We start from the raw sequence: 72089 nt of genomic DNA, 5'->3' as shown, positions 1-72089 counted from the left end.
CCTTGGAGTGCTAAGCTGCGGGCGCTAGTCGTAACTGGTTCGCAGGGTCGTCTTTCAGGGGCTATTTCTTGAGTTCTAGGAAGCTTATAATGGCGTGTGACCTATCAAGGAAAGCTTTTCACGTCTAGTTTCCAACGCAATTTGAATCGCTTCAATCCAATTTGTAGAACTTAAGTTATGGTCAAAGCGTGGACAAAGGTCAGTTTTGCCACTTTGTAAAATATCGTTTTTCTTCATTTCTAACTCAAATTCAATTCCAAAAAGTGCATAACGACCCTTGTGGCTGCTATATTCATTAATCATTCATATAAATCTCAACCTAAGCTTCCACAAACACATATCCTTCATTGAGCAACCTCGATTCATCGACTTTTCATCCTTTCATTTTTTAATTCTTCCAGAACCACTCCAAAAGCATCCAAATAGTTATAGAAACTACCTGAAACATTAAGAAAACACAAACGAAGCGTAATAGAGCAAAAAATGGACAATTTATGCAATTGCGACCTAAAAAGCGACAAAAGACTCAAAAGCAACTATAAAACTAGCATAAATGTGCCTATAAACTTTATATAAATATGACTCATCAAATTCCCCAAGGTAAACCATTGCTTGGCCCCAAGCAACACTAGACTCAAGACGGAAAAACAAGACAAATAAGACTTCCAGGGAACCAGAATAAGACCGACCTGACTCTCGAGCAAACAATCAAACCAAAGTTATTAAGACCAAAATCTAGCTCGAATACAAATGAAACCACTCAACATCATGATCCACAATTGAAACCAAACTTGGCCACAAACGATTTCCCAATCAAGCTAGTCTTCACCGCACACCTTATAGAATTTAAATATTTGATGCAACAAAGGGTAATTTGACGATAGCAAGTGATAACGTTCACTCAATCACAAAACAGACACGCCGATCAAAAGAACTTTATAAGCTTGTAATGGGACTAAGGTAAAGAGGTAGGATAATATTTAGGAAAATTTGAGCGAAAAAGCCAACTTGGGGAGCAATAACATAAACACAACCAAATAATGATCTAAACTTCATTCTCCGATTAACACCACCGAGTTTCTCCAAAACATTATGGCTTCGTTTGGTAACTAGCTTATTTGACCAACATTAGCTTATTGACTATTAAATAAGCTAATTCAAAGTGTTTGGTGGGAGGCTTATTTAAAGAGCTTATTCCACTAAATAAGTTCTTTTTCAGAAAGCTTCATTTAGGAGCTTTTTCAGTTATCTTATTCAATTCTTATGGTGAAATGACACTTATACCCCCATTTAATTAAAAATCTTATATGAACTACCTTACCCCACAATTAGTTTATTGGTCATTTCACATAATCAATCAGCTTTAAACAATCAGCTATTTACCAAACACTTTTTTGCAATAAACTAATAAAATAAGTTAGTCAAATCAGTTAACACAATCAGCTAGTTAAAATCAGTAAACACAATCAGCTTCAACTTTCAGCTTTTCCCCAAACACGGCCTATATCGAACCAAGATTGAAATTAATTATACATTGTCATGAATAATCTTTTTCTTTATTTTTCCTTTCACATATTCAAGTAACACTTCTCAACTATAAATACAACTTTTTTTTTCAATCTTTAATTCCACCATGTTTTGCATAAATTGAAGCTTGACACACAAACAACGACACCACGTCAATATGCTCCCCAAGCTAGCTAGACTTGGGAAAGTAACTAATGGGGCTAAAGAGGCTTGTAATGTAGCTATATATCAATGAATGGGCAAGGCAACAACATGGGTGAGCAAAAAGGAAACAAATGTATCTAAATACATCTGAAGGTTACCTAAAGAACATGGTCTTTATCATGCATGGCATGCGTGAATCATAATCAAATTACTAATAAATCTCAAGCCAAAGTCATTGAAATAACTAATTTCATCAATCACACAAACACAAAGTAAGGTGACCTAATAAGAGAATTTGTTAGCTATACTTGATATGGGACAACCAATCTTTTCACAAACCATTCAATTAATTCACATAATGTCAAGCAGTTAGCAATGTATAGCACACACCGACTGAATTTTAGAATTATAACTAAGATCAAAAGAAGCTCAATAGAGTCAAATCAAATCCGCACACGGTTCAAAGTTAAAAAAAATATTAAAAATAGACACAAGTATGCAACACCGAAAACAACTAAAAAAACTAAGAAAGCTGTAAGGAGGGGGTTCCCATCGTAAGGGGTCCTCTCCTTAAATGCCCATGGCCCTTTAAAATCCTAGCACTTTACACTTGTTAGGGTGCAGTAGGATTTGAAATCCTGACTATTTGGGGGATCTTGAATTAGAATTGATTCTATCATTACGCATTTTTGTAAGAAACAAGTAGGGAGTCGCCAATGAGTTTTAGGAAAAACTCATAAACCTCGTCCATGCCTTTCTTCCATGTGGAGTTCATGGAATAATTAGCACGAATCATAAGTTTACCCATGCCCAAATTGGTCTATAAACCAGAAATGAGTTCGGGAGCGAGGGTACTAAAATAATGTTCCCTTTAGAGGGGAATCGTTATCTTAGCCCTAGTGCGGCCTCTACTAGCTCTTCCATTTTTACAATTTCATCACCAAACAATATATGCAACGCGATACCTAAAACTATGTTAGTTGATTTTATTTACACGTAGCAATTCACGTAGGAATTACATCGTAATGTCGTTATTCTTTATTTAATCAAATTCGTGAAAAGGACAAGAAAATAAACAATATTTGTCTTGGCTTAAGTGATCAACCAACAATTATTTAATTCAATTCTAATCTTTATTTCACGCAAGATACTATGTGGAATTGATTAATTAATTATTTTAAAGGTGATCAAACAACACTAATTAATTAATTAAGGTTCTTTTAAACAAGAAAATAAATGTGATTTAACTAAGTGCTCGGGAATGTACCACTTCTCTTTGCTAGATTTTCGTTTAGAATACTTATGGACTCCTTCTTGTTGGGGAACCTCCACCGTAGTAACAAAATATCAAAAGGGGTGAGTGTTTAGGACAAGAGGGGCTAGGTTGCACAAGTTCACAAGTATTTCGCTAGAGTTTTTTAGGTTATTTTCTGTCTCTTTAAGCCTCGGTTTAAGCTCTTATTTATAGGGAATGGTTAGGTTTAGGGTTACAAGCATTCTGCCGCAGCAGGTGTCGCGCGCAACAGGATGAGTTGCGCGCGGCATCCCAGCGCAAGTGATTAGGTTGCGCTGCTATGGGCAGCACAACTAATTGTCTTGCGCGCGGCTTTATGGTAAGATTCAATTTTATATTTTCCGTATAATTCTGAATCTTCCGCAATGCAACTCTGGAGGTTGCGCTGGGTGTCGCGCGCAACTTAATTAGCTGCGCGCGGCAGCCAAGCGCGACTGTTTGAGATGCGCGCGGGTTTTTCTGCGGCAGCACTAAAATTTAACCTAGGCACTCCTAAATCCGTCATTATTGGGTTCTAAGCATGACAATTGGCTATCAAACTCTCCGCGTCTCCTTCTTCTCTCCTCAAGACACTCCTCACTCTTTTTCATCATCTCTAATTGACTTCTCATAGAGTTAAGAATCGACTCCTTACTAGGCCCAAGCTCATTACTAAGCTCAATATGCCTAATTTGAATTTCAAAAATAGCAACAAGATATTCAAAAGGTGTAGAAGATTGAGGTTCGACAAAAGAAGAAGAAGTACAACCAAGATTGGAAGAATCAACATTAAGATCATGAGCATAATCATCACATTGGGGAGTGGGGGCACAATCAAGCATATGAGATTCGCTATTGAGGGAACGAAGCACATCACAAGAAGACATGGCAAATAATGGAGAAAATAGAAACACACCATTAGCATCAACTTGAGTATGTACCTCATCATCATGAACAAAAGGGGAAATAGAGTTTAAATCATTTGTTCTAGGTTCACCTATGGGATCATGTGACAAATCATGGGAATTCATGCTAATATTAGAATAATCAACACATTGCACGTCAACATTAGAATCATGATTACCCCTATTGTAGACATCCCTAGCAAACCAAACATAAAAATCCCAAGCATCATCAAATGACAATGCTTTAAATTCACCATTATGCATGCATTCAACTTCATCCCTAGTTTGCTCATTCAAACCAAAATAACAAATCTCGCAAGCCTCCCAAAGACTACAACAATTATAGTTCAAAAACCGTATAAGTCTATGGAAATATTCACAAATAGTCTCATTATCATGTTGAGGAAATGAGAGACATGTCATTTTTTTTTTTACAAAACAAACAAAAATCAAGTAAAAGAAAAGTATGTACAAAGACCTAGACTCAAGCAATCAAAAACACTCAAACATAGACACCGTTCCCCGGCAACGGCACCATTTTGACGAATGGAAAGACTTGGTCGTTGACTAATCCTCCCTCGATCAAACTAAATTTATAAACACTTAACAAACCTAAATACGAGTATAGAGGCAAGTCAAGGGTCGAACCCAAAGGAACGGTTATGTTCAAGTGCTCTCAATTATGCGCCTAAGCTAGGTCGAAGTCTAAGGATAAAAGGTAAACACTAACAAACTACCAAAACGAAGAACTAACCAAACAAATAAAACACTAGGGAATAGGGATCAACAAGTAATCATGATAATTGTAGCAACTCGAGAACAACATGCAAATCAATGGTTGCGAAGACTAATGGTAGAGCAATCAAAAGAGCTCGACAAGCTATCTCCTAGAGGTCTAACTAGCGCCAACTACGAGAGACACTAACTAGGAACATCACTAATCAAACTCAATCGACAATTGCAATTCCTAAATCAATGGTCCGTATCATTAGCAATTATAATGCAGTCTAGCATAATTCTCAAGGCCTATCGAATTACACACATGCACAATTTCCATTAATCACTTTAATCTCAACAATCAATCAACACAATTCCCAAATTAAGCACAATCAATCAATCATACAAGTTTTACCCAATCCCTAATCAAACAACTACTCTAACAACATCATCTAATCAACAAACAACTAAGGAAATCAAGAATCAACAAAATATCAAGAACAACTACACTAATCAAGCATCAAACATCAAAATCAATCCAAACAAACATGAATATTAAACAAAGCAATAAAATGAGATAGAGTTAGAAATTCTCATTGAAAATAGAGAAGATCTTCAACACAATTGTCGCCATTAAATCTTCAATCTCTCAATCACCATTGAAATTCCTCACTTTCTCTCTCTAAATCTACTCCTAAACTAACCCTAAAACTAGAGAGAGAAGCTCTCAACTAAGCTAAGAATATGTATTCTAATTCTAATTCTTCTTCTACTTCTTCTTCCAAAAACCAGGTTACAAGTAGATATTTATAGGAGGCGCGAAACGAAACCGAGCAAAAACAGGGACTTGGAGCGGCGCGCCCGCGCCCGCGCTCCTCTAGGTTTATTCGGTTCTTCTCGAGGCTTCGTGCGTTCGCTAAGGGACTTCGAGTGAGCGCGCAATATGATGATGATGAACACTAAAAGAGGCAGTTTCAAAAGCACTTGACAGTGGGTTCGACACCACATCCTCATGAGAGCATGGCTTGAGAGCGCAAGAGCTAGAACTTGGAGAATCCAGTTCCTTGCACCTTGAGCTTTCCCAGTGCTATGAGCTTGCTCCAAATGCACCTTCTACCTTAGTAATCAATCCATATCAAGACCCAAACCTTGTACAATACCTACAACCACGAAAAGAGAACAAATAAAGGAGAAAAGACTAGGAAAACCATAGAAATGCACAAAACCACAAAATAAGAGAGAAAAGGTAGAACAAAGAGCAAAAGGATGAAACTAAGCATTTATTAAGAAAGAAAGCTATGAAAAGAAGGTAAAAACAACCTAAATACTCATCAAATGGGTGCCATTTATGACACCCATCAAATAATCAAAATATCAATAATATCAATCAAGATTCATTATATAAACATGGATTCCCAAACCCTAGAAATAAACTACTCTAGCATGAAATATATAATAAAAACTAGATCTAAGGAATAAAAACATAATTAAAAGCAAGAAATGCAAATAAAAATACCTCAACGAATTAAAATAGTGATGCGGGTGAAACCTAGGTTGTTGATTACTATGATTCCCCAATTAAAACAAAATTTATAAAACCAAACCCAACCCTAAGTATAGGGGTAAGTCCGGGACGAACCCAAGGGAATGCGGTATTTGCTAAGGTCTCTAGCTAAGCTATTCCGAAGTCTTAAACAATGTGTTGGTCTAAACTATGCAATCGAATCAACTCAATCAAAGCTAACAAATAGAATTCAAATATCAAAGCACTAGGGAATTTAGGATCCACATGCACTCATGATAGGCTTGCTAATTTATCGGGAATTTGATCAATCAAGCAATGCAAAGGAAAACGATATTTGCAATCAAAATCACTCAAAGAGCTATTTCCTAGGGTCAAGCTATATGTCTCTACAAATGACTTCAAAGGAAAATCGCAAAATAAGATCAATCGATAATAATATCTTCCAAATCAATTTTTCGTGTCTTCGAAAACTATTATGCAATCTATCTTGATAATCAAGGTTAGCTACTCCTCTTCAAATCAAACACATGCACAAATTTCATCAACCAATTTAATCACATCATCAAATCTATCAAAAACCCCAAATTAGCTATTGATTATCACTCACACATGCTTCACCACTTCCCTAGCAAAGAAACTACTCACTACACAATGTAAATTTGAAAAGCATAACAAAACTAATCATCAATTCCATCATCAACATTGTAATCCAAATATCATCAATCAAATCAAACAAAACTAATGAAATTCAACAATATATCAAAAATCAAAACATAAAATTGCATTGAATAGGAAAGAATTCTTACAAAACTTTGATCAATATCAAAGAGGAATGAAGATCAAAATGTAGCAATCATCAATTACCAAGTTTCTCTCTCTAAAATCTAAGAACAAAGTCTTCAAAATCTTGAGCTTCTCTCTCTAAAGTTCTAATCCAAAACTAATTCTTTAATTCTTCTCTAATGATTCTCTGTCTAGAAATGAAGGAATTCTATATATAGTAAAACTAACTAAGGAGAAGTTAGTTAGACATCTAAAAAGAACCCCAAATGGCGCGGCCTCTCATCCCATTGCGTGGCCGCAACAAAATGGGTACGGAACAGGGGGAAGGATCTGCGCGGCCGCTCCTACAACCTGCGCTGCGCGGCTGCTCCTCCCTCATGTGCGCACGCGCCTGGGAGCAGGGGAGATCTCTTTCGTGCGCTCGTTGATGCTCCCGTGCCCTCCACTTCATACATGTTGGGAGAGGCAGTCACTAGAGGCCTTCACTGTGGGTTCAACACCGACTTTGATGTCCACGCAGCATGAGAGCACGACCTCGAAGACTTGGCTTATGCACTCCTTCACTTTTGAGCTTCCAAAGGAAGAACTGGGTTGCATCCTAAGCTTTGTATGCCCCCACAAGTAGAAAAATGCAAAAATCCACCGGTTCAAAACCGGTGGGTTTTGAACCGGTGGCTTTTTGGGGGGTGGCAATACCTCCTTTAAAAGCCATCTGTTCAAAACCGGTGGCAATACTCACTTCCCGCTTTTTTTTATATTAAATTAAACGCCACCGGTTAATCGGTGACAATAGTCCATGTAAATTTTATTTTTTTTTGTTTTGTTTTATTCACTTGAAATATAAAACGGTGGAAATTGATTCCATTAATGAGTGCTCGTTTTTCCTCAAAAAAAAAGCAAAAAAAAAAAAATAATCAAACAATTAGAAACGCAACATCATAATTTTATTACTGATCAGTTTTCGATCACAATTACGGACATCAAAATTACAATATAATCTAACAATTACAACATATAAATAAAAAAAATTACAATATAAATCAAAATAAAATTACAACATTAAAATAAAAAAAAAAACCCATACAACATCTAAATCAATATTCCTGCATCTTGATTCTTCGATTTAAGATCTAAATCAATATACCTGCATCAATTAAAACAAAAAAAATAAATTAATTAAAATAAATAAGCTGCGAAAACAATAAAAATAAAAATAAAATAAAATAAAAACCCATAAACCCAGAAGAAATTAAACAAAAACCCATAAAGAACCCACAAAAAAAAACCCAGAAAAAGAAAACCCAGAAATTGTTATCGATCAAACCCTGAAATTATTAAAACTAAAAAAAAAATTCGAAAAAAAACCCACAAATTATTAAAACTAAAAAAAAAAAATGCGATAAAAAAAACCAGAAAACATGCATGTACCCATAAACTTTCGATAATCAATCACCCAGCAAAAAATTAAACCCAGAAATTTCATACAATATCGGACCCATCAATTTCGAAATTAAACCCAGAAATTTCGAAACTCAATTATACGCTAAAAACTAAACAAAATCAATTAACCACAGAAAATTCCAAAATCAATTAAACCCATCAATTTTGAACAATATTACAACAATCAAACCCAAAAAAATCAAGGCATATAACATAAATAATTAAACCCAAAAACCCTAACCCCGAATAATTAAACCCAGAAACATGCACTTAGCGAGGGTGTTGTTGTTGATGTTGGACTTGGTGGCGGCGGTGGTTAGTGGTGGTGGTAGTGGTGAGACGAGACGAGGGAGAGGAGAGAGAAGGAGAGACGAGGGAGAAGAGAGGAGAGATAAGAGGACGGCGGCGGTGGTGAGACGAGATCGAGAGATGGAGAGGAGAGAGGAGAGAGCAGGAGATCGAGAGATAGAGAGGAGAGAGAAGAGAGTAGGAGAGAGAAGGAGAGAGCAGGAGGCTGCGTGAATGAAGCTGGGTATATAGGTGTAGGGAATATTTCAAGCATTATGATAACCCCAAACTTGAACCCCACTGTGATCATACACTAAAGTACGGTGGCGTTCCAAAGGGAAAGAAAAAGAGCAAAAAGAGTCACCAACAAGTTTTAGGAACTTGTAAACCCAAAAGACAATCCAAAAGGACCATCAACTACTCCATAAGGTCTTGAACCAAACAGGATTTGGGGATGAGGGTACGAATCCAATCTACAAAAGAAAGGACCCGCCCTATAAAATAGGCCTCTACTTTGTTCTGCTCGTATTCATGTGCGCTTTTCGAATAACATACAAACATTATATTAAACCTACCCTGTTTATCTATGTTGGTTGAATATTAATGCACAAATAAAACTATTATTGGCGATCACTTGAATTAAAATCACATTAGCCTAAACCAAATTATTAATTATCTTATTAAGCGTGATTTCAAGTACAAATTCCCTTTAGCAAGCATAAAAGGTGTGGTCAAGCAATAACAATAATATATAAAGCAACATAATAATAAACAATAAATAAATCATAATAACAATAACAATCATCATGTTAATAATAAAGCTTAAATATAATAGCAAGATCCTAGGCATGATACTAACAAGATCAATAACCAATCCTAGCATGTCACTAAGCAATAAAGATCAAAGCTTTAAACCTAACATGGTACTAACATGCTAACATGATATTAGAATTAAGTAAAGGCACCCTAAACATGATACTAGAAAGCATAAAACAACATCCTAACATGATACTAGGAATTATAAAACAATAATAAGCATGCTTTCTACATTGAAAGAGAGAAATAAGATTACATACTTTGAAGCCTCGTACCTCTTTCTAATAACAAAATACACAAGTTAGTAAACTTCAATGAAAATAATAAAGAATAATTAAAGAATCAAATTGAAATCAAATTAAACAAAGTTTAGACTAGTTTTGGACCAAACCCTCAGAAATTATCAACCTTTCACGTCTAGGGCGAAGGCAACTTCGAACTTGGCTAAGAGACTCTAAGTCTTGTGAATGCGGAATATTGTGTTTGAAAAGCTAGTTTAGAAAGAGAAGGAGAAAGAAAAGAATTGAGAAAATAAAAGAATAATTGAATGTGAATTGTTGTTTTTGTAGATGATCTTGAAAACAGGAATTCGGACCCTATTTATAATGAAAATAATCCGGAAAAATCATAGAATTTGATAAGGAATAAAACTACACGCTGTCGCCAGGAATTAACTCTGTCGCGAGGCGACAGGGTCTGTCGCGCGGCGACAGATTTGTCGTTTGGCGACAGCCTGTATTAGCGCGTTTTTCTTCACACGGAATCCGATCTTTAATCAACCTGATCTACGGAATCCGTACAGAAGATAAAATATATATTTTTAAGATAATAAAACAATATTTTATTCCAAATAAAAATCTATTAAAAAGAATTAATTATTAAATCTAATAATATTAGAATTAAAAAGAACCTTCTAGAAACTTCTAGAAAACTATAATTAATCCTAATAATTTTAGGAATAATAATAAACATTGGGCCCTCCTCTAGATCATTGGGCCGTATTTAAAATAATTAACCAGGCCCAGTTTAGTATTTTGGCCATAACTTCCTCAATATTCATCGGAATTGATCTTATAATATATCGTTGGAAAGATCTCTTCGAGCCCCATCCATCTACACTATTATTGGACCTTAATTATGGACCAAACTAAACTGGTTCGGCTATTTTCAAATAAATAAAGTCATTTTCAAAAACAGAGAAAAAAGAATTTAATTAAAACTAAACCGCAACACTCGACTTCCAAACCACTTTCACCTAATTCGATAGTAACACAACGTGAAAGGCATTCATCACCGGGTTTGGTTTTGGGGAGACACAAATGGGTGTCTACAATAGGGTTAGGGGGTTTATATATGGGGGTTTTTTTTTTAATAAAAGGCCACCGTTTTGAACCAAACCGGTGGGAATAATGGTTTTTCCCACCGGTTTGGTTTGAACCGGTGGAAAAAATCACCCCTCAAAATCCCGCCTATTTTTCTCCCTATTTTCCCCACCGGTTCTTAAAAACCGGTGGCCTTAGGGTGGTGTCAATCTTATTTTTTCACCTAGTGCCCGAGAGAACGCCAATGAGCTTCTCGAACATCACCAATCTCCTAAAATCAAAGAGATTCAAACAAGTAAAGGAGAAAAGGCAAAATAAACTAAGAAAAGCAAGAAAATAAGAAAACAACTAAGGAAAACACAAACTAGAGAAAATACAAGTAAAACTAAAGAAAAAGAGATATAAGAGATGTAAAAGCAAAGAAAAATCATTCTAAAAGAGGCTAAATGAGTGCCATAAATGACACTCATCAAACTTCTCCAAGCTAGACTTTTACTCGTCCTCGAGCAAAACAAAAGCAAGAAGAAATAGGATGAAAGACTTATTCAAACAAGAAAAGGGAAAGAAAGAGATAAGAATGTACACAGATTCACTTTCGTAGGAATCACGGTTGTTTTTAGCTACAACATGCCCTTTAAACCCCAAAGTCGCCAATGAGGACGAGTGAGGTCTCATAAGGGTATCCAAAGAGTTTGACCCGTAACTCTTTAAAATAAAATTAGGCAAATCAATTAAAGAGAGTAAAATCAAAAATTCAAACAAGTATCTTTTGAAATGGACTTTTACAAATGATCAAATGCAAGTGAATAAACAACTTTCTATACAATAAAGGTATACACATTCCAAGATATCTAAGGTTGATTGAAACATAGGATATGCTAAGCATAGAGAACTAATGAAACACAATTCACCTTCATCTCAAACATTCTTACCACGTTCTCCCAATTAGCTTCAAATCCACCTCTAGTGAACATCTCAATGGTTCCTCGAAGGAACAGGAAAAAGAAAGAGATTTAAGGCTACTCGACACCTTGACTAATGCACACCGCTCTATAGGCTTGACTCACATCTCCCTCCACCGACTTGTGACTCAACCACAAAGGTTAAAAGGTCTTGAGAAAGGTTGTAATGTAAGGGCGAAAAGGGTGAAGGTAGGATAAAATTTGAAATTTGGTGGTATACCTAAATTGTGAAGCAAAGGGTGATCAATCCTCAACACCATAATCAAGCAATCACCAAACAAAAACACTAACACCCCTAAGCTTATTCAAAGCCAAAATCACAAACATATATACAAAAAGCGTAAGAACGCTTCCCCCCAAGCAAAAATGAAGCATTGTCCTCAATGCTTAAAATAGGGAGAAAACATTTACATCAAAATATCTTTGAACTTTTTCATTTTTCACATTTTTTTCAATTTTGCCAAAGTTTTTTTAATTTGCTTTGGTTTTTCCTCATTTTTCATTTTCTCAAATTTTCACATTATTTCATTGTCCTCGCCTCTTTTAACTATGGAGGGCTTTTTCAACCTGGCATTTGCCTTTTATTCACAAGATATTTACAATACAAACTTGCAAACATTATAAGAACCAATATTCAACTAATCCACTAAAATCTCCAACACTGATGAATTGCTTCACAAAAACAAAGAATAGAAACAAGAATGAAACAAAAGGCTCAAAATCTAAATACATGGCTTGAAATTTATGGCTCAAATGGTTAGCAATTAGGCAAATTAAAACCCAAAATAAAGAAATAGAAAACTATCCTAGAAAAAGAAAAATCACCTCCCCAAAAAGATGCCTTTGTTCTTCCTAAATGGCTCGGTCGCGACCTCGGGAGACAAGAGTCAAGTTCTAGATAAAGCATACAATAGTCAAGGATCCATGTGCCGCTCATGCAAAATATGTAGAAGCCTTGAAAAGGATGAAACCTCACATGGTTGTAGCAATAACTCACTCTTGGTTTCAAATTCACCAAAGGGAGCAACTCCAACTTTCCACAAACAATTAGAATCCGGCTTCAAGGTCCCAAAATCTCTAAAGACACTGCCTTAGCATACTCTATCCTAGAGTCAACCAAAGATACTCTCAAACCGTGCATACCGATACCACATAGGAAACTATTCATTCAAAAGCAAAAGTTCGAATGATATTATGTCCATAACATAAGCATAACATGAAAAGAAAACGAAAAGAAAGCCTCAAAATCGTATTTTTGGTATTTTAGCATATTTGAAAAGAATGAAAGAAAAAGGAAGGTAGAAAAGATAAGAAAAGGAGAAAAAAAGGAAAAGATAAAGAAACGTGCAAAGATGCATGCATGTCATATAAATCTCAATCGTCAAACAAGTGGTCATTCGACAACATCGCCAATGATCCCAAACACCCTAGGTGTTACAAAGTAAACATCCTCGAACCATTCAACTCTTCCTAAACTAATCCTACTCTATGCAAACAATGAAAGAAAAGAAAGAAAAGAGTGAAATAAGAGAGATCTCACCGGGAATCCAAGCTAAGTTAAGAAAAGCGGGGTAATGAAAATACCACCTCCATGAAGCTCCAATCAAGCATAGCAAGAATTGTAAAAATCGAGTGAGAATGAAAAAGAGAAAATGAAACTATATACAAAGAAAACGGTTAGTAACTTCAAAACAAAATAATAAGAAAGCAAAATCAAAAATGAAAAGACAAAGAAACAAAATCAAACTAATCTACAAAATCAAAGCAAAACAAACCAATCAAAATATCAAAATCAACTATACACTCAAAATAGGAAAAGCAACTATACACCTAAACTACAATCATTTGGATCAAAGGGATTTGGATTCAAGGGTTTTGGATTTAGGGATTAGGATTCAAGGGAGCAAAATCACCAACTCATCATGAAAGAGAAAACATCATCAAAATCAACATCAAAAGATTTTCAACAAGAAAAACATGATATAATCATGGAAAAACAACAACACTCAACAACATCAAGTACAGATCAAGACAAGCAATCATAAACCATCAAGGCATGAAAAATCAAGGACATCCAACAACAACAAAATTGGCCACCGAGACCCTTACATAAGACTAGTGTCCCCCTAAGCTAAACAAAAATACATCTCAACATCCCATCAATAAAAAACAAAGATCACATAATAAAAGGGATGGAGGTAAAAGCACAAAGAGAGGGAACTAATTACCACTAGGCCCGGCACCCTCATCATCATCCTCCCTATCATATGAGAAGCCGGATGGGGGACCATAAGGATCCCATCCCCCGGTGTAACCGGGTGGCCAACCATAGTGACCCCTAAAGTTATCTTGTTGCCAAGGGGCCAAGGGAGTAAATTGATCGGGCAACTTAAGTGACAACGGATGGGTAGGATCGACATAGGGGTAGTTAGGATCACCCCTATAATCGTTCCCACCGGACACACGGTAATCATAGTTACTGTGCTCATCCGGAAATGAGCGAGTTTCGGTGTTGGACCCTTAAGGTCCTTGCCAATATGGGTAGGTAGGCTTCCCATCACCTCCTCTAGACGGTACGGGACCGAGTTGAGGAGGGAAGTACGGGTGGTTAACTGGAGAAGTGATCTCCCCAAGGTTAACACTCGCATCATAGAGTTGTTGTTGTTGGAGAAACATAACTTGTTGCAATTCAGAGATGCCTCTCATTTGGTTGTAGATCGTCTCAAAGTCTTGATCATACATCCCCTCCAATCGAACTTGCATGCCCGCCATTTGGGCACTCAAAGCCTCCATGTCGGGATTGGAGAATCGATGTTGTTGATGTTGAGGTTGAGGCACTTCGTGCTCTACTTGTTGTTATTGTTGTTGTTAACGTTGATTTTAATTTTGATTTTTTTGGAATTGTTGCTCTTCGTTGAGGACATCTTGCATGTCTTCATCTTCACCGGGGGGGCGGTTGCTAATGGGAACAAACCATACATTCGGGGCATGCCGGTGGAGGGAGGTCAAGCAGGGGTTCGGAAGATAACATCAATGAGAATTCCTCACTAGCCAATCAAATACCTCATCATCAATGCCCTTTGCTATGAATTGCACATGCCTGAGTTGAGCAATGTTGAGGTAGAGGGTGTCAGCGTCCCCCATGGGAGTACAAGAAAGGAGATATCTACCATAACCAAGGTTGGTAGCCAATCTAGTCACCATGCTACCACAAGGAATGTCTCCCGACTTCTTGGCCCACATATCCATAAAATTCCTCAAAAATATGTTCCCAAAGTTCAACCTTCCACGCAACTCTTCTCTAGTTGCCATCCAAAAAACACGCAACTCGGCTTGCAACATCTTTCCCAAGTCTTGCTTTGGGAATACCGAGTAACCCAACAACCGATGAAGCACTCGAAGGAATTTGTTGATTTTGTGAGTTGTTTGGATGATTTGAGGGATGATTTTTGTTGTTTGAGGGTTAGGGTTTCGGTTTGGGAAAGAGAGGAGTGCGGACGAGGGTGAGGTTAAGAGTGAAATGAGGAAAAGAAAGGAAAAAGAAGAAGTAGGTGCGGCTGGGCACCTGCGCGGCCGCGCAACAGGGGTGCGCACCCGCGCACGAGGCCCGCGCGCCCGCACCCTTGCTGCTCCTCTTCCTTGCTTTCTTCTTCTTCTTGGTGCGTTCATCTATGGGCTTAATGATCTTTATCATCCTGGGATTATTGAACCCACTAAACACATCAGTTTCTAGACCCCTTGACAGTGGGTTCAACATCCCAAATTAATGAGAGCACCATAATGAACCCACCAAGCACAAATTTGCTTCTCATTGAAACACAACTTTTCCAATCTTACCTCTTTAATTACCTTACTCATTCAACTCGAAATTCATTAATATCGAGCATACTCTCACTAATTACCACGAAACACCTTCCAATTTTGCTCATGCTCGTTTGAGGGGGTCCAATGCCCATGAATTCAACCTATTAATCCAAACACAAAACAAGTGAAAGAAAGAAAAACAATTGAAATATAACTAAAAAAGATAGAATCAAAAGAAAAAGTTAGAAAATCGGGTTGCCTCCCAGGAAGCGCTTGCTTAAGGTCCTTAGCTCGACCCTTCCTCCAAATCGTTGAGGTTCAAAGAACACCACCTTATTCAAAGTGGTAGAGGAAACATACTTTTTCTCATTCCTTGGTAACTTCTCATCATTGTTTGATGTACTCTCATTCGTTGAAAATTCCGAATCAAGTTCACTTTGCTTCAACTTCATTTTCTTCTTCATAAAAGCTCTTTTTTTCTTCTTTGTCTTCTTGCTCCTTTTAGTGGAAGGCTTCTCAACATCAACACTCTTGGAGTCAATCTCATCCTCTTGAGGGTAGAGCTCAAACCATGGAGGAATATCAATCACCTCCTCATCCACAAGCCTTGAAGGCTCCTTGTTGTCTTCACTAACCTTCTTGCTTTCAACACTCGAAGGCACATAATCACAAGCTTCGAGAACATTGTTAGTTGAAGAAACAATCATGCATACATTATCATTGGAATGAGGTGAATTGATGCACATAATTCCATTCACAAGAGACAAAGATTCATGCATCGATTTAAGCTCAAAACTAGCCTTATTGTTACCAACCCTCGAAGTAATAAGGCCACCCTTCACATCTATCAAAGCTCCCGAAGTAGCTAAGAAAAGTCTCCCTAATGTGATAGGTATGTTGTCATCTTCCTCTATCTCAAGCACAATAAAATCAACCGGAATTGTGAACTCTCCTATCTTGAGGGGTACATCCTCAACTCTTCCCTTTGGAAACTTAATAGATCGATCAGCCAATTGAAAGGTCATGTTGGTTGGAAGAAGCTCACCTAGCTTAAGCTTCCTAAAGACAGAATAAGGCATGATGCTCACAGTAGCACCAAGATCACAAAGAGCATTTTGAAACAATTTTCCATTGGTTTTGCAAGGGATAGAGAAATTACCCGGATCTTTCATTTTCTTGGGTAAATCATTGTGAATCAAAGCGCTATAACATTCCTCAACCTTTACCGAGTCAATCTCACTGCACTCTCTCTTGCCACTCAAGACTTCCTTACAGAACTTAGAATATCTTGGCATTTGGGTCATGGCTTCGGTGAAAGGGATTGAAAGATGAATTTCCCTAAGCATGTCAAGAAATCTCCCAAATTGTTTATCAATTTTGTTTCTCAAAAACTTTTGGGGATATGGAAGTTTAGGTTTGATCACCTCCTCTCGCACTTTTTCATCACTCTTCTCTTCCTCTTGGGCTTCTTTGCTCACCTTCTTTGACACATCAATCCGTTTTTCCTCACTTAAATCACTCACCTTCTCACCTTCCTCACTCTTCCTAGAAACTCTCTCTTCAAGCACTTTCCCACTCCTTGTGGTGATAGAATACACGGGTTTCTTAGGTTCAACTTCTTGTGAGGGTAAAGAAGAAGGGCTAGCATTCACACTCTCTTTCTAGGTATTTTCTAGTTAAGTGATTTGTGTTTCAAGCATCTTATTGTGTGTCATCATCTCATTGAACTTTTTGTCACTTATTGACATGTATGTTTCAAAATTTTAGTTTGGTTCTCGATGATTTCTTCTACGGTAGTTCTAAAAGATGAAGGTTGAGCATAGGAATTCTCACCATTACCTTTAGTTCTTGGAGCAAATCCGGGTAAGGGTCCCCTTTGATTGTTGTTTTGAAAATTTCCCCGACTTTGGTTACTCCAATTACCCCAGTTTCAATTTTGGCCATTGTTTTGGTAGTGGTTACTATAGCCATGACCTTGGCTTTGGTTTCTATACCCTTGACCTTGGCTTTGATTATTATAGCCTTGATTATTATAGTTACCTCAGAAATTTTGATTTCCTTGGTTTCTATAACCACTATTGTTATAATTATCAAAGTTCCCTTGTTAGTGAGCATTTCTATTCCCAAATTTCCTTAGTCCATCGAATCTTTTTCCATTGTTGTTATTTGAAACAAAATTCACTTGCTCACAATCAATATTATCAACATCATCACAATTTTCAAATGCATGTAGACAATTAGAAGCATCATGGTCATATGACCCACATACATCACAAAACACACATCCATTTGGCATATTATACAAAGTTGAAGGAGGAGTAGAGTTAGAAGATGTACCTATCCCCTTATTGTGGGAGGGAAGAATTAGTACTTATGAAGAAGCACTCTCAAGATTTGCCTTAATTGAGGTCATCTCTTTTCCCAAGTTTGAGATTTGTGAGGACAAATTGTTGATGGCATTGAGATGGTCGATTGAATAAACCGTTGAACCGCTTTTTCTTGTCGACTCTCTCTCGCCTTCTTTCCAATCCATGTGATACCTTACCACATCTTCAAATAAGTCCACAACTTCATCCTCCATTTTGTTCACGATAGGGCCTCTGGCACCGACATCTAAGCAAGACTTTCCTTGGGGGGCTTAGACCTCCATAGAAGATTTGGATGATTTGATAGGTGGGAATCCCATGGTGTGGGCACTCTCTTTGGTATTCCTTATACCTTTCCCATGCCTCATAAAGACTTTCATTTGGCTTTTACTTAATGCTTTGAATGAGAGCTCTTGCTTCGGCCGTCTTCTTTTGTGGATAAAACCGAGATAGAAACTCCTTAGTCACTTCATGCCATGTTCTCAACGAGTTTGGCTTCACCACTTTGTCCAACCACTCTAGAGCACGTCCAATAAGAGAGAAAGGCAAAAGTTTAAGTCGAATAAACTCTTGAGAAACCCCATTCACCTTGATGGTATTACAATACTTCTCGAACTCCTTTAGATAGTTGAGGGGACTCTCAAGCTTGGCTCAACTATTTTGACGTCTCTCTATCAAAGTAATCATCGCCGGCCTTATCTCAAAATCATTTGTCGATGTCGTAAGAGGAGCAATTTCGCTTTCAATCCTATAAGCTCCCGGAGTTCCCAACTCCTTCAATGATACTCTCAGATTAGCGCCCATGCTTTCTCGTTCTTCTTATTCTTGATGGATTTCCTCTCTTGGGGACTTGAGCTTGAGGAACGATTAGCAACCCTTATCCTTGTTATGGTCCTCTCAATTTCCGGATTAAATGGCACTAAATTTCGATCTTGTGCCCTGCGCATACAAATCTCAAAGCAAAATATCAATAGCACGGCTACAAATATAGCCTAAAAGAAAGAAATCTTTTTGTATTTTTCAAATAAATGGAATAGACTCAATCAACAATAGAGAATCACCATGCCATTCCCAGCAACGGCGCCATTTTTTACGCGGGTGAAACCTAGGTCATTGATTACTAAGATTACCTGATCAAAAATAAATTTATAAAACTAAACCCAACCCTAAGTATATGGGTAAGTCCGGGTCGAACCCAAGGGAATGCGGTATTTGCTAAGGTCTCTAACTAAGCTATTCCGAAGTCTTAAACAATGGGTTGGTCTAAAATATGCAATCGAATCAACTCAATCAAAGCTAACAAATAGAATTCAAATATCAAAGCACTAGGGAATTTAGGATCCACATGCACTCATGATAAAATTGCTAATTTGTCGGGAATTTGATCAATCAAGCAATGCGAAGGAAAACGATATTTGCAATCAAATCACTCAAAGAGCTATTTCCTAGGGTCAAGCTAGATGTCTCTACAAATGACTTCAAAGGAAAATCACAAAATAAGATCAATCGATAATAATAGCTTCCAGATCAATTTTTCATGTCATTGAAAACTACTATGCAATCTAGCTTGATAATCAAGGTTAGCTACTCCTCTTCAAATCAAACACATGCACAAATTTCATCAACCAATTTAATCACATCATCAAATCAATCAAAAACCCCAAATTAGCTATAGATTATAACTCATACATGCTTCACCACTTCCCTAGCAAAGAAACTACTCACTACACATTGTAAATTTGAAAAGCGTAACAAACTAATCATAAATTCCGTCATCAACATTGTAATCCAAATATCAACAATCAAATCAAACAAAACTAATGGAATTCAACAATATATCAAAAATCAAACATAAAATTGCATTGAAAAGGAAAGAATTCTTACAAAACTTTGATCAATATCAAAGAGGAATGAAGATCAAAATGTAGCAATCATCAATTACCAAGTTTCTCTCTCAAAATTTAAGAACAAAGTCTTTAAAATCTTGAGCTTCTCTCTCTAAAATTCTAATCAAAATCTAATGTAAAACAAATTTTCTAATTCTTCTCTAATGATTCTCTCTCCAGAAATGAAGGAATTCTATATATAGTAAAACTAACTAAGGAGAAGTTAGTTAGACGTCCAAAAAGAACCCCAAACGGCACGACCTCTCATCTCATTGCGCGGCCACAACAAAATGGGTACGGAACTGGGGGAAGGATCTGCGCGACTGCGCCACTACCTTGCGCGGCCGCTCCTCCCTCGTGCTCGCCCGTGCCTGGGAGCAGGGAAGATCTCTTTCGTGCGCTCGTTGATGCTCCCGTGCGCTCCAGTTGATACATGTTGAGGGAGACAGTCACTAGAGTCCTTCACAGTGGGTTCAACACTAACTTTGATGTCCACGCAGCGTGAGAGCGCGACCTTAAAGACTTGGCTTATGCACTCCTTTACTTTTGAGCTTCAAGAAGAAGAACCGGGTTGCATCCTAAGCTTTGTATGCCCCGAGAGAACGCCAATGAGCTTCTCGAACATCACTAATCTCCTAAAATCAAAGAGAAAGAAACAAGTAAAGGAGAAAAGGTAAAATAAACTAAGAAAAGCAAGAAAATAAGAAAATAACTAAGGAAAACATAACCTAGAGAAAATACAAGTAAAACTAAAGAACAAGAGATAAAAGAGATGAAAAAGCAAAGAAAAATCATCCTAAAAGAGGCTAAATGAGTGCTATAAATGATACTCATCAAATAGTAAACCCAAGAATCATCCATGGAAGAATCCATGGAGATGACATGAGAAACTAGGGTTCAAGAGAATACTAAAAAGAACGTAAAATAATAAAAAGCATAAAAGGCATGAGGGAAAAATAATATCCCTTGAATATTTATGTTATCCTAAAACTAATCTAAAGATGAATAAATAAAATAAAATCAGAAAAATAGCAATTACATAAGTCGTGATATGATTGGTCATCGATTTAAAGGAGTCATAATCGAAGAAGGTTGTTGCGACGATGGGAACACAAGCCTAAAAGACGAGGCCTGCTGCTGCTGGGTGTGGAAACCAGCGGCCGCTGGTTATCCGTCGGGCCAGGCAGAAGCTACTCGTGGCTTTGGAGTGCTGAGCTGCGGGCGCTGGTCGTAACTGGTTCACAAGGTCGTCTTTCAAGGGCTATATCTTGAGTTCTAGGAAGCATATAAGAGCGTGTGACCTGCCATTGGAAATCTCTTCAAGTCTAGTTTCCAACGCAATTTTAATCACGTCAATTCGATTTGTAGAACTCAAGTTATGATCAAATGAGTGGACAAAGGTCAGTTTTGCCACTTTGTAAAATATCGTTTTTCTTCGTTTCTAACTCAAATTCAATTCTGAAAAGTACACAACGACCCTTGTGGATGCTATATTCATTACTCATTCATATAAATCTCAACCTAAGCTTCCACAAACACATATCCTTTATTGAGCAACCTCATATCATCGACTTTTCATCCTTTTATTGTCCGATTCTTCTAAAACCACTCCGAAAGCGTCCAAATAGTTATAGAAACTACCTAAAACATTAAGAAAACACAAACAAAGCATAATAGAGCACAAAATGGACAAATTATGCAATTGCCACCTAAAATGCAACAAAAGACTCAAAAACAACTATAAAACTAGCATAAACATGCCTATAAACTCTATATAAATATGACTCATCAACCAATCCCAACGTGACCTATTGTGATTATCCTACAAGGAGTGACAATGAGAGTTATATCCTAACTGGTTTAGAAACTTTCTTATAATTTCATTTTAAAATTGTTTTTTTTTATTTTTATTTACTTTGGGAAACATTGCTCCGTTTAAATTATATTTTACTTGCTTTTTTGTATTATAAGCAGTAATAATTTCAACGGGCAAAAAGTTAAATTCACAAGATGTAAGTATTCTATTTCAATATTCGTTGAAGTGCAAATTGTATAATGATAACTTTAAAGTTACTTGAATTTGATTATTTGCCTACAGATTCAAGCTAGTGGTTTTGAAGGACCAATACTATTTAGTATAGCAACAAACTATGGAGTGGCTAAAGGTTTCTTATGGTGAATCAATTATGGTGTATCAATTGTTCAGTCAAATTCCAAAGTTTAATTGGGAACATATCATAGCATTTCACTTGTTTGTATGACTCTTGTGAGAGACATGTTTGTAATTTACAAGAACTAGTTGTGTGTGTATGCGCAGCGCGCACACCACCCCCCCCCCCCCCCCCAATTGTGCAAATTTCATTTAGTAAAATGTTTTTGTTGTATATTTATTACGTATTAATTAATTAGTTTATGATTATTATAAGTTATATATGCTAAACAATTACTACAAGATTAATTTTTAACTAACATAAAATCATAAATAGGTTGTTCTTGGATTATTTTACGAAAGAGCTTTAGGCTCTTTTTGGTTGGGAGGAAAAGTAAAGAAAGGAAAAATATAGATTCTTATGTTTGGTTTTTAAAAATCAAATTGGATTTGATAGGAAATGATGGAAAATAAAGGAAAACTCCCTTTACAAAATCTTCCCTTTTCTTTCTTCCCAAAATTAAAGGAATTTGGAAGGAACGAAAGATTTTAAATCTATTAAACTTAAAATTAGTTTTTCCTTCCCTTTCCTCCCTTTATTAATGTCATACATTAATCTATTAACAATAGATCCCTCTGAATTTCCTTATTCTACAAATATCAAACCAAATATTGGATGATACAGTTTCTTTCATTCCTTTCCTTTCCCTTCTCTTCCTTTCTTTTCCATTCCCTTCCTTTACTTTACTAATAATGAACCAAACAAAGCCTTAAGGGACTTACCAGTAGACTAAATTGAAGTTTAACCTAGCTGGTTAGCCTTCCTCTTTTTTATATTTTTTTTAATGAATTTGAATATTATAGGTCGCATTTGCTTTCTCTCGCTCTCTTCGTTCTTTCTTAATCCTTCGTGTCCTTGTTCCATCTTTAAAAAGGCTCTGAAAATTATAGGTGCACTTGCTTCGTCTCCTCTCTAGCCCTTCCCTCTCTCTCTCTTCCCCGACCTCTATATTTCCCAACTTTTCTCAATCTCTCTCTTTCTTTCGGCCTCCTTCTCTCTTTTTCTCTCTCGGACTCTCTCATTCTTTATCACTCTATCAATCGATCTATTTATCTATCTCTCTAAGCTCTTGTATCTTTTATCACTCTAACGCTTCCTTTTTCGATCCCTCTCTCCCTCTCTTGACCCTCTTTCTCTTTTTACCTCTTTCTCTCTTCTCCTACACCCTCTCTCTTAGCCCCTCATTCTTTCACTTTCTCCTAGACCTCCTCTCCCTCGCCCTCCTTTTCGCACTCTCTTTCCGGGCGCTTTGTCTCTTTTTCGGTTTGCCTTCTCTCTCAACCCTTCTTCTTCATGACTCCTTCTCTCTTTCTCTCCTGAATCCTCTTTCTCTTTCACCCTTTCTATCCCTTCCTCTCTACATCCCCCCGTTCTCATCCTCTCCCTCCCTTATTCTCTTCCTCTCACTGTCCCCCTTTCCCTTTGCCTTTCCTTCCTTTAATCCTCCATCTCTTTTTAAATCTAGCTACCTATTACTATTGTTGTAAAGACAATTTTCTAAAAAAAAAAAACTTACCGGTGAATCTAACACAACTCCTCCATAATGATATATTTTTTTTTTAGCTTCGTGAAGCTTGTTTTGGTACTCGTTTTCTCAAAATTAGAGTTGAAAATATTCGAAAATATTTACAAGATATTTCACCCCTAATATTTAACCTGAGATCATCTTTACTCGAAATATTACATAGTTTGCATGTCACGATGATAGACTATAGACAAAAAATAGTGAATGTTTAAAGTTAGACTTTTACCCGGATATTAAAGTATTTGTGATTAGAGATGTTTATATATCATTTTTCTTTAACAAAAGTCTCAAAGATGCTTTATAAACCTCTTTAGATAGTCTTTTTCCAAAAATCTTTATTTACTTGTCACTTTTTTTTAACCATAAATACACTAATACTTTTATTTTTAAACGCTTAATATCTCCTCCTCTACTTAACTTTAAATGTGGTCGTAAAAGTGTTATTGTTTTATTACAATTTTTCTCTTTTTTAAAAATCGTTATTTATATAAAGTACAATTTGATCTCACCCTTATCACCCCTACCTTCTTGTTCTTACTCCTCCTTCCCTCTAACTCTTGTTTTATGAATAGAACAATTCAACCTATGAGGTATTCTTAGCACAAAATTTGAAGTTTTTTTTTTGTTAATTTTATGTAAATCTTGACTGAAAATTAAACTCTTAACGACCAATAATGACTCCCAAAATCTTTATTGGAAAAATTATTTGACATGTAATCAAAATGCTTTTCAAACACGTAAACCAAAAGATATTTAATAATCGAGGGATACTGTAGGGAATATTTCAAGCATCCCACACTTGAGCCCCACTGTGATCATACACTTAAGCATGGTGGCGTCCAAAGGGAAGGAAGCTAGAGTAAAAGAGTCGCCAATAAGTTTTAGGAACTTGTAAACCGTTCATAGGGTGAAAGTTACACCCCTTAACGATCCAGGAGATCGTTAACTCCAATAGGTCTGGAACCATGATTGGAAGTTCGGGGATGAAGGTACAAATCCAACCTAAAAGAGATTGAACCTGCCCTAAATAGGCCTCTACTTTATTCTTCTCGTATTCATGTGCGCTTTCTAACTAACATACAATCAACAGATTAACCCTAAACCTGTTTAATCTATGTTGGTTGAATTTTAATGCACAAACAAACCTATTATTGGCGATCACTTGAATTATAATCATATTAGCCTAAACAAGATTATCAATTATCTTATTAAGCGTGATTACAAGTACAAATTCCCTTTAAACCTACAAGAGAGGGCGTGATCAAGCAACAACAATAATAATATATATCAAGCAACAAAACAACAATCACAATCATCATCATCATATTAATAATATTCTCAATCTCAAAGCATAATAATATCAGCAAGATCCTAGGCATGATACTAACAAGATTAATAACAAACCCTAGCATGTCACTAAACAATAAAGATCAAATCTTTATTCCTAACATGATACTAACATGCTATTAGGAAAGAAATAGGAAGCATCATATTAACATACATGATATTAGAAATTTTAGTTAACCCTAAACATGATACTAGGAATTAACAAAATCTAAGCATGATTTCTATATCAAAAGAGCAATAAAGCAATTAAAGTACTTACTTCGATGCCTTGTACCTTTTTCTAATACAAAAATACACGCGTTAATAATTTCAAGGAAAAATAATAAAATCAAACAATTAAATAACGAAATTAAATAATTGGAATAAAGATTTGGGACCAAACCCTCAGAAATATTAAACCTTTCACGTCTAGGGCAAAGGCAACTTCGAACTTGGCTAGGTGTGTCTAGAACTAATAAATGAGGAATTTTGTAAGAGGGAAGGTTTAGAAAAAGAATAAAGAGAGAGAAAGCTTCTAGCTTTTAGAGAGAAAGAAGAGAGAGATGATTGTGAATAATTGATTATTGATGAATATTGATTGTAATTGATGATTATTGATTGTTGATGAATCTTGATTATTGAAGAATGAAAATGGAGGAGATACGACCCCTATTTATAAGAAAAATAGCACGGAATCAAATCAAGTCCCATTCGGAATAAAACTATCATCTTTCGCTAGGCGACAGACATCAGCGCCAGGTGACAAGCTTAGCGCCAGGCGACAGATGTTAGCACCAAACGACAAGCTTTGTCTTTTGGCGCTAATTAAAAGATAAAACGCGCTTTTGTACGGAATCCTCTTCTTAATATGATTAAGCAGCAAATTCCGCGTTAAGCAGATTAAAATCATATTTGTGCCAAATCACATATTTTATTCAAAATAAGACTCTTTAAAATATAATTATCAATCCTAATTCCATTAGAATTAAAAAGGAACCTTCTAAATATTCTACAAGATTAAAATCAATCCTAATAACATTAGGAATAATAATTAATAGGCCCTCCTCTAAATCATTGGGCCACATATAAAAATTATTTCGAGCCAAATTTAATATAATCCACAACTTCCTCATGATTCATCGGAATTGGGCTTATAATATATCATTGGAAAGCTCTTTTCTAGCCCAATCCAACTACACTATTATTGAACCCTTACCATGGACAAAACCAAATTGGACTGGCTATTTTTCATAAATAGAGTAAGAGAAGAAATATTTTTGAAAACAGAAAGAGAAATATTATAATAAAAACATCCTCATCACCAGACTTTTCACACTTTCACTTTGTTCGATAATCAAATGACATGAAAGGTATTCATCACTGGGTTTGGTTTTGGGGAGACACATTTGGGTGTCTACAGAAGCCCCCACTTTGACTGAGTTTGGAGAAATGCAAGTTTCGAAAACGAAAGTCAAAGTAGCGATAGGGCAGAGAATGATTAAGAACGTTCTACGATCCTAAATCATTCTTGTAACGCCGATACCTGCAAACTAGCTTTAGTTAAAACAGATAAAAGAGTTAAGAAACGCGTATCTTGCACCGTTGAGCACACGTCTCTAGAGTAACCAATTTTTGTTTGACGATCTTCCTCAAGCTAGGGGATATCGCCTGAAGACTGCTACACTTGCAGCTGCCTTCAATTTCTGCTGTTTTATGACCATCTTCCACATCGAAGATAACTTCGCTTAAAGTCACCTCCTGTTTTCTGACAACCTTCCTCATCCTAGGGAACCCCGTCGAAGATAACTCCGCTTGAAGCCATCCTCAGTTGTCTGACAACCTTCCACATCCTAGGGAATGCCGTCGAAGATAACTCCGCTTGAAGCCATCCTTAGTTGTCTAACAACCTTCCACATCCTAGGGAACGCCGTCGAAGATAACTCCGCTTGAAGTTATCCTCAGTTGTTGTGATAATATTTCGAAGAAAATTACCGAAGACCAATGCTTGTTGATCCTCAAAGCTCGCTTGAACTTTGCTGCTGTGATATTGTGGCCGCGCTTCGCTGCTGTTGATGCCTTGGGGGTGATGACAATGCTCTCTTCTTTAGGAATAGTTGCCAACACAACTCTTGTATAATGTATGACAATCTGATTTAGGGAAAGTTGTCTATGCCACGTAACAATCCATCCTAGGAAATGTTGCCACGATGAAGCAACAATCCGTATCTCGGAAATTTTGCCAAAATCCAAATTTGGGAAAAGTTACAAATGCTTCATAACAATCTGTCATAAGAACCCTGCTACGGTCGACAATCCACGTCTTGGAACATAACTCTTGAAAGCAATCCACCTTGGAAATTCGCCAATATTATGCGACAAACCTTTTGGGAAAATATTGCCACAATTGACAATCCGCGTTGGGGAACCTTTGCCGAAACATTAAGATGAATAGAGACCTATGACAATCCTTTGGGAATTTTGCCATAGGGAACTTGATGCATGACAATCCAATCTCGGAAATATTGTCAAGGATTTGATGAATGTATGACAATCCGAACTTGGAAAACTTGCCAAATAGAGAAGGAGTATGACAATCCATGATTAGAAACATTGCCAATTTGAGATGACAATCCAATCTTGGAAAATTTTTCGTTGAAGAATGATGCTCGACAATTCACTCTTGGAAATATTGTCATTTTGGTGATGTGCTTCTTTGTGAACCATTACTTCGGTGCTTGCGATGAGCCAATACTTAGGCGCTTTAAGCTAAGTGAGACGATCATTTGTCAGGTCAATCACTTACTGCGATTGTAATCAAGCTGATTACTAATCATGTCAATTTGCTTATAGGGGCTAACTGGTGTACCAAGGAACCCAATCAATCAATATGACCATTTGACTCTAGTTGATTTGCTAAGTTGTTTGCGTCCTTTTGCTTCAAAATTTTTGTAAAGATCAACTGTCCGTTTGGGACCTAGTGTGCCTGGATTTATATTTTAGACTATAGGACTTTGCTCATGTTTTTACGGTTGACTTTGTGTGACTTAATGCTATTGCTTAACTCGACGTGTAACTCGATGTACTCAAATCGACTAGTGTGCGTAGACTTAACTCAATGTGATAACACGAAGTGGCTTAATGTGTACATGACTCGTGTGTGCATTCGACTCGAAAACGCAGAAAAACAAAAATTTCTGTCATTTTCCATCATTTTAGTGGAGGGTACCGACTTTCTCCCGAAAAAGAAAGATACAAAAAAGAATCGAAGTGGGTGTTTGAGGTGCATGTTGAATGAACTTAGTCAAATGTATGCGTCCACGTTGTATCTCATAGTGAAAGGATTAATTCATCCTAGGCTATTTGAATTTTTGACTTGATGATGAAAGTATTTGGGTAACTTATGCACGGAGGCTAAGCACTTCATACTTTGTGATGCAATGATGAGCGAGTGATGAAGGACTCTAAGATGACAAGGCATGCTTCAACGTCGTGTTGAGATTTCGTGACAAAAGGTTCATAAGAGGAGGATTATTTGTCTATGTATCTGTGATGTGTGTGAAAGTGACACTAAAGTTAGGCCGCAAAGGCTAAGTGTATGGAATATTTTTTTTGAAAAGAGTCAAATAATGGTGACTCTTAGGCTAGGTAAGCTAATAATGTAGGGATCAAGCCCCCAGTCTAGCTCTAAATGGATAGGGATGAGCATAGGAGATCCCTTGATGTGATCATGCATGAATGTAAATATGAATGTGAATGCATTTTTATTACGGCCGCACCTCAATGTGAGGTTGCCTACGTATTCGTTAGGAATCAGGCCGAACGTAGCTCTAGCCGAACCTCGCACAAGTGTGTGTATACCTCAAAGAGGTCTTTTGAGGGTAGTAACGTGGTTAGGCTAAAGGTTAGAAGAAGAAAGGAATAAAGGCTTCAAGTCCCTAGATAAGCCCCCAAGGTGTACAACCTTGCTTTTGAAATCTTTATATTTTTATGCTTGAGTTCTCTCACTCTTTGGATTCTCTTTTGTTTATATTTTTTGCTCTCTTTTGCTTTTGCATTTTTTTATTTTGACATGTGTGGGAAATTCTGATCATGCGGTCTATCACTCACTTGGCATTCATGTTTCTCAGGCACGGTACCGAGAACTCGATAAGAGACGCAATCTGAGACGTGTTCTTACCAAAGACATGTTCATATCAATGACATTGGAACACTTGCCCTTTTGTACACTTTTATTGCTATTTTCTTTTTTAATCTTTGAGTTCTATGTAAAATCACTTAAGCTTTCGTATTTAGAATTTGCATAAGTTTCACACTATCCCATCCCAAGGTTAGGTAGATGTGGGTCGAGGGAAGAAAGGTCTATCGTTAGACGAGGCTCAAAGTAGTTTATCAAGAAAGGATTGTATATTTGAAGGGTGGAAGGTAATATGATATGGCTACAAGGGGTGCCTTTAATCATAAGTATACCTTGTGCTTAGTTCGACATTTTTTTATTCTTTATTTTTTTTTATTTAATTTTTTTTTATGCAATGCAATGCGATAATCATATGCAAGAAAATAAATGCTCATTTTATTAAAAGGAAAAGAAAGATCCTACAAAGTAAACTCTAAGGGAAACAAAGGGTGTCTATGCTAGACTTATAAAAAAAGAGAATTGATGATTATTGATTGTTGATGAATCTTGATTATTGATGAATGAAAACGGAGGATATACGACCCCTATTTATAAGAAAAATAGCACGGAATCAAATCAAGTCCCATTCGGAATAAAACTATCATCTTTCGCTAGGCGACAAACATCAGCGCCAGGCGACAGATGTTAGCGCCAGGCGACAAGCTTTGTCGTTTGGCACTAATTAAAAGATAAAACGCGCTTTTGTACGGAATCCTCTTCTTAATATGATTAAGCAGCAAATTCCGCGTTAAGCAGATTAAAATCATATTTGTGCCAAATCACATATTTTATTCAAAATAAGACTCTTAAAAATATAATTATCAATCCTAATTCCATTAGAATTAAAAAGGAACCTTCTAAATATTCTAGAAGATTAAAATCAATCCTAATAACCTTAAAAATAATAATTAATAGGCCTTCCTCTAGATCATTGGGCCGCATATAAAAATCATTTCGAGCCAAATTTAATATAATCCATAACTTCCTCATTCTTCATCGGAATTGGGCTTATAATATATCATTGGAAAGCTCTTTTCGAGCCCAATCCAACTACACTATTATTGGACCCTAACCGTGGACCAAACCAAATTGGACTGGCTATTTTTCATAAATAGAGTAAGAGAAGAAATATTTTTGAAAACAGAAAGAGAAATATTTTAATGAAAACATCCTCATCACCAGACTTTTCACACTTTCACTTTGTTCGATAATCAAATGACGTGAAAGGTATTCATCACTGGGTTTAGTTTTGGGGAGACACATTTGGGTGTCTACAGAAACATATAACACACCATCACATTAGATTATCCAAAGGTTAAAACTACCCTAGTTATTTCTAAAAAGAAAAAAAAAACCATCCATTTTGTAAAAAAAAAATGCAGTTATTTTAAAAACCCTCCTAGTCTTTAAGTATTTAAACAAGAGGTGTATTCCATATCAAAACATTCAAATTTAGAAACTATAACACACTAATGTATAAGATCAAGATTTTTTTTTTTTTTTTGAGGTACAATTATGAGTTCTTCAACGACTCATTATGATATTCTATAGAATCTGGGAAGGGAGATTAAATAGAAAACATTTTACAAATCTGATCAAAATGCTTCCTCTATATCATACGAATCTCCTTTCTAAAGCCACCACAAGAGTCATCTAAAACAACATAGCTACTCCAAATAGAACATCCTGGCATAATTTGTTCAACACGAGAATCATCGATGACAACTTTCTATAAATTAGTTCTTTACACTTTACCTGCACAATTGTTTTGTTGATAAGAAAAATATTGTCATAATTGAACACTTAAATCTATTCAAGGAAGAAATAACATAACATTTTATCAATTGTTTTTTAAAAATGGAGTCAAATGCAAAGGTTTGCAGAAGATATCATGCATTTTTTAAGCCAACACACCATTAATGCAACAAAAGCATTATAAGTGCAAAAAGAGTGTTATAGTCATAGAGTTATAATTTTACATTCTAGAACAGAGTTCTTGAAGAGCACTTGAGCTAAAATCCATCTAATAAGCCAACCAATGTCACTTATACGGTCAGAGATAAGAAGAGCGTGTTCATATTCACTTTTAAAGTAATACTCTATAAATGAAGCTTGCATACTTAAATGTGACTTAAATGACAACGATTCTCCCAAATATCACTACTTCTTGCATACTTGCATACATACCCAGAAATAAAACCTCCCCATCACCCACATCCAATATTCGTGACCCAAATGGCTAAAGCAGACATGAGTCATTGTTTTTATATCAAACATCCAGTTTCTATATTAGAGTACCGACTACGAAGAATATATACAATGTACATCTAAAATTCTAGCAGCTTTGTATAGCTTTAAGATGTGTCTTCAAGCAATGATTCCAATTTCGATATGACCAATGAATGGCAACAAATATACAGCTTATGCTGTTTTCTTAAGTGAAAATTAGTGAACATACTTAGCTCAGGCTTCAGAATTTCAATAAGTAAATAAGTTGTCCAAACTGTAGAAACTTTCACCCCGGAAATTAACTAGGGAACAACTATTATGGTGGGCTCTGACATTCAATTACCCCAAACATGAGGCAAAAAAGTAAATACAACATTTATTGAAAGCTGATATCTCAAAGATAAGGGGAAAAAAGTACCTCATCATTTTTCAATTCGAACTCTGGATCATGAGCCAAGCATGAGTTCCCAAAAGTCTGGCATCGACTAAAAATTAAACTCTTAACGACCAACACGATTCCCAAAATCTTTACCGGAAAAATTATTCGACATGTAAGCAAAATGATTTTCAAACATGTAAGCCTAGAGATAATTAATAAACGAGGAATACATACAACACACCATCACATTAGATTATCCAAAGGTTAATACAACCGTAATTAATTCTGAAAAGAAAAAAACCATCAACTGATTATGAAAAGAAAGCTCTGACAATTGTTCTGTTGATAAGAAAAATTATATCATGAGTGACCAATTAAATCTATTCAAGGAAGAAAAAACATAACATTTTATCAACTGATTTCTTTACTGTAGTTAAATGTAAAGGTTTGCAGAAGATATCATGCATTTTTAAAGGCAACACACCATTAACTAATCCAAAAAAAGCATTATAAGTACAAAATGAGTGTTGCAGTCATAAAGTAATAGTTCTAGAATCTACAACAGAGTTCTTAAAGAGCACCTGAGCTAAAATCCATCCAATAAACCAACCAAAGTGACTTCTACGGTTAGAGATAAGAAGAGCGTGTTCGTATTCACTTTAAAAGTAATACTCTATAAATGAAGTTTATCCTCAAAAAGTAATTTAACGAAATGCTAGACATTCTTACAAATTATTAGAGTAAAAGATTGAAATTTTCATGTAAAAAGCAAAGACAAAAAAACTAAAAACAATTACTATGTATAACATGTCAACATATAAGATATGCAAAGATATAACTTGTACAAGCCACATTAAGAAAAAAGTAATCCCATTCCTAGTTACGAATGACATAGATTTTCTAAAACTGTGTTCTTTCATTCTTTAATACAAGATATGAAAGACCTACAAGTTATGAAAAATAAAAAAGATGAGCAAAGTGAAGAGAGACAGAGACCAAGGAAGAGAAAGAGAGAGTTTTGGAAATTAGAGGCGAAAAAATTAAGAAACATAATTAAGAATTAAGGAATCCCATTACCATTTGACATGTAAAACATCCATCAAAATATAATTTTCTCTATTTAAATAAGAACAAAACTTATAAATTGAGAAATATTACACATTTCCACCAAAGAAATTAAATCAAATCTCCTAGACTTCATCGGTATTGTCGATCAGCTCTCTTCATATAGCAATAGCTGCTAACAATTAACATCTTATGTCATGACTCATGAGTAATATTTTCCCTATTCCTACGCATAGAACACCTGCTCAAGTGCTTAATATAATACTTATAAGACCAATTGCTCTACAAACTAATCTAAATGAAAGATCCAAACCTAAGTATGATTCTCCCTCTCACATTATTAAAAGTTTCAAGAACATAACCTACATAGACCATCGGCCCCAAAAACTAACTAAATTGGCTATCGCACAGAAATGAAGGTAAAAATTCTTCAGAATAATTAACTAAATTAACCCTTGTTATGTTATATAAAGAGAAATATAAGCAGCTTTCATTTAAAGCAATTATTCCCTTCCATACTCAACAATAAGGAGAACAAAAATATCGGATGATTCACAAATTTGTATTAATAGGATCAACAATCTAATAATTAAACAAAGTACCCAATTAGCTACTTTCGAAAGTTCACCATACTTCATACTTATAAACTCAAACCCAATACCTAAAAAAAACAGAGAAAGTGGAGAGCTTTGAGAATCCAAAAATTATGAAAGAAAGATAAGATTGAATATCAAAGAGAATCACTTGGGAATTTCCTAACAACAAAATTGAGTACAATTATTATTTTTAAACAAATACATAACAAGGATACCATAGCCTAAAAACTGTTTAACCACATGCTTGAACCAATTCCATTCAAAAACAATAAAGTAAATATAAGTATATAACATTTATCTCAAAATTCAATTTGCTTATGAGCAAAAGAGAATGGGGTATTACCTGTTAAAAACAACATAATTGAACCCAAAACAGAACACTTTTCTTGGAGCTTTGGTCCAGTATAGGAAGCCACTCTTCCTTACTCAATATATAAAGAAGTCGCAAGACAAGCTCAGACATTACGAGCTCCTTCCCATGCTGCCAAAAAGTCTAAAGGTTGGTATGATATGCCAAAAACAACACCATCACCAATATGAGAAAAATCTAAATCTAAATAACAGTTACTATTACATAGTAGATATTTTAAAACCTATCACATTACTTTTCATTACTCATAAATCTACTTGGCGTACTTATACAGCAACATCCAGGCAGAACAAAGCTAAACAAAGTAAACTATTGAAAAAGTAGTTTCTAGTCAACCAGAAAATGGCACAAACTAATCAACATCATCCTAATTAACGGAACATAAACAAGCAGCCCTTAAAAAATTGATTAAGAATAAGATTGCAAATTAATTAAGAACAACATAAGTAACAGAACAATGAATAAATAAATAAATCAATCAAGTTAATAAACATCAACACAATTGACAGAGCACAAAAAAAAAAAAAAAAAAAAAAAAAAAAAAAAAAAAAATTATTGCAAATAGTTTTCCCTTTATTCTAAGCCATAATTCAGAGAATCACAATTAGCAACACCATATTTAAACAATGAAATTAAAGAGGCAGGGATTAAACATTCCTTGTCTAGAGTTTCACTTCAACAAAACAAGACTTGTCCATATTTTTAAACCACCGAATCCAAGCTTCATCATATAATAAACATCATACACTTCATTAAAAGAATGCAGCATTGCTCACCAAATTCCCACCTTGCTAAGTGTGTCTCAAATTTCAGCAACGTACATACATAAAAAAAAATAAAAATAAAAAAAAATAAAAAAAAAATTCACAGCATTTTGCTCACCCTCATTTTCCTCATATCAAAACCTCCACCACCACTTCCGCTACTAATCTGAACAAAGTGGAGAATCAAACGATTATCAACAAAACACACTAAATCAAATCACAAATCGAGAAAGAAATTACACAACCTAAACCTAAAATCAAAGAACTACCCTTAACTTAGAGTAAAATTAATATATACCCACTTAAATTAAACCCTAAATGAATAATTATAACTGCTCAAAACTAAATTGAAGAATTACAAAGCTTAATCATTTCTAGGACAGCAACAATCAAATGAGAAACAACTAATAATTAACTTGCTTAGTAGATTATTATGAATTTTCTTGATACCTTGCTTTATGAATTTGGTAGTTTTATCACAAAGCAAGGTATCAAGCAAATTCAAGTTTAACCAATGTCACCACTTTGACAAGCTCAATAGGTACCGTTGCTTATCTAATTCAAACTGACTCCTCCATTTCCATTTCAAACAAATAAATCCTATTTTTTTTCTAATTTTCGCATAACTTACAAGTTTAATATATCAATAGCAAAACATTGTAATTGAAAAGGATAAAAGATGGGAGAATGAAAAACCTTGAATTTGTCAGGTAGCCCACGCTTTAATCCTTAACATGATTGCCACTCATAAAACCAAGAGTTCAAAGTCTTCTACTCCCATTTTAGGCCTCTGATGGCGCATATACTTACTTTCATTTTCCTCTAGATATTGAATTGAAGTACATTACCCTTCTCGTGCTTTGGTATGTCAAGACCAGCCTACGTCTTCTCCTATATCATGCCTGCATAAAGAAAAGACTTGTAACTCCATTACAATGATCACCAAAAAAACTTGACAGAAAAATAACAGGGAAATGAAGAAAAAAACAGGTTAGCCTAATAACATGAAACATAGCTCTTACAAATAACAAAGATACAAATCACTTTATTACATATATTTGACAAATACATTTTAACTTGCACAGTGCATGCTAGCATTGCAAACTCTGCTTGATCAGCTGATTTTAGTTGAGTTTAGAGCCAACCTTTGACTGAATTTTTAATGGCCTAAGCTCAAGGAGCTTGCTAACAGAATAGCGTTAAAACCCTTAGCTATCGTGCATACTTCCACATTTCTTAGCATGTTTAAATCCATTTATTTTGTAAGCGAAAAGGTAATAAGGCAAATCCATGAGACTCAGCCAGGATTTTTCACAGTAAAAAATCAAACCAATCGTTCAAAAAACGAACCAAAATGCAGAAAAGCAAGGTAAAATTCCTAAAAGAAATTGTCAAAAGACCATATAAGATTGAAAGAAAGGAAACAAAACACAAATAAATAGGAAACAACTAACTATGATTAATTGTAGAAGAACACACTTGATATGTAACACCAAATTGTCCCAATCAAAGTCTATGTAGCTCAATTTCTATATCAAATTCGAACAAACAAGATTAACAAACACGAATACAGTTCAAAAACTCCACTGAACAACAAAAAATAGAACAAATTGAATAAAAAGATTACTGCATTTTTGTAAGGGGAACTTTGAATTGATCTACAAATAATTTAAGGAGAGAGCTAATTGAGTGTCCTTAAGCATGATGGTGACCCTCTTAGCGTGAATGGCACACAAGTTGGTGCCTTCAAAGAAACCCACAAGGTATGCTTCAGCCACTAAATAAACCCTAATCAAGAATGATCGACAAATTACGAATAATACTAACAATTAATTAAACTAAAGGATTCTACTCGGATTAATTACAATCATAGTATGTGGGTTTTAGGAAAGAGAAAATCTTGAACGAAATCACAAGTTCATAAACAAATTCACAATTTCATCAAGCGCACGATGAACACTCAAATAGAGTTTTGCACTGCGGGCATTTTGGATTTTCATGATATGTTGGCCACTGCAGAATACAATTGACAGTGAAAATGCAAAAAATCACCCAAAAAACATCAATAAACTTCCTGAATTACTTAGGTAATTAAAGTTAAAGCACATGAGAATTTATTCTTTTCATGATCACAATAAATTAAGATGATAATTTCAAAGGACAAAGGAATCCAACACCGGTTCAAACGATTCCATAAGAAGTTTTACGTGCAGTTTAATATAATATAACTGTGCATTCTGGCCAAAAGAAACTCCTAATATAATATAATTGTGCATTCTGGCCAAAAGAAAATATGCCCTTTACCTTCTACTAAAAAGCCCTACTCATAAAAATCAAAGCTTTGCTAGAGAAATCCTTTTTATCTTTGAGGCAAATGGAGAGAATGAATTTCTCAAAAAATTAAGAGAAGCTTAAGTGCGTTATGCTGTAATCGCTCTACCTAAACCTAGTGATGATAAGGAAGAAGATTCAGTAAAAAGATCAGAATAGTCCACAGCCAAGATGAAAAATAACCATGTATTCTGATCATTCAAGATGTTTGTGCATTTTTTTTTTTTTTTTTGGATAAGGGGGAACTAAGGAATGGCTACAAATATCCTCCTAAACTATCATTGATGTTTATGCTAGCCTAAAATGGTACGCAAAGGTTGCAGCACCAAAACTAATGCAAAATATTCCATCTAAAGTGTATATGGAATTTCTATGTCACTACGCAAGGCAATGCATGCAAATAATATTGTATGAAAAGATAACAGGCTATCCTTTGAAGATATCAGGGGTATCCAAGGTAGAGAGACGCTAAAACTTACAAAAAGATGATGGAAATTCATTTCCAATTGAGGCTAATTCCAAGTAGAACTTTGAGGCATACAAAGTGTAGTAGTGTACTTTCCTAAAGATTTTATTAGTCCACTGCGAATCTATTTTTTTTTTATGCATACAATGAAGTTTGCCTTTATTGGTGATTACTAGGAATCTTTTTTTTTTTTTAGGCATACAATGAAGTTTGACTTTATTGGTGATTGCATCACCCAAGAATTAAGTATTAAAGTATACAAGTAAAAGAAAATAAGTAATGACAATAAATAAAGACAATACAAGTTTACTGGAAAAGTGGAAAGGCAGGGAGTAGTATATTGGAACAGCATCTTCTTAAAGGATATGTTATTGTAGCAGAAAAGCCAAGCTTGTTGATATGTAAAGCCTTACATATTAAGTAGTCCATAGAGAGGCAGAGAAAAAATGACATATAATACAATAAAAATCAAAGTTTTTTTTAGGTAATCTTACCAGCCAAATTCATCAAAGCAGCTTCTGCACAACGTTGCTGGGCTTCCCTTCTGGTTATATTAGTTCCTTCACCAATCTTCTCTCCAATAAAATTAGCCTACAAAGTGATTAAGTAATTAAAGTTAAAACAAGATTCATCTGGTGAAAAGCATGAACTGTCATCCATTAAATTGAGAGAAAACCCCAAAATTCAAACAGCATATCAGCACCACGAGAAGAATTTAAAATACTCTTGTGTTACTATGATCGGACGGTGAAATTTTCTTGGAGTATTTCAGATCGTACAATGAAAATACGTACTTGGCCTTTTCCTTGACCCTTTAACCATGGTTTTTCATTTATAAGCTTCTCCAAGGAAAATGCAAGTTCCATAGTTGTAATGCACCATGTTCTAAGTCCCTGATCAAACTCCAAATTTCCCAATGACATTCTATTCACAATCCAAACCAGTGAAAAGGAAAAAGAAAAAAAAAACAAAATCAAGGACTTAATCACTTCAAAGATCTCAATTTGAATGTAAATTGCCAGTCCAAATTCTAGGGCTTAGATTGGAAACCTAATTAACATCAACTAATTACATCAACCAATTTTAAAAATCCGTCAAAATAAATCAAAAGTTACTCCTTTCTTATTCAACCGAGGACCAAGACAACCTTCTCCACTGAAAATTCAAAAATTGTAAACTTAATCAACAACATTCAGTAAAATCTCAGTTTAATTGTGCAATTACACTTGCTCGCGTCACCTTTAAGAGCAACCTTTTGAAGCTATGCTTTTAATCATTTCAGTAACCATTACACCATTCATAAGCAAAGCATAAGCAAACATTGATCTTAATCATCTTATAGACCATAAAAAGACATAAACAGCAAAAATTAATTGTAGAATCAGAGAGTGTAAAACACACATATTGTCGTGGAAATATTCATACCACATCATTAGCAGTAGAAATAAACCCAAACCAATTCATAGAACTCACTATTCATTCAGCATCATTATTCTAGAATTAGGAAAGAAAAGGGAAGATAAGAATATAACCAAATTACCTTAGCAAGCCGTTAAGGGAAAATGAACCACGGAGGCTGTGGCAGTAGATGATAAAGGTGTTGGCAATAATGGTAGCAGGTTTGCCACCAGACAGAAATTCAGAATACAAGATATTTTTAATGAACATAAAAGAACCAGTTCAAATGATACATCAGCTATATTTTTGTCTCGGATAATAAACAAATCATACCTTCTGGCTATCTATACCCTCAACCATATCAAGGTGTGGCACTGAAGCTGCATAATAAAAACATAAGGAAATGGTTGAGTCACATAATCTATAAAAGTGGGAAGTGGAATTTTCAGATGATCAGTGAAAGTAGAGCTAAGATGATTTCATAACATTCTACAATTTGTGCATATTTGACACACGCCAAATTGAAGTTAAATCTAACAATCTAAAGCTATAAACAACTAATCATCAGTAAACTATAGAATGAAGAGAGATTAAAAATTACATCAAACCCCAATATTTGTTTGATTGAGAAGAACAACATCAGATTGCTTTGCTTCTGCAAGGGTCTCTTCTGGCAATGGAATTCAATGTTCTGGAGGCTCTCTTCTAGCTTTCTTATGGATTCCTCTTTGGACTTGAATTCTTACCTCGCTTTGTGAAGCTGGTGCATTGTGTTGAAGGCACAGTTGGGAACATGTCAAAAGTTTCTTCAATAGACAAAAATGTTATAAAAGCACTAAAAAAAACAAGAGGCTACCAGCATCTTTGTCTTTTGAAGCTCACTTGTATCAGTCTGCCTTTTTTCTAGGGGAAAGTTCAACCCCACGAACTCGATTGGAAAAATTTAGTGAGCTCAAAGTCTCGCCCAAGTCCTACTCTAATGGGCTAATTTGTACAAAACTTAATGTCTTAGAATCACCTCCTGCAAAATACATAGAGCAGAATGCAAAATGTGAGCAATATAAAGATCAATCTTTAAAGAGATTACTCCAAATGAAATTTCTAGACAAAGTCAGTTATTTGAATGAAAATTAGATATATTGAATTGACTTTTAAAGGTAGGAATATTGAGATAATTTACATGCTTGATATGTATTCCTACCATCAATTATTTCAAAGTACAAGCATTATTAGATTTTTTTTTTTTTTTTAGGTTGCCATAGGATAATCTCTTAATAATTAAATAAACTAAATTAAGTTGGATTAATGGAATTTAAAAATACATGAGTATGGACAAAGACAAACTAGGGGTGACCAAAAATTCAGGGTACCCTAAACCGGATCTAGAACATGTTCGGAACCGTAGGTTTCGGAATCGGAACCTGTAGAGCAGGTTCCGGTTCCATGTAATAAAATTAGGAACCTGTTGCAACAGGTTCCGGTTCCGGGTAATAAAATTTTGGACCCTGAACTTATAAGGTACCATGTTGGAACAAGTTCCGGTTCCGGGTACCCTGTTACCCTGTAGGGTACCCGAAACCGGAACCTGTAATTTAAGCCCAAATATGCAAGCCCAATATCAAAATTACATATATAAGTAACCTTAAAAGTAAACAAAAACCCTAAGCTCATTTCTCATTTTATAATTTTCACCAGCCGTCACCTTCCTCACCTACTACAAAACCCTCTCTTATTGCCTTATTGGTATGTAATCTGTCATCTATGCATGATCTCCTTCCCTTTAATTTATTCTTCTTCTAATTTAAACTCTTAATTCTTAATCCTTAATGCTGCGTTTTTTTTACAACTATAATTGCGATTTTGTTACTCTAATTTCTATTGCATTTTTTCTTCAATTTTCTGATTGATTTTTTGTTTTTTTTTTTTTTTTTGTTTTTTGATAGGCACCATAAATGGATAGTGAAAGCAAAGAAGATGGAGCTTCAAGCAAGAGAACAACAAGCAAAAAGGTTGGTGATAAACGAAAGTCAGAGGTCTAGCACCATTATTGGGATGTAAAAGATCCAGAAACGGGTAAAGTTGTTCAAGTTAAATGCAAATATTGTGATGGATTATTGTCTTAAAGTGTGAGTAATGGCACTTCATCAATGAATAAACATCTGAATTCATGTCCAAAACATCCTAAAAATGTTGATAAAAAACAGAAACTTATATCTATTTTTAGGAGTTCTTAGAGAGAAAAAACCATAATTTGTAATTGGGAATTTGATCAAAATGCCTCTAGACTTGCTCTTGCTAAAATGATAATAATTGATGAACAACCATTTTCTTTTGTTGAGCGTGAAGGGTTTAAGTACTTTTTTAGTGCTACTTGTCCACAATTTGTCGTTCCTTCACGTTTTACAATTGCTAGAGACTGTAAAAAGTTGTATATATGTGAGAGAGAACAATTAAAGAATACGTTAAAAGGCTTAAAATCAAGAATTGCTCTCACAACTGACTGTTGGACTTCAATTCAAAATTTTAATTACTTGTGTTTGATGGCACATTTTATTGATGATTCCTGGAAATTACACAAGAGAATTTTGAATTTTCAATTGATGGATGGTCATAAAGGCAAAGAAGTTGGAAAGGTTGTAGAGACTTGTATACTTGAATGGGGATTGAGGAAAAGATATCATGTGTCACAGTTGATAATGCTAGCTTGAACGATGTGGCTATTAGTCATTTAAGAAATAATTTGTCTGATAAACTTGTTCTCGGAGGTGAATTTTTCCACATGAGATGTGCTGCACATGTCCTTAATTTGATTGTGCGTGATGGTTTGTCAAAAGTAAAAAACTCAATTTGTAGTATTCGTGGTGCTGTGAGATATGTTAGGAGCTCTCCCGCTAGGGCTAAATTGTTTAATGAATGTGCCAACGTGTCAAAGTTCTCACAAAGGTTCAGTTTCTCTTGATGTGTCCACTCGATGGAATTCTACTTATCTAATGTTGGAAAGTGCATTGAAATATGAAAAAGTCTTTGATTGATATAATGAGGATGATGTTGATTTTGCAAAAAAGCTTAAAGATGGTGTTCCTAGTTTAGATGATTGGGCGAAAGCCAAAGTTTTATCAATTTTCCTGAAGCGGTTTTATGAAGCTACTAAAAGAATGTCTGGAAGTTTATATGTGACTTCCAATATGCATTTTCATGAAGTGTTGGCCATACTTACTTCTTTGTTAGAGTGGGAAAGTAGTGATTATCTTGAGTTATGTTTGATGAGTAGTCAAATAAGAGAGAAATTTGAGAAGTATTATGGAGATTTGGGGAAAACAAATGTCATGGTGTTAATTGCAGTTATTCTTGATCCGCGTTATAAGTTGAAGTTTGTCAAGTTCTCTCTAAAGAAACTTTATCCTCATGACTCTAAAAAGGTAGATGATACGTATAATCATATACATGATGTGTTATATCGTTTATTTTCCAATTATGCTGTGTCTTCTACTTCACAAAATACTGCTCATTGTTCCACTTCCTTCCCCATGGATGCTGATGGTAATGATCAAATAGGAGCGGTGAATAATCTGAACATGAAAAAGTTGTATGATGAGTTTGATGAAGAAGATGTTGATGAAGTTGGTGGAAAATCTGAGTTAGACTTGTATCTTGAAGCACCTCGTGAAAAAAGAGATGATGAATCTTTTGACATTTTAAAATGGTGGAGTCTCAAATGTGATACGTACAAGGTTTTGGTCGTGATGGCAAAGGATATTCTTGCTATTCCAGTTTCGACAGTTTCAAGTGAGTCGACTTTTAGTACGTCGGGTCGGGTCCTTGATCAGTTTCGAAGTAGTTTAGGTCTAAAAACTGTTGAAGTTCTGATTTGTGCTCAAGATTGGTTGAGAGCTTCTGACATAAGTGTGGACATTGAGCAATTGTTAGAAGATGTTGAGAAATATGAAGAAAGTAGTACTTTAATTATTATGCACATCTTTTATCAATTCATATGATGAGTATATATATAAGTTAATGAATTCATGCTTTTTTTCAGATTTAAGTGATAGTTGTATTACACAACTAAATGAAGATGCTGGCAAAAATTATTAAGGTTGCTCTTGTACAAGCCGTTAAGGTAAACTAACTTGTAAACTTTATTTTGTTATTTTCTTTATATTAATTTACTTTTATTTTACTGCCAAAAATATTAATTACAATAATATACTTAATTTGTTCTTATGCTATGTAGATACCAAAAGTCTTACTTCATGGGCTATCAAGATTCAAGAATCAACATGCGAATATGAGATTGTGTAATAAAATTTTATTATATAAGTTAAGTATTTGTATTAAATATATTGGACAGCAGACAATTAGTGTTGGATTGTTATACTTATATTTGTATTAAATTTGTAAGCTTTTAATTTATGGTAAACATCCATTTTTTTAATAACTTAGGAACAATTTAATAATTTTGGAACAAAAGACAAGGTACCCGGTTACAGAACCAAAACCTGCAAGTTCCGGTTCCGGGTAATAAAATTAGAAACCTGTTGCAACAGGTTCCGGTTCCGGGTAATAAAATTAGGAACCTGTTGTAACAGATTCCGGTTCCGGGTAATGGGATTTGTGCAAGGTACCCTGCTACGCTCACCCCTAGGACAAACGATAATCCGTAGGCAATTTAATTTCCTCGTTTATGTTCATGAATTGAACCATTCATCAATCATGAACTCATCACCCTTTACAAAACATGGATCGGAGTAAGACAAATAGACAATATGGTTGACAAAGTCAATCTACTGAACTCCTGTACGATTGTATGTATCTGATGAGCGTCTTTTATGGCGCTCAAAAGAATAAGATTTAGGTTCATTTTCTTTCTTTTCTTTCATCATTTTCATATAATTCTCTTAGTTTTATTTGATTTTCCATTTTTATAATTCACTTTGGTTCTCGATTAGTTGTTACAAGTTTTTCATATTTTTAGTTAATAATTCATAGTTTTAGTTTTAGTTTTATTTTGTTATGCTTTCTCTCTTTGTTTTATTTGTGTTTTGTAGGTGAATAATCAAGTCAATTTGCTCATTTTGGTACTGCCTTGTGCGCGGGCATCATCTCGAGTGCACTGATGATGGGGATGCTCGGGAGCGCGAAGTTTGATCAAGCAAGCGAAGGAGCCAAGGCCTCATGCACCACACAGGGGTGCGCGCGCGCGGCACAGGAGTGCGTGCGCGCAGACCCAGCTGTGCGCACGCGCGGCTGGTCTGTGCGTGCGTACGGCCCTGTGTATCCCCCTTCGCTCAATTTTCCTATTTATAGCTTTTGACTTTCTTTTTTTATGATGATTTTTAACTTTGGTACTAGAGAGAGAATTTTCCAGAAATAGTAGAGAGAGAAAGTAGAGAGAGAAGCTTAAGATTTACTTGTTTGTACTTGAATTTGATCTTAGATTTCAATTTAATCTTGAAATTCCTTCTTCAATTCAATGAAAGTTTGTAAGATTTCTTTCCTTTGATTTACTTTCAATGCAATTTGATTGAGATTACAGTCCTTGCTCTAGAATTTGTTGATTGATTGATTTTCTTTTGATTAAGCTTTAAATGAATATGAATTTGATTGAATTTGTTTTGTTCCTTAATTTCACCATGATTAGTGAGTAGATTAGTTGCTAGGGAGAAGGGGAAGCATGCTTGATTGATGATTTTTGCTAGTTGATGATGCTAAATTGATTTGAATGTTGCAATTAAATTGGTTGACATAGTTGTGCATGTGATTAATTAAACTGGGAGTGATCAACCTATAAGATTAATCTAGATTGCATTGCAAATTTCAATGACATGAACCCTTGATTTTAGAATTGCTTTAATTGATTGAATTTGATTGTGATTTTCCTTGTTAGCCATTCATAGTGAACCCTAGCTTGGCTTATAGGAGATAGCTTTTAGATTCCTTTGATTGCAACTATTGTTTGTCCCTTGTAATGTTGAATCGATTGAGTGATCTATAAATTAGCATAATCATTGAGCTTGCATGTGGAACCAATATCCCTAGTGTTTAGCATATTGAATTCTTGGATTTTTCTAGCTTTTTGACATCTTAGTTACCAACCACAACCATTTATATTCTTCGAATTAGCTTGACATAGGCTATAGCATCGTTCCTACTCATTCTTTTGGATTCGACCCTTGACTTACCATATACTTGTATTAGGGTTGGTTGAGTGTTTACAAATTAAGTTTGGCTCTAGGGAGAGGTAGATAACGACCTACATTTTCCTCTTGCCAGTATCAACTGATCAAGGTCTAACTTTAAAAACTAATATTTCTAAATTTTGATAAAAGCTACTTTCAACACTAAACGGCCAAAACGAAATTTGTAAATTTTTTAAAATGTTAATTTTGTAAGTGTAAAATTAGAAATAATCATGGTCGACATTACATATTGTCATCCTCACCTTTTCTCTTTTCCTCTATCCCCTCCACACTCCTGCTTTCTGACCTCCTCACTCCTTCATACCTTCTCTTCATACCTTCTCTCTGCCTTGCATGACATTCTTAGCCATCTCTCTTCCCCTATTTCATTTTATCATCCTCACCTTTTCTCTTTTCCTCTATCCCCTCCTCACTCTTACTTCTTCACCTCCTCAATCCTTCATACCTTCTCTCTGCCTTACATGACATACTTAGCCATCTATGGTTTGAGTTGTGACAAAATTTTCACATAAATTAGAACACGTATTTTTTGGTAGCCTAGAATACTATTACAGACTATAATTCATGCCCACTTTTTGGCAGCTCAAAAGAATACTTCTTGGTTATGTCCACAATCCACTTTTTGCAAAATTCTACCAAAGATCATCTTTACTCAAAATATTTCATAGTTTGCATGTCACAGTGATAGACTATAGACAAAAAATAGTGAAAGTTTAAAGTTAGACTTTTATTAGGATAATGAAGTATTTGTGATTTAAGATGTTTATATATCATTTTTCTTTAACAAAAGCCTCAAAGATGCTTTACGAATCTCTTTAGATAGTCTTTTTTCCAAAAATTCAGTTGTTCAAATGTCTAAAAATTGAAAGTAAATTCAAAATACCTTAGAATCCTTATTGGTAATAACCAACACGATCTAAATCATTTAGGACTTAAATTGGTCCTTCAACCTCCTACTCAAGTGACTCTAGCAGTCAAGCCCACCCAATCCCAATAAAAAACCTACCTGCTACCAAAATATATCAGAAGATACAACCTGAACTTCAAGATGCAACAACCCCAAATTGCACTTGCATTGTATAATCTTTTTCTTCCTCCTCCGTATATTGGTGTTTGTACTATTTAACCTGAATCACTGGATTCCCAATTCGCTCCCAAAAAAATAAAAATATAAAATTAGTTACAAACTAACAAACAGGAATCAATTCAAATTATTCTGAAAAAAATAATACTGAAATTAGAGGTCGATTTTAGTTTTCCAAACATTATCTTCATTTATTGTAATCATCAATTGCAATTTCAATTGGGGTTTATCAGATGATAAAATTGAGGATTTGAGATATGGAGGGAAGAAAATTAAGGGAGAAAGAGGAGAGATGGTGCTAGAGGTTGAGAGCAAATTTCGGTGAAAAGTGCAAAAGGAAAAGGGAAAAAAGGGAATTCAGGAAAGGAAGAAGAAAAGACAGAGTAAATCTTTTGTTTATTACAAAGCCATCAAAACCCGTAGAAACCTCAATAGCACTTAGGGTCCTACCCCTCCAACCTTTTGCTACCCCTCTATCCTTCCTTGCCCTTCATTCTTTGCATGCAGTTGCAATTTTCTATCTCCTTTCTCCACTCTCCATATTAATAGTTTTCACTTTAGTAATATAAGAAGAGATGAAGTTCTTAGACCCTTCCATTTTAATAGAAAACTATTTCTAAGCAGAATATGTCCTATCCATCCCTAAGCAATATTTTATATTCTTCTACAATCGACAAAAAGAAGCATAATACCTGTAAATGCACCCATGGCACTATAATTGATTAAATTCTCAAGAATCATACTGACTTGATAGTGATCACCATGACCTGCTTGTATGATATCTACAAGACGAACTTTTCTCACACTGCACCTCTTGCAAAGAGCATCGATCATCTGCAATTTCAAATTTGGGAAAATATTTAAAATTTTATGAAAATGATAACGTACAACAAAACTAAAGAGGAAAGCTGAAAAATTATTAAGCATTAATAACACCAATTAACATGTGATTTGTATTATATTCTGAAACTTTAAACATTTTAAAAACCCACATTAGACAACAGCCAGAGTTTCATTCCCAAAGAATTATCACATCATGTTTGTTTTGAACGCTTGGAAATAGATCAAACAAAAGTTAATTGAAAGAAAGGCTGAAGGCTTATTAGACACTTAAATTCAACCTACATACCAAGATTCATATAATAAAAGGGTTCAAAAAACTGACAATGAGCAGTAAACCACCTAATAAACTACACATGCAAGATAAAAAAGGGAAGCATGGTGAAGATAGCAACTAAGACACATCAGAATATATTGCAGTCTTCAGTCTTCTATCACACACTAAAAAATGTACAGGCATATATATATTAAAGGGCTCACCGAAGCTCTTTTTGGCAATATATTAAATATTCCTCGCCAATTTGAGGAGTAACTCTCTCCAACCTTCTTGTATCCATGTTCATCATCACCCACTTACTGCAATAAGAAAAAGAGCTGGATAGCAGCAATCTTTAACAAAAATAATACAAGTACTTAGGCTTTACTAAAATGCACCAAAGACAGAAAGATTTATTATTCATCACTAAGAGGCCATTTCTCTTTATTTTTAAGGGTAGGACTAACCGGGGGGGAGTCGACCATAAAATAGTCTTTACAGTTGCCTATATGGTACCGAACAACATTCTTATCCCATTGGAAATCTGTAAAATTAAATTCTTACTCAGTTCCTACCGTCCACTATTTCGGTAAATAATGAACATAAATCTTCTAATACGTACACGGGTCTTCTGAATCAAATGGTGCTTTAGTGTCATATGAGTCAACATAGTAGAAGAAAGGCTGATTCCACATGTCTAAAATAAAATGTTTCAATAAATATTTCAACAAATACAGGAAATATAAATTTAGCAAACAGTCTTTTAAAAGGGGAAATCCTTATATAATATCAAACTCTACACTTTACAATACACATTTTAGTAAGACTCTAATCACACAGACATTACCTACAACGCATGAGAGAAATGAGAAGAAATAGGTCTGATGACTGGAAATTACCTAGTAGCTCTTCCGATAACTTCACCATTTGCATAGTACTTAATAATGAAATCATGCCTTGTCCCAATTTTTCCTTCAGCTTGCCACCACGTCTCTATCTCAACTACATCACTCCTACACCACATATAAGACTGGTTATTAAATAACATGACCTGGAAAACCTCAACAATAATAGAAAAAGTAAACATACCAAGCTGGATATCAGTATATCTCAATGTGCATGAACGCAGTCACCCATATGAGATGAAGCTTTCTTATGGTAGGGGTTGTTGCAAATCCACCAGTTCAGAATCCAACACTTAATGCATGGTTGCACCCCACTTCCTACATCACAAAGATCCCTTTTAACATTAAAATGGAAAAGAATATAATGTTTTTTCATAAAGCAAATCCTCTAAGTGAAAAGATCTCTTAACACCACTAATACAATAGTTATTTTTAAAATTGATACTAGTATCACATATCTATGGATAACAGAAGATAGCGGGAAATGAAAAGGAAGAATCAGTTCGTGGAAGATGCATAAAGGATTATTAGCACCATGTTACACAGTGACTAACACAGATTAAAGAATAATCAAAGACATAATCAAATGAGTCTTAATTCAAAATTTGGCATTTACATAGTACATATTTTCAAAGGTTCAGGTTCAGTATCTCTTGAAATACAGGTCACACCGATCTTGTCATTTGTTCCTTGAAAAATAAAATGTCTAAGCTCTTGGCATAACAGCAATAAGATGTTATTTCATGCTTCTGTGAACCATAATCACAATCACAGCCATTGACAAGACCAAAAAGTAATAACTTAAATGTCCTTGCAAACGACATCACTATAAAGAATCAATTGGAAAACCATACATTAGAAACTTTTTAATCAATCTTATTTTAACTGCTGTCACCAAAATTCTAGCAAAACTGTCATTTATGAAATAAAATCTCCAATGCATCGCTACATAAAAAAACAAATGGCTCAAGGTTCACAAGTCAACAATCACTAGAATATTCACTGACATAAAAAAAAAATGGCTCAAGGGTATTTGATTGATGTCAGGACTAAGAAGATAGGCAGAACTGGTCCAAAGCCAAGGGAATTTTCAGATGAATTCCTACAGTCAGCCCCCCTACATCTAAGGCAGACAAAGAGAAGTTATGATGCTGCATTGAAGATTTCACATGTGGCACTTCATTATTTGAAGAAAAAGGGAAAGATTAGGACACACACAGCAAGTAACAAGCCCGCATTGACCTCAGATCACAAAGTTGCAAGAATGAAATGGGTTTTGTCTCATATAAACCCAGTAGCACAAAATGAGGACCCCACATTTGTTGACATGCACCATGTCATACACAAAGATGAGAAATGGTTCTACCTCAACCCTGATAAGAGGAGATTATCTCCTCCCTAGTGAAGAAGACCCATACATGGCACAGCAGTCTAGAAGATTCAAGTTAAAGACAATGTTCATGGCAATCATTGGGAAGCCACTATATGACACAAATAGGGAATTACTATATGATGGAAAGTATGGAATATTCTCATTCACATTCAAAGAGGGAGCTAAGAAATCAAGAAAGAACAAAGCAGCAGGCACATTGGTAACAAAGGCACTCCAAAATGTCAACAGAGAGGTCATCAGAGAGATGTTACTCAACAAGGTCATACCAGCAATTGTATCTAACTGGCCAAAAAGTCTGCCCAAAAATGTGGTCATCTAATGGGACAATGCAAAGCCTCGTCAAATACCAACAGATGAGGAGTTCATTGCAGCAACAACAGCATATAGGTTAAATATTCAGTTTGTATTCCAACCACCACAGTCACCTTGATTTGAATGTGTTGGATTTAGGTTTTTTTAGGTCAATTCAATCATTGCAATATCAATCTTTCCCAAAAAACCTAGATGAGCTTGTTGCCAAAGTTATTGAGTCTTATGACACATTTAAGCCAGACGTGAACAAGTACATTTGGGTTACATTGCAAAGATGCATGATTAAAATTCTGAGGGCACAAGGAGGGAACAAGTACAAAATTCCACACATGAACAAAAAGAAACTGGAAAATCTAGGTAATCTGCAAGATCAAGTACAGGTATACAAGGAAGTTTTGTTGGAGGTTGTTGATTACTAAAACACTATGTTTAGGCCAGCAACTCAGGGCAATCATGATGCAGAGGAAGACATGGAGGTTGATGCAGACTAGGTCACAGTGCAAGGCTAATCAGAACAACAACATTGATTGCCACACATAACCACTTACTTGTCAATTTCTTCTTTTTTTCAGTTGAAATGAATAGGTGGTTAGGTGTATTTTGTGTATTAGGATGCTTCATACATTTAAGGCAGTCATATGTAACTTTTGGTTAACAAGTTAGGTTGTTCTTGTAGCCACATTTTGAATGGAATGGAATCATAATTTTTGAACAGTTTGTGGAACTTGAATCCATCAGAAGAGTGCATGTTTGTTGAAGACATCACCTCAACACAAGGTTACCTCAACAACAACCCCTTTAGTAGGATTGTTGGAGCAAAACACTTATGTGAAGTGTAATTCAATGGAGTCCCTTCATTATTTGGATTAGGTAACACCCTTTCAGTCAAAAACAGAAAAAATGGGGGACTCGGTATAGGGGAGGGGTGTCAATATCTGTAACATAGGGACTCCTACATGAACAACTCCAAAAGATGTAAAGGGATTGGCATTGCTCTCTACTTAAATGATCATTGAGAACATTGGAACAACCAAGAGATAATGTCAATAAGACACATCACAAAACAGTCTCATCATTCATCAATCAAACTCCCACATAGTGCCATCAGTCAATAAACAAACAGCATACAGCTTAAAGGGTCAACAACATCCAACATCAGACAACCATAGACACTACAAGAAATAAGCAGTTTTGCGACAGCCATAATTTGTCGCAAAAATAGCAAAAACTGTCGCAAAAAATAGTTACGACCGCCAATTGTCGTAATCGGTTTGTCGCAATCAGACTTGTCGTAGAATTTCATTTTTGCGACAGTTTGACTGTCGTAAAGAATTATTACGACGGGTTTTACTAATTTCAACAATAGTTTTATATTTTGTCGCTGTAATTAATCAACGACAAAAAAAAAACCGTCGTAAGTTACGACTGTTGAAATAAACTGTCGTTAAAAAAGAATTTACCGACGTCTGGCCGTCGTAAATGGCCGTCGCAAAAAATTAAAAAAAAAATAAACACCCTTCCCCTGCCCCCCATTCCCTCTTACCCAGTCCTCCCTACCCCCTGTCCCACCCACTACAACCTTTCGCACCACCACCATCACCACCCTATCATCACCGACAACCCCCTCAACATAAACAAAGAATTACAAAAAAAACAAAAAACATTACTGTAAGATATAAAAAATACCTAAAAATAATAACACATCAAACAAAAATACAAATAAAAAAATACAAATATATATCAAATAATATTAAAAAAAACCCACAAAAAAAGGAACAAAAAATGAATGAAAAAACAAGAATTATTGAAAACACTACAAAATTCGAACTAAAAAGCAACAAAAAAATCAAACGAAAAAAACCAATAAAACATCCATCAAATTGAACATAAGTAAATAAAATTAAACACAAAAACAATAGTAACCTTTAAATAAAGGAAATTCACCCACAAAAATCAAAGTTAACTTCAAATTATTGAAAATAGACACAAATAACCAAAATAAAACGGCAATTCAAGCACAAAATTTTGAATTTAGACCAAAAAAAATTAGAAAACAAACAAAAACCACAATAATAAAAACGAAAAAATACAAAAAAAAAATGAACATACCTTTGAAAATTTCCTCTTTGGATTTTTATGGTCAAATTTGACCGTAAAAACTCCATATATGGAATTTTTATGGTCGAAATTGACCAAATGAACTCTAACATCAAAATTGACCAAATTCGTTTCTTTTCACATTAGAAACAAAGAGGAAAGAGGAAAATGAAGAGGAGAGGAGAGAGAAACTAAGAGAAGGATGGGAAGAGGAGAGCAAAACAAACAAAAAGAGAGGGGAGGAAAGGAGAGGAGAAAGAAATTGATAGGGGAAATAGAGAGGAGAAACGGCAGAAGAGCATTTAGGGTTTAGTGTGGGCTTTTGAATTGGTATTCAAATACCATTACTTTTTCCAAAAAAAATCAACTGTACGACAGCCATAAGCTGTCGCAAATTGCTACAGTTTAGAAAACCGTCGTAAATTGCGACAATTTATAGCTGTCGTAAATATTAAATTTTTTTATAATTATTTTTAGTGTCTTTTGCGACAGTTTATTGGCTAAAAACTGTCGTAACTCAACAACGGTTTAAAAAAACCGTCGTAATATTGCGACAGCTACAAAAACCGTCGTAGAATTAAAATATTACAACAGTTTTACTAGCTGTCGCAGTAAAACTGTCGTTATATGCCCAGATTCTAGTAGTGAGATTAAACCAACAAGGCAACATAATCATGAGATATCAATCATGTTTCACAATCAAAGCTTGAGACTCATACTTATCATATCATAATCATAGCATACATCAAGTAAAAATAAACCAACAAGGCAACAGAGGAGCATAAACCAAAAGAACCCAACATAAACCAGAAAGGCAACAGGGGACCATAAACCAATAAGCCATCTCAAACCAACAAGCCAACAACACAGCCAACAAGACAAAACAGATCTAACCAACACAGCAGACCAAACTTTAACCAACAACACAGCTAGGGATGGCAACGGGTCGGATCTAGACCGGGTCTGGATGGACCCGGATCCAGATCCGTTTTTCTAGCTTGGATCCAGATCCGACCCGAATTCGCTGGGTCTGAAAAATGAAGACCTGGATCCAGATCCGACGGGTCCACCGGGTCCGGGTCCGGATCTTGGTCTAAAACAGGTCCAATACATTCTGCCTAATTTTTTACAATAAATGTAGTGTTTGGGTCAAAAATCTTCTACCGGAGGTTTATTAAGTTCAACCTAAATTAAAGTTATACAACTAATCTAAAAATACAAAACAACCAACTTATACACTTGTCTTTTGAAACAAAAAATATAAACAATGAAAAAGTACGATGTTACAAATGAGCAAGCAAAAAAACAACGATAATGTATCCAATGTGAGCATCAAAAATCCATCTTTTAAAAGGGCTAATCTTCATCACTAACATCATAAACATGTTTAATAAAGAAACAAATAATTTTAGTTTTTTTTAATAGGAAAATTATAAAACTGGTAAACGGATCCGGGTCCGGGTCTGGGGGTTGGACCCGGATCCAGATCCGTTTTTTTCAACAGGACCCAGATCCGACCCGGATCCGTCGGGTCCAAAATTTGATGACCCATATCCGTGGAAAACGGATCTGGATCCACGGATCCGGGTCGGGTCCAGATCCGCTGCCATCCCTAAACACAGCCAACAAGATAAGAGATCAGACATCAAACCAACAACAAAACCAACAAGGCAACAAATCTAACCAACACATCCAACAAGCCAAAACAATAAAAATTAGCCAACAATTCAAAAATATCCAAAGGAGCAAACCAATTAACTACCAAACATGCCACTAAATCAATGGAAAGGGAGTGAAAGACATAATTAAACAAGTTAGGGTTAGGGTTCGTTACGCAAGCACTCACTTAAAGGGTTGAATCTTAGGGTTCATCCTCCTCACATAGTGCTTCAAACCAAAGCCTTGAATTTCAGCAACTTCAAGTGGAGGGAGACCAGAACCAGCCTTCTTTGAAGGAGGTGATGTACCCTCCTTCTCAGGCTCGTCATCAGAGGAAACCACAATCAACTCCTGATGTGGCAACCCCCTCATACGTCGAAGCGCACCAGTGCTACCTTCCTTTTAGCCCGGATCTTGGTTGGTGGCCTAGCCCTCTTAGATCTAGGCTTCTTGGTAGGTACAGAGCTCCCCTCACCAACCACAGGGACCGGATCTACAGCAACATCAGTGAAATCGAGCGATTTCTTCCCTCGGGACTCCCCTTGGCCTTCAGCCCTAGTCTCGCGTTCCTCATCCTCCACACTTTGAAGCACCTGGCCCAAAGCCTTGTGGGTGGTTGAAGAACAGTATGGACCGGCCTCACCTGACTCGTAAAATTGGCGAGGAAACGGAGAATGGGTCTCAATCGATTGAATGAGGGATAGGATCAAATTACCCTTACCAACGTCGTTAGTGGCAATGAAAGCGTCATGGAGTGGATTTATGTTAACCATGGTGATTGGGGACTCGATTTGTGAATGTTCTGATGTTTGAAACTCATATATGGAGAGAGAGAATAGAGAATTCTGGGTATGAAGAGGAGAGAGAAAGAGGAACACGAAGAACTAGGGTTTTTTGGAAATTTCTCCAGAAGAAATAAAGAAACCAAGCCATCGCAATTAAATTTGGGTGGTTGGAAAATTAAGTAAATGAGAGTAGTTAGGGGGAAATTGGAAGATAAAGGAGAGGGAATCATTGGATTAATAGAATCAGATTAGGTATAGGTTAATTAGGTTAAAAAAAGGTGAAGGGAAAAATTAAAAAAAATCAAAATTTTTAATTAAGGGTAAAAAGGTAATTTCAAGGGTTTTTGTTTACTAAAAATAGAATGAAAACAAAAATTTGCACATAACCCTGATCATCTCGAAATGGAAAAAGTTGCACATAATTATAAACGGAGGTAGTATAAAGTTTTGAGGGAGTCTAGGTTATCTCCTACTTCCCCCATACAATGTCGTGAGTCATCAATCCAATACCTTGCATCACAAAACCTGTGATTAAATCAACATGATATTTGGACTGACAGAACAGTTAATTCAAATGCTCTTTTTGTAATGTTGAATCATTTATGGAACCCTAGGTTTGGGATGGAAGTAAGGTGTATGGGAAAGAACATCTTTTTCTTTCAATTCCACCATTGGAGAGATAAGGAGTTTGTAATGGCAGCTTGTCCTTGGCACTTTGATCGCCATATCTTAGTCATTTGCAATGTTGATGGCAAAAAGAGTTTATCTGAACTTCCTCTCCACATGTCGCCCTTCTGGGTCAAGGTATTTACTTTATTAGCTCTAGGCCGTAACACGAAAGTGAAGGCAAGAATCATTAGGAATAAAATTGGCTCTTTTATTGCACTTCATATGCCTAATATCATTGGGACTTCTTACTTAAGAATTAGAGCTATGATTGATCTTACCGCACCTTTGGTAAAAGAGGTTCGTTTATTTTTTAGAGGAGGATTTTCTCAACAAGTTACAATGAAGTATGAGAAGTTGCCTCTTTTCTGTTATGTTTGCGGGAGATTGGGTCATGGAGAGAAGGATTGTGGCGATGTCTTGAAGGGTGTAGGTTCACTGCGTTTGTACAATGACTCTCTCCGTGCTTTCCTCTATCATGTGAAGAAGGGAGATCGAAGGGTAGGCGAGGAATCAATACTTCTGAGGTTTGCAGACCTTTGGTCATATTTGGAGAACGTTATGCAATGGAATCAATGAAGGATTGTAGGATTTGTGGGAAGAGAAAAGTGCCTCTAGGGTGTGATGATATTGGAAACATTATGGGGATTGATAGAAGGAAAAGATTCAAGCCTTCTATTAGCCGGGGGAAGTGGAAAAGGTTAAGTGGTAAGGGGAATAGTAATTCTGATAGATCGGAGAATTCTCTACAGTCGGGGTGTTTTGATAAAGGCAGTTGTAAGGGCAAAGGATCTGTGAACCTCAATTTAATTAAGAATTGTGATAAGATGAGGTCTGGGGTTAAGGTATTTGGTCCCTGTTAAAGGTCTGTTTCAGCGCAGAATTTTACACAGTCACATTTAGGTGATGAGGGTAATATGTCTCCTTATTTACAGTGTCTTGACCTTTTTAAAAAACGTAGAGGGTCTTCCAATCACCACCATTTGGGTAGTGTTTTAGGTTTAACTTCTGAGGGTTTGGTGGCTCCCCGGTCTGAGCCACCACGAGTTCCATGAATGTGGCAGCCTGGAATTGTAGGGGTCTTGGAGCAGCGAACTCCCCTAAGGTTCCGTATATTGCCTCGTTAGTCCGCTCTTATGGTGTTGATATTATGTTTTTAGTTGAAACCATAACTAGTGTTTTTGTTGCTGTACAAAAGTTGTCCTCTTTAGCTTTTAGTGGGTTTTGTGGTATGGATGTTGATGGGCTTAGTGGGGGATTAGTTGTTTTTTGGTTTGCACCCCTTAAGGTAGTTCCTATTTCAGTTTCACCTAACGTAATCTTTTGTGAAATCCATGTTCCTTGTCAACTAATCAAGAATGTAGTTTTTGTGTACGGATCACCTCACATTTCGGCTCGTAGTTCTGTTTGGGATAAGGTTTCTACTATTCTTAGGACAGTCGACAATGTTGTTTTACTAGGAGACTTTAACCAAGTTGAATACTTGACATACAAAGTGGGTGGGTCCTTTAACATTCCTGGTCGTCAGGACTTTGTGGATTGGAAATTAAATGAAGAATTAATGGATGTACCTTTTTCAGGACCTCCTTATACTTGGCCTAATGGCCAATTAGATGCCCCAATATTCGAGCATCTTGACAAGGCTTATAGAATTGAGAATTGAGAATTGGTGTTTGTTATTTCGGGAAGTTTCCTTACTTATTGGTACCAATTGGCAAGTTAATGCCCAGGGGTCTAAGATGTTTTCAATTTGTCGTTAATTGGATTATATTTGTCGTTTGTTATTGGCTTGGTGTGTTGTTCATAAGAAATCGTGGGGTATTGACTGGAGGAAGATAGAGACTTCCATTTTCTCTTTATCCGGTACTTTGGCTACTGAGTCAGATCGTATGAGATTTATTTCCGCAAGGAAGGAAGTTCTAGATCAAGCCCAAGTTGAATTTCTTTATTAGAAACAGCGAGCTAAGGTTAAATGGGATGCATTGGGAGAGGCGCCGACTCGGTTTTTGTTTGTTTCAGTGCAGGCTCGTAAACAACGCAATAAGATTATCAACTTGAAAGATGTTTTGGGTAATTGGGTAACAGATTCGGCTGGGATCACACAGATGTTAACTGATCATTTCTCGAACCTTTACCAATGTCATGCCCCTTCCATTGGAATTCCGGTCTTAGAGTAGGAAGATTTACAGCTTCCTACTCTTTCTTCCTCTGCTTGTCAGGAGCTTATGTTACCTTTTTCAGATATGGATATCAAAGATGCTATGTTCCATATTGGTAATGACAATCTCCAAGTCCGGATGGGTATACGGCAGCCTTCTTTAAGACCCATTGGTTAGTGGTTGGTGCCTCGGTGACGGAGGCCATTCACTTCTTTTTTACCCATGGTTATCTTCTTAAGGAATGGAGCCGTACCTTTTTTATTTTACTGCCTAAGGTGGACCACCTAGAGGAGCTTTCTCAGTTCCGTCCTATTGGTCTCTGCAATGTCCTTTATAAATGTATTGCTAAATGTTTAACGAATCGCCTTCGAAGATTCTTGTCTTCTTTGATTTTAGGATTTCAGAGTGCCTTTGTACCTGGTAGGTTAATGTCGGACAACAGTCTGCTTGCTCATGAGCTTCTTTCCTATATGAATTCCTCGACTTTTAAATTCTGCTCAGCAGCCCTTAAGTTGGACATGAATAAGGCTTATTACAGGGTTAATTGGAAATTCTTGAGGCAAGTTTTAAGGGCTTTTGGTTTCCCTCCATATTGGGTTCATATAATTCAGTAGTGTGTTACAACGGTTTCATACCAGATCTTAGTTAATGGGTGTCCGTCCAAGACTATACATCCTCGCTGCGGTCTCAGACGGGGGGATCCTCTTTCCCCGTATCTTTTTGTCCTTTGTATGGAGGTTTTTTCTTTAATGATTAGGCGTGCTGAGGCTTTTGGGTTAGTTCGAGGACTTTAGATTTCCCGTAAGGCCTCGCCCGTCTCCCATCTCTTCTTTGCTGATGATGCCTTGCTTTTCTTTCGAGTTTCGCCTTCTGCTTGCGACAACTTGATGGCTATCATTAATAAATTCTGTTGTGCCTCGGGCCAAATGGTTAATCTCCAAAAATCGTTTGTGAAGTTCAGTTCTAATACTCCATCGGATTATAGGGATTATTTGGCTTCTGCGTTACGTATGGATTCTCGGAGCTCTTTAGGTACTTATCTGGGTATGCCAGTTGATATGGGTAGGGGGAAGTGTCAGGTTTTCCAGCCTATGGTTGATAAACTTGTTCAATGCCTTTCATCTTTTGCTTCTTTGCGCTTTTCAGCGGCTGCGAAGTTAGTTATTATCAATTCTATTTGTGTCGCTTCCTTCAACCATATCCTCTTGGTGTTTAAAGTGCCTTCTACGGTTTGTAATAGGCTTGATAATCTCCTAGCTCGTTTTTGGTGGCATTCTCTCCTTCCTCTAAAGGAGTAGCATTATCTCCTTCATCTGCTCTTTATTTACCTCGAGGGCTGGGAGGTTTGGGTATTCGGAAATTTAGTTGCTTTAATGCTGCTCTCCTTGCTAAGCAGTCTTGGCGGCTTATGCATAATTCTTAGCTTCTTATTTTCAGGATGTATCGAGCAAAGTATCCGTCTTTGCTGGCTTCTCATGGTACTGCTAAGACGAGCAGGCCATCTTGGGGTTGTCGTAGGGTTTTCAGACCCTTCGTCATGGTTTGATGTGGAAGGTGGGATCTGGTACCAACATTAGTATTCTTGATGATAGTTCGGTGCCTGGGATTCAGGTTCAGTTTAAGGATTCCGTAAACAAGATGGGTGCCTCATCCTTTGTTTCTGATCTAATTAATGTGCGTTTGAACGCATGGAATACGGGTATGATTCATCGGTTGTTTCCTCCTCGTACGATTGGCTTTATTTTGGGCCTTGAACGGCCAAAGGAAAGAATCGATGATTTTGTTTATTGGAAATTTACCAGGGATGGGATTCTCCACGAAGACTACGTATGTGTGCTCCTTGTGTTATGAGAATGGTGATCAGCGGTCACATTTGGTTCTTAACTCAAGTTGGTGGAGGCATTTCTGGGCTTCGCCTTTACTTCCGAATTGGAAAATGTTTGCTTGGAAGATAATCCATAATGCGTTGCCTTCTGCTTCGTTACTTACTTGGAAGGGTTTGCCTGTGGAATCCAAATGTGGGTTCTGTCATCAGGAGGTGGAGACTCTTTCTCATCTTTTCCGAGATTGTCCTTTTACTTGGAGTTTATGGGAGGACTGACCTTGTGGATCGGCCTTGAATATGTCCCAAGATCAGTCCTTTGAAGAGTGGTTTCCTGAGGTTCTTTCTAGGTTTCTTCATGATAAGGACTGGTTGATGTTAGATCATTTTTTTAGTTTGTTATGGGCCCTCTGGCTTACTCGAAACTCCATGAGGTTTTGTTCTGCGGTCTATTCTCCTGAATCGATTTTGGATCTAGCTTCTAGTTGGGTGGATAGGTGTTCCGAGGCTAGGTCGTTCATATATGATATTACTCTTGAGTTTCCTCCATCCTGGGTTTTCTTGTACTATGTCTTCTGTAGTTCTTCGAGGGAATGCTTTGGATGCTTGTACAGTCAGTCTTACTTTTGATGGGGCCTGGAGTTTTGGTAGTCATAATGCGGGTAATGGATGGGTATTCTTGGACCTGGCTTGTGATATTCATCTTGGGGGTGGGGCGCAGGCTTGTAGCTCTAATTCTTCGTTCCAGTCTGAATTGATGGCTTGTCTGTTTGCTTTACGCCATGCTATGCAGCGTGGGTATTCTTCTTTACATATTCTTACTGACCGTTTTTCGGTGGTGGATCTGCTTCGTTCTCAGTTTCCGAAAGATATTTTTGTATGTTGGATTCAACAGGAACTTCTGGAAGTTATTGGGGATTTGGTTGTATGTCATATTCAGAAGGTTCCAAGGTCTACGATTGCTCAGACTCACTGTTTAGCAGGGATGACGCGTCGGCGTGATTTACCTTATTTCCGTTTTTAGTTTGTTTGTTTGTTGTTAATTTGTTTGTAAGTTCTTTTGTTTAAAAAAAAAAAAATCAACATGATATCACTCCTCTAACCAAAAACCAATCAATTGACTAAAACCAGTCAGAATCCAACGGCAAAGATTTGCTTATGACACACTAGGGTTTCCATTCTCTAAAGCCCAACAAAAGCCCACCATCTTCATCTTCATCTTCCTTGGTATATAAACCAAACAGTCATTCATTCCCGGGTTGCGGTGCAGTCCCCCCCGTCTGTCTGCCCTCCCAACCTCTCAACAAAAACACCAAAAAAATTCATTCTTTTCTCAATTTTTCTCCCTTCTTTTCCATCGTCGTTCATATTTCTCGACGATTTATCACTCTCTCTCCTCAATTTATCCCCCAAAATCTCCCAAAAATATTTATAGGGTTTTCACAAATTATCAGTGTTATTCCTAGGGTTTTATCGTTTTTCAATTTTGCAACTGATATTATTATTCGAGGAGAGATTGAGAGAGTATCCTTTAAAAAAAATCAGTAGAAAATTTTGTGTTGATTTATTTGTGTGTGTTGTTAGTAATGGCTCAAGTTCAGGCTCCGGCTTCGGTTTCGGCTCCAATTGCGGGTGCTCCTAATGGAGTGGCGAACCCTAATGGCGGCGCTGCCGTTGGTGGTGCTGGCAATGGTGCTGGTGCTGCGGCATTTGTTACGACGTCGCTTTACGTCGGTGACCTCGATTTCAATGTCAATGACTCGCAGCTTTACGATCTGTTTAACCAGATTGGTCAGGTTATTTCTGTTAGGGTTTGCAGGGATTTGTCTACTCGCCGATCTCTTGGATATGGTTATGTCAACTTCAGCAACCCTCAAGATGGTTTGTTCTCTTCATTTTTTTTCTCGATATTTTATTGATTTAATGTTGATTTTAATGGTAGAAATTATATTATTGTGTTTTTGTTGTGATTTGGTATTGAGATGATTTCTGCGTTTGATTGCTGTTGATGTTTATTTGTCTGCATTGTTGATTGCGGCATGTTGTTACTATATGGCGTAAATTTTACTATGGCTTGTTGATGAATCAATGTTGTTAGATTGATTGTGTTTTAAGTTATGGTTGAATTTAATATGCTGGTTAGATGATTATGTTGTAATGTATACAAACTCCTAGGTTGAAGATTTTCTGTTTTCCAGTGTATGAATTGGCGGTTGCGGATCCTTTCCTTTTGCAGCTTGTTGATTGTGCAATGTTGTTTGCGTGTTTCAGCCTGTGACATTTGATTCTGGATTTAACATTGTGTGCAATGATGATATAGTGTACCTTAATATCCTATTAGGGTTGTGATTCAGCTGTCTTATTTTGTTTGTTGCACCGTGTTTGTACCGTATGTTATATTGGTGGAGTTGGCTGAATTTCTTGTTCAGGTATTGTGATGTGAGAAACTGGAAATTCTCCTAAGATGGTTATTACTTAGGAGATTGTGATAAATTAATTTACCTACATATTTCATTATGTTCCTGTGTAATCTAAGTTAATATTGGGTAAAATCTGTAATACAATTGATTTCTAATTTATCTGTCTTATTGTATGGTATTTTAAATCTTTGACGTCTCTTCTATAAATTGTTTCTGTTTTTACTAGAACTGAAAAAGTTGTTAGGACATGTTGCCTAATGCGAATCATTCTTATTTATAATGTGTTTGTTGAAGTTAGTTGGTTTAATTGAACAAAGGAGGCCTTGTATAATCAACTTTAAAAGTTGTAAAATTTCAGTTAAAATAATTAATGAGAATTAATTTTGCTACAGAGGCAATTGGTTAGTAGGCCTTAGGTTCTAAATTGCTCTGTATGGATTTGTGCTTACTAGATTATTGTTAATTACTGAATTTTTAAATTCTTATTGTTCTGGTTCAATTTTTGCCTTACAGCTGCGCGGGCATTGGATGTGTTGAACTTCACTCCTCTGAATGGAAAGCCTATTAGAGTTATGTACTCTCATCGAGACCCTAGTATTCGTAAAAGTGGGTCTGGTAATATCTTTATCAAGGTAAAGGATTATTTTTTCTTGTAAATGGTTCTTTTCCTGCTTTTGCTTTGGTTTCTTTTGAAAGATTTATGTTTCCATTCTAGGTTTTTTATCATTTATATTTGTGTTTTCAGTCCTTTGCTTTTTTTCAACGTGGTTCTTTTAAAGAAAGGTCTCTTGGGTTTGGGAACCTCCTTGGGCCAGCTTTCCTATTTTAATCTCTGAATATTTTCTGATCTTTTGTGATTTTGCAGAATTTGGACAAATCCATTGATCACAAAGCTTTGCATGACACATTTTCTTCCTTTGGAAACATCCTGTCATGCAAGATAGCTACTGATTCTAATGGTCAGTCTAAGGGATTTGGGTTTGTTCAGTTTGATCTTGAAGAAGCTGCTCAAAAAGCTATAGAGAAGCTAAACGGGATGCTGATCAATGATAAACAAGTGTATGTTGGGCACTTTGTTCGTAAGCAGGAAAGAGATTCCAATTTGGGTGGAACAAGATTCAACAATGTCTATGTGAAAAATTTGGGTGAAGTAACTACCGATGACGACTTGAAAAAAGTATTTGGTGAATATGGACCTATAACCAGTGCTGTTGTGATGAGGGATGCTGATGGGAAAACAAAAGGGTTTGGATTTGTGAACTTTGATAATGCTGAAGATGCTGCCAATGCAGTTGAGGCATTAAATGGTAAGAAATTTGATGACAAAGAGTGGTATGTGGGGAAGGCACAGAAGAAATCTGAAAGGGAGCAGGAGCTAAAGGGAAAGTTTGAGCAGACCATGAAGGAAGCTGCTGACAAGTACCAGGGTGCCAATTTGTACATCAAGAACTTGGATGATACTGTTGATGATGAGAAGCTTAAGGAGATGTTTGCAGAGTTTGGAAAAATTACATCTTGCAAGGTATTTAGGTATTCAACATATCTAGTGCCAGTATATGATAAATGTAGCCAGCCTTAATTATTTGTATGATTGACTACAGGTTATGCGTGATCCTAGCGGAATAAGTAAGGGATCTGGCTTTGTGGCATTTTCAAACCCTGAAGAGGCATCCCGAGCTGTAAGTTTGTTTCCTTGTGATTCACTTAGACTTATGGTTAAATGTTGGTGTATGTTAAATTTCAAGTATTGATAGTTATCTTTATATCTCAGCTTTCCGAGATGAATGGAAAAATTATTGTCAGCAAGCCTTTGTATGTTGCCCTTGCACAGCGTAAAGAAGAAAGAAGAGCTCGCTTGCAGGTGAATCTCTGGCTCCACCCCTTTTGATTTTCATATCATATTTTTGCAGTAGCTCTAAGTTCCTGAAGCGTGCTCAAGTATTTTTGTTTCCTTTTGAAACTACGTATAAAATTGAGTTTGAAATATACATTTAAGGGAAATCAATAATTAATAAAATGTTGCACGTTTTGACATTTGATTTTGTATGTAAAGTGTTCGAAGTCTGTGATAACTATAAGAGGATGAAGCATTCGTTTTGGTGCCTTTCATCTACTGCATGCTTTGATTAGTTTTGGAATATTGCATGACTGATTTTCCCATTTTCTATTCACATCATTAGATCTGGAAACATTCTGAATGTTACTTTTATTATTTATGTTTGCATGCAATTGACAAATACAGGTTCAGCTAACATGTTAGTCTCGTGATAACATGGATATGTAATGCTCGACTAGCTGTTTTTTCCTTGATAAAAATAAAAGAATGGCTTCTGACGGCAGGGTTAAGAAAACACTTAATTTTACAATACCATGTAATACCTAGGGTTACCATTACTCTGATTTGCTTCTGCATTGTTTTGCCTGATGATTTTAGCTTGCTTATTTATCACAGGCTCAGTTTTCGCAAATGAGGCCAATAGCTATGGCACCTTCTGTTGGTCCCCGCATGCCGATGTACCCTCCTGGAGCACCTGGCCTTGGCCAACAGATTTTCTATGGGCAAGCACCACCTATGATTCCTCCACAAGTAAGGACCGTAGAGCTATTGTACTTCAAATCTTAGAGTTAATTTTTTTCTCTCTTGTGCACTATTAATCTTCTATATTAATTGGTATTAATTATTCCAACATTTTTGTTTGTGTTCAAGGGTGGATTTGGCTATCAACAGCAGCTTGTACCTGGAGTGAGACCTGGAGCTGCCCCAATGCCCAATTTCTTTGTGCCTTTTATGCAGCAGGGTCAGCAGGGTCAGCGCCCAGGAGGTAGACGGGGTGCAGGTCCTGGACAGCAAAATCAGCAGCCTGTCCCAATGATGCAGCAGCAGGTATAGCTAAATTCTATCAGTTTTGGTGCTTGACATTATCAATTCTGTTGCGTAAAATGTATTATTGTGATGTTCAGATGCTTCCAAGGGGGCGTGTCTATCGCTACCCACCTGGGAGGAACATGCCAGAAGTCCCGATGCCTGGGACTATGCTTCCTGGATATGACATGGCCGGCATGCCTATCCGTGATACTGGAATTGCTCAGCCTGTGCCCATCACTGCATTAGCAACTGCCTTGGCCAATGCATCTCCTGAGCAACAAAGAACAGTATGTTGCTTGTGATATTTGAATGATGTATCTAGGTTTTTATTTATTTTGCCCGACAGTTAGATTTGTGGTTGGAATTGACTTGATAACCTTTTCCTTTTTATCTTTAGATGCTTGGAGAAAGCTTGTACCCTCTGGTGGATGCCATCGAGCATGACAATGCTGCCAAGGTGACTGGTATGCTACTAGAGATGGACCAGACTGAAGTTCTGCATTTGCTTGAGTCTCCAGATGCATTGAAGGCTAAAGTTGCGGAGGCTATGGAAGTACTGAGGAATGTTGCACAACAGCAGGGTGGAAATGCTGCTGATCAGTTGGCTTCATTGTCACTCAATGACAACCTGGTATCTTAAGATGCAGCCTCATTAGATTGCTGTACCTGGTGGAAAATTCCTTTTGGTAGTTTAGGCTTAGATACCTTTCTAAACAGCAACTTGACACATTTTGGTTCTCGTTTTGTTATGTTGCTGTCTTGCATTGTTTTGTTTGTTTGGAGGATTGCTATGCTCGATCAGACCCCTTTTTTAGCTTGAAACTTGTTCTTACAGTTATTGTCCTCATGCATTGTCGTTTAAAATTATGGGGGTCAAAATTTGCTAATTTGCAAGTGAGATTCCTTGCGAATTTACCTTTGAACTCGGTGTTTTGGCATATAGAACATAAAGTGTGCATTTGGTATGCATCAATTCAAAAGGTACTGTACAGAAGAAAAATGCTCCAATGTATGCGATTTTGGTATGCATCAATTCAAAAGGTACTTTTCAGAAGAAAAATGCTACAATGTATGCGATAATAAATGCAGTAGCTGCCCCATTTATGGACACTTTGGAAAACTTAAGATGTGCAATAAAATGATAAAAAATAAGGGTTTTTCTACAACAGCTGCCCCATTTTTGGACACTTCAGAAAACTTTAGATGTGCATTAAAATGATAACCCTCTTTAACTTTTCGTTTTGTACGATGTGTTCCCCTTTTTGAGGATTCTATGCTATAATCTCAAAATACATTTACTTTCTATATGGTAATGTTGTTGTTCCGCCGTTAACAAATTTCGTTAGTGGAGCCTACTCATCACTTAATTATTTATTTATTTATTTTTTTATCGATTTTCCGTGTTGAAAATGATTTCGTTAAAGGTTTTAGGGGCTATTTTGGTTCTTAAGGAACCAAATTGAGCTCAGATTTGGCAAAAAATAACATAAATGTCTCGTTTTGCGTATTAAAAATATCAATTTACGTGTATGTGTTTAATATGCAAAACGAAGCATTTACGTTATTTTTTTTTCCAAATCTGAGCTCAATTTGGAACCTAAATGGATAGAATAACCCCAAAACTTTTAACGAAACAATTTTCAACACGAAAATCAATAAAAAATATATTATTAATTGGAGAGTGGGCCCCACTAACAAAATTTGTTAACGGCGGAATAATGACAATATTATCGTATAGAAACTAAATGTATTTTGAGGTTATAGTATGAATTTCTCAAAAAGGGGGGCACATCGTAGAAAACATAAAGTAGAGGGTTATAATGTAGAAAAACTTTTTCAAAAAATTAAATGACAGTTTAAGTGCATCTCAACGCATAGCTGCTATACATTTACAAAAGCGTATAGGAGGGCAAAAATGTAAATTTGGCAAGCTTTTGGAAATAAATTGACTTTAACAATGGTACATTATATGTACCATTGTGCATGTATAACGTTACATTAAAGTATAAATTGTCTAAATAGTACTTTTTGTGTACTATTATGCATGTAGTGGTACTTTTTTACCATCCTATAGGTTGAATATTTTTCCCCAAAATACTTACCACTTATCACTTATCACTTATTATGCATGTTATGGTACATTTTTCCATTCTATATGTTTGCTAAACAATAGCAGCTATGAGCTAAGGGTGATATAGAGGACTTAAGTTGTGCATTAAAATGATCGACATCAATTTGAAAGGAATGCAGAACAGTGGTTCCACACTTCCATTGTGAGCGAGATAAAATGTTATAGCTGCCCCTAAAATGATTAAAGCGATAACCTTCATTAAGCATTTTTAAAATTCTTATTAGTTCAAAATGTATTATTTTTGAAAGAAATCCTTTGGTAACACCTAGTTTATTATTAATAAAAATTTTCAAGAATAAAACGACCTTTGACCGGTCTTCTAAAACTATAACGACCTTTCGAATATTTCAAAATAAAACGACCTTCGATAGGCATATGTTTAAAATAAAATAAAAGTTTGGTAACCTATTGAATAAGTTGTTTTATTCTGGACAAATTTTCCTTATTATTGTTCTCTTTGGTAATATGTAAAAAAATTATCTATAGAGAAAATACAAGTTTCTCAACATGAGAAACTTGTATGTTTCTCAATTTGTATTATTGTGTTTTTGGTCTAACGAAAGCTTAACAACGTTAACCCACAAACCCCCCTTTCTCTCCCCTCTATCACCACCAATCAACCACTGGTACCATCGACTGCACCACCGTACGACCCTTAGCTTTGCTAGCCGACCACCACACAATCACTAGCACCACCAGCCGACCCCCACTGAGCATTAGCACCACCATTCGACTGTCGCAGCACCGCGATGAACACCACTAGAACGAGCTAATCCCCTTCCTTAAGGGGTTAGTATGGCCCAATTTTAATAATTTTCTATCAGGGTATCTTTCTTTTGGCCGGTCGGCCGGCCGCTGCCGGAATCGGTGTGTTGAGGTAGGGATTTGCTACAGTGGTCTACTAGATGGTGTTTGTTTGTTGGTGATGGTTCCACCATTGTTGTTGAGAAAGGAATAAGGAAGGAAGATGAAAGGATGAAGATGACGGAGATAATGAAGGAAAACTTCTGTAATCTCATCACATGTTATTTTCTCACACAATCAGCAAACGGGGCCAACTGCAATGTCTAAATAATTGCGAAAATGCCATTTGAGAAACAAACTCAGTATCTCAATTGAGAAATTGGGGCTTGCTCTTATCTATACTTAGTGTTTGAGTGCCAAAATGATTTCCTATTTTAGGCCTAAAATTTCAATTGGGCCTCCAAACCTAATAGCCTTAAGTTATGTTCCCTATCTTTGCAAATTCTTAGCTACACACTGGTGCAGCTAGGCTAGCTACACTAGCCATATCTATGAACATACAATGCTTTAGACCCGAGACTCGTTAGACCCAGTTGATCAGGGTTTGGGTATGATTTATTTAGACCCGATAGATCTTAATCTGGGTTGAATCTAGATCCACTTGCAAAAATTTAGGTCTTGTTAGACCTAACCGAGATCCTACTCATTGCCATTCTTATAAGTAAGTGTCCATGTGGCCGTAAACAGGTTTTTGGATAGTGAAGTATGCCAATAGCATAAGCAGGTATCTAGATCGTGAAGTAGGCCGACCGATATGGCGATATGGGTATTTGGCCAGTAATCTAGACATGGTCTAAGCGCAAAGATTCGAGCCATTCATATGTCCCATATTAATAGCCTATATAATCCTGTACAAATGGAACGACTGTCGCGTGTCTACCAAAAATAAACCTAACTAAAACCTCCTAAAATGTAGTAGGGTAAGCTAGGGTCGATCCCACAGAGAATTGGATTATCAAATTATTACTTGTGTAAATCAAAAACCCCTGTCTTGAAGAAATAATGATATGATCTAATAAATAAACTACTAACTAGATAACAAATAAAGCACGGAGAAATAAACTAATAAAAAATGAAATACGATAATAACAAGAATAATAAAATAGGGAATCGGGAGATGTATTATAACATTGGAGTATCAATTATTGCTCATCAAATATACAAATTACGTTTATATCTTAATATTAACCAATGAACACAAACAAGCATTCAAAACCTCCCTTAATTGCAAATACACCAAACGAGCTCTCGGAATATTGTCTAACTAACTAATAATCTAGAACAAGCTCTCTAGACTCGATTAATTAGCCGCATTAATAACAAGGAAGTAGTTAACTTAAGCCACAAATCTCACAAGTTCGGACTTGTGCAACTCAAAGGGTTGATAATCTTAGGTGTTACGACAAGTTTTAGTCACCAATCAAACACCTAATCACTACTAATGGTATTAACTAGAACAATTACGGATCACAAGCTAATACTCTAGTCGTCAAACTAGCAAATTATACTAAAGATGGCCGGTCTCAAACATAATCAACTAGTTCGTAATATGCAAGCGGATTATCAAACCAATTAAGAATATAAACATTATACCCAAGAACTACAACATATCAATTCTCACAATCCAATAATCCATTGCATAATTGATCTCCCTACCCCACTAATAATTTAGCCTGATATACTAAGATACGAAAATTGAATAACAAAAGTAGAAATTATACAATTCATATTATAACTAATGATCCAAGCAAGAAATACTGACATATTATAGCTAGATAAATTAAATTAATTAGCCAAATTCCACTAAACTAACGTAGCAAAGAATTAATAAAAGGAGTTCAAAGCACTAACTTTTTCTTTTTAATTATCAAAGCAAATCATCTAAACTAGCAAACTAACCAAAAGTGAACGAGAAACTGACAATTCAATAACAAGAAAATCCAATTCAAAATTACAATACCAAATTTTCTAGTAGAAGCAGAGTCAACATCAACTGAACTGAGTTGCCTCCTGTTCGTTGCCCTCAGCTTGGGTTCTCTGTTTGTTTCTTCTCCTATCACTTCTCTCTGTTCATTGCTAGATAACCCCTAAAATTTGAGATAAATTCCTCCATTTATTGGTGAAATCTAGCCCAGAAAAATCCCAAAAAATACGGATCTCCCCCTAATTCGGCATCTCCATGTATATCCATTGGAGTCTTCGGTCTCCCGCATATCCGAGTTTTTCGCTCCAATAACTATCCAATTCCATCTCTATCTTCTCTGTTGTTATGATTGATACTCGCAAAAATCGCTCAATGGTTTACAGTGAGTGAAACTCTCAGTTTCCCACTTTTCTTTTGCTTTGCTGAGTGAAATATTGGTGTACCTCAAGGCCCATGTGGCTATTTACACTCAAACATCATTGGGCTTAAATGTGACTTAATTCAGTCTTGTGAGCTCCACTTCTTTTGATCCAAGTAATGGCTAAATGCATTTTGCTACCATAATCTTCTTTCCTACAAACAAATAAACAAAAATAGTAGTATCTCGTGCCCGGGAAAGAAAATATTTATAATACTCTTAAATCATCAAATGTTGATAAAAAAATCAAGAGTTTAATATATAAAAACAATATACTTTAATGACCCTATCAAACTCCCCCAAGCTTATAATTTTGCTTGTCCTCAAGCAGAGACATGAAATTACAAAGGGGTTAGACTCTTGATATATTAATATGCAACCTGACATGTTCCACTCACTCCACTTTGCTCAATGACAGCTTCAACTCAAGTATATATGCAGGTGGAAAATTAATTTCAAGAATTTATGAACCAAAATACCAATTCTTCAACAATCACAGCCTAGTTTCCATCAACAGAATAGCAGAATAATTCAAAAGATCTTTAGGACTCAAATTAAGGATGAAATGGGCCAAGGTAAAGTGAGGTTTGAAGAGTATATACGAGTGTGATGGTAACGTAAGAATAGTAGACAGAAATTAACATCATGAATACATAATAAAATCCCACAACCTTTGAATCTTCATGAATTTTTTTTTTTTTCATGACTCTTAATGCCATGTATCTGTCAAGCAACCCATGTAACGAGCTTTCAACCAGTGACTCCCGGTCCAGTTGGGCCAAGGCACTAGGTTTTAAGATACCCCTACGGATTTACTAACTCGAGTTACTCGATCAAGACACATAAACATCACACGTACATATATAGGCTCAACTGGATTTTTTTTAGAGCCGATACATTGGTACGTAGAGCCTTCAATATGAAACTTTATAAATAAAACAACAACGGATCAAATCAATATAACAACTATAATCTTCTTCACACTGCATATGCTCTACTAATATCATAGAATGGCAAATTTCTTTTCTTCAGATAATGACTCATAAGGGTAATCAGAAAAAATAGGCTAATAAATCTCAGATCGGATTTTTAATAGATCATGTCATTGGTAAGCTCCTTGGCTTATGGGGTGCAAATGCCTTAATGCCTAAATCATTTCTTTCTTATTACAACACCACAATATTGACTTCCATCAGGCTGGTGACTGTTTAAAGAAATCAGTTTCTCAAAAATATTTTTATTTTTCTGCATACATACAAGTCTATAAGCCAAAGTTAAGCATTGTAGAGTGGATATGGAATCATATATGCAAAGCACTGGCCAAAAACAAACTGCCAGACTTAGAACCAAGCCTCACCAAGAAATAGAACTGAATGCACTCCCCCCCCCATGCTTAATTCACACATTGCCCTCAAATGTGTGACTGTGAAAGAATATAAGGAAAAGATGAATAAAGGAGAGATATATATAACAGAAAAGGAAACGAGCTCACCGAATGAAGTTGCCTGACAGTGTATTCCTGGTGGTATTCCCCAAGCTTGGACCTGCTCACAATTTCTTGCTGCAAACACTTTAGGATATGGCAGGTTTTGTTTCAGGTTAGCTGTGACTCCACCAGCAGTTGGTTGTTCCAGCCAAGCTCACTGTCCTGCAACAACGGACACCAAATTAAAGCATAATTAGTTTCCTGAATCTTATTAGGGGCTTAAAAATAAGAGCAAGCAAAATATCTTCTTTTTTTTTTTTTTTTTTTTTTTTTTTTTTTTTTTCTTTTCTTTCAAGAAAGAAATACAAACTTGAAAAAAATTGACAAAAACAAACGAAATAAATTTAGGCTGCCTCCCAAGAGCGCTTTATTTATCGTCGTTAGCTCGACGCCTTTCAAGCATACTAGTCTCCATAATTTGGAACTCCTAGCTCCATCACTTCAATGTGTTGGACTTGATAACCCTCATAGTACGGCTTGAGTCGATGACCATTCACCTTGAATTTCTTCCCCGTGTCCTCACTACGAATCTCCACCGCACCATGGTCATACACCTTGGTAACAATAAACGGCCCCACCCATCGAGAACGGAGTTTACCAGGAAAAAGTTTGAGCCGAGAATGGTACAAGAGAACTTTCTGCCCAACTGTAAATGTCTTTCGTGTGATGCGCTCATCATGGAATGCCTTAGTCTTCTCCTTATAAATTCTCGTGTTCTCAAAAGCATCATTTCGGATTTCCTCTAGCTCTTGTAATTGAAGTTTCCTTTGCTCACCGGCTACATCCATCTCCATATTGCATTGCTTCACGGCCCAAAAGGCTTTGTGTTCCAATTCTACCGGAAGGTGACAAGGTTTGCCGAACACAAGCCTATATGGAGACATCACAATTGGCATCTTATACGCTGTTCTGTATGCCCACAAAGCATCGTTAAGGTGGAGGCTCCAATCTTTTCTGTTTGGATTCACAGTTTTCTCGAGAATGGACTTGATTTCTCGATTGGAAACTTCTGCCTGTCCATTTGTTTGTGGGTGATACGCTGTGGAAACTCGGTGCAACACATTATACTTCTTTAAAAGAGCTCCTACTGTCTTATTGCAAAAGTGTGTTCCCTTATCATTGATGATAGCCCTTGGGAATCCGTATCTAGCAAAGATATTTGATTTCAAAAATTCTGCAACAACTTTAGAATCATCAGTACGGGTGGCTATAGCTTCCACCCATTTCGAAACATAATCGACAACAAGCAAAATATATTGAAAACCGAAAGAAGA

The 72089-nt window shown here is 36.1% G+C and overlaps 2 protein-coding genes, 1 long non-coding RNA gene and 1 pseudogene across 3 annotated transcripts; 3 read left to right on the top strand and 1 right to left on the bottom strand.

The window, feature by feature from the left end:
- The first annotated feature begins 18185 nt into the window (after window positions 1–18185).
- LOC145593340 (small nucleolar RNA R71) lies at window positions 18186–18283 on the top strand (annotated as a pseudogene).
- Window positions 18284–30421: 12138 nt separating this feature from the next.
- LOC145590600 (uncharacterized) lies at window positions 30422–39345 on the bottom strand. Its single transcript, XR_014102103.1, has 8 exons — window positions 39193–39345; window positions 38925–38971; window positions 37688–37784; window positions 35093–35298; window positions 34515–34562; window positions 33606–33743; window positions 31641–31748; window positions 30422–30748 (listed from the first exon to the last, which is right to left on the bottom strand). It is a non-coding gene; the product is annotated as an uncharacterized LOC145590600 (long non-coding RNA).
- A 16491-nt stretch (window positions 39346–55836) lies between these two features.
- On the top strand, window positions 55837–56448 carry LOC145591966 (uncharacterized). Its single transcript, XM_081648443.1, has one exon. The coding sequence runs from the start codon at window positions 55837–55839 to the stop codon at window positions 56446–56448; it is 612 nt and encodes a 203-aa protein (XP_081504569.1).
- Window positions 56449–60019: 3571 nt separating this feature from the next.
- Window positions 60020–64874, top strand: LOC145591606 (polyadenylate-binding protein 2-like). Its single transcript, XM_081648115.1, has 9 exons — window positions 60020–60647; window positions 61700–61818; window positions 62052–62708; window positions 62788–62865; window positions 62958–63047; window positions 63639–63773; window positions 63894–64070; window positions 64148–64339; window positions 64450–64874. The coding sequence occupies exons 1-9, from the start codon at window positions 60353–60355 to the stop codon at window positions 64690–64692; spliced, it is 1986 nt and encodes a 661-aa protein (XP_081504241.1). The 5' UTR covers window positions 60020–60352; the 3' UTR covers window positions 64693–64874.
- The last annotated feature ends 7215 nt before the right edge of the window (window positions 64875–72089 follow it).

Source organism: Chenopodium album, chromosome 18, assembly GCF_948465745.1.
Source record: "Chenopodium album chromosome 18, dcCheAlbu1.1, whole genome shotgun sequence".
Lineage (NCBI taxonomy): Eukaryota > Viridiplantae > Streptophyta > Magnoliopsida > Caryophyllales > Amaranthaceae > Chenopodium > Chenopodium album.
The sequence above is the reverse complement of the archived record's forward strand: the minus strand, read 5'-3'. Positions and strand labels throughout refer to the sequence as shown.

Coding starts and splice junctions, on each gene's coding strand:
- LOC145591966 (XM_081648443.1), top strand. CDS start 55,837: ATGAATGTGGCAGCCTGGAATTGTAGGGGTCTTGGAGCAGCGAACTCC.
- LOC145591606 (XM_081648115.1), top strand. CDS start 60,353: ATGGCTCAAGTTCAGGCTCCGGCTTCGGTTTCGGCTCCAATTGCGGGT. Junction 62,709..62,787: donor GAAAAATTACATCTTGCAAG/GTATTTAGGTAT, acceptor GATTGACTACAG/GTTATGCGTGATCCTAGCGG. Junction 63,774..63,893: donor CACCTATGATTCCTCCACAA/GTAAGGACCGTA, acceptor TTTGTGTTCAAG/GGTGGATTTGGCTATCAACA.